Source organism: Lacerta agilis, chromosome 8 (genome assembly GCF_009819535.1).
Source record: "Lacerta agilis isolate rLacAgi1 chromosome 8, rLacAgi1.pri, whole genome shotgun sequence".
NCBI lineage: Eukaryota > Metazoa > Chordata > Lepidosauria > Squamata > Lacertidae > Lacerta > Lacerta agilis.
In genome coordinates this window covers 72,551,333-72,622,023 of record NC_046319.1, presented here as the reverse complement: position 1 = coordinate 72,622,023, position 70,691 = coordinate 72,551,333, and the positions used below count along the sequence as shown (strand labels likewise).

Genomic DNA, 70,691 nt, shown 5'->3' with positions numbered 1-70,691 from the left:
TCCTGAGCCCAAGATTGGGAATATTAAATGGAAAATTGGGAGAAGTGGGTGGAAGTTTGTGCCTGGTTTTAGAATCAACAATTGTAGGGATTCCCGTGCTGATCTCAGCCATCTTCCCATTGCTTTCAACAGAGGTCACCCAACTGTGGTCCATGGGGCTCATACATCTGCAGGTTGCCAACTTTCCATATTTGCTCTGTTGTGGCAATCGTGCTTCCCTCAGCTAACTAAGGTCCTTGGCAGGGTTTGTTGGACATTATTTCCATGAGGGGGAAGGTTGATAGGAAAGACACTCTGGTGTACAATTCTCCTCATGCTCTTCTCATCCACCCCAAATTGATTTGTTTGGTTAAAGGGAAGCACCATTACCAGTGTGCTGAATGTGAAAATATATAATGAGACTGCTGAAGTCCCATTCTGCTATGCACTGCTGAACGACATGTAGTGGGTAGGGAGGAAGAGTATGCCCCTGATTTAGCATGCATGATAGCAAATGGGAAGAAGGCTTTGTGTCTTTCCATTTCTTTGTCTGGAGATGTTTTTGTGTGAGGAATTGGGGTGGGGGGAGAGAGATGTGTATTGGTGTGCATGCAACCTCTAACCCACCATTACATGTGGTTCCTGAGACCATTAACATTGCTCATGCTTGGCTTGGAATATTCCATTTCTCAAAGACTGAATAACTCATGTTTCCTCTCCTCTCCTCTCTGCAGTGAAAATTCTGGACTGTATGGAAAACTCGAATTCCGGTACTTGTCGTATTGAAGGAGGAAGTTGCTTTTATGACGTTACTGTAGCCTATTTAAGTGAGTATGAAGCCTATCTGTCATAATTCAACCTTTTCAACAATTAAATTTTAGAATTAAAACTATATATAAAATCTGTTTAAAATGTACCAACAATTACAATGCAAACAGCACAGCCCCAACCCTTTCATTAAAAGCAGTTGCAATGAACGTCCCTTTCACACTCCCCTCCCCTGTTACTAAGCTTATTTATTTATTTAATTTTTTATTGGTCAGGTGTTCCGGGTCAGACTAATTAGCCACCCCACCAGTCCCTCGGAGGTCCGTCAATGAAGTTAACTCCCTTGTAGTTATAAAATAGGACTATCTTAGTAACTGGAGTTTCTTTGTCCAGCTGCCGCGGCTGTTTAGATTCCTTGCTCTGGGCTTCAGGGGTTAAACACCTTTTTGCCTACAGCCCCAGGGTCTCTCTCTCTCTACATCCCTCACTGTAGCAGGCTGCTAAACCCTTTTAGCAACTCAGTGGCATACACAATGTTTCAGCCCGCTAGCCCCTCCTAAGTGAAACCCCTAAGACACAAACTAACACCCCACAGGATAGTTTGGACTCTTCCCTGGGTTCACCTCTTCATGAGCAGTTTTAACCAGCTGGACCCAAAATTTGACGACTGACTTATAGCAACAAAACTAGTCATAATTTTTTTAAAGAGCATAACGGTTTCAGAGAATCAAAAGTTTAAACGTAGTTTCATAACAGCATAAAAGGTTTTCTATTCAGTATAACATAGTAAACCTTCGACCTAGCCTAACCTACCCACCACTATCCTGGTCTCTAACCCTCTCTCCCTCAGTCACCACTCACTCCCTCTTTCTCCCTCCTGACCAACTGCCATTCCTTCCTTTTAAAGGGCGAAAAGATCCGCCTCCTGCGAGCGAACTGCCACTCAAACAAATGGAATCTTAACTCTTAACACGCTGGGGGTTTCTGACCATTCCCCGACTAAGGGCAGATCCGTTACAGCAGTCATTCTCCAAAAACCTGTTGAGACCCTCTTGTAAAAGGACAACAAGGCGGGATCTAGTCTTGATTCTTGAGGGAGGTACAATAAAAGCAAAAAATGAAATAAGGAAGAAAACTTCATATTGAAATCTCTCTCTCTCTCTCTCTCTGCAAGGGAGATGGCAAGGAGCCACTGTGATGGCCCATTTCCATGTCATTAACTAATGGAGTGTGGAAATTTTCTCATATTTGAGTCAGGGAAGCCTCATAGATCCTCAGAGCCACTGGTAACCTTCTTCTGACTTTTACCACCTGGTTACTGTGAACAAACTGTGCATTAATATTCAGACCTCATCTTTCTCTGGCATTTGTCTCATAGCTCCCCTTTAACTCCTAAATGACAACCCCTCAGTGAATGATAACTCCCAACTGCTTTGAAAGCAACCGAATCAGAGTCTATTCTTTGTTGGTGTAGGCATTTTGATGTAGCAATGAGGTGAGCAGCGAGTGAATACACACAAGGAGATGTGTGTTGGGTTCAGATTAGTCCACAAGTTTATTGATTACAGGCATAAACAGCTTTGACACAGACACTGGGCATGTAACCAATACCAACCAGTCCACCTACTGGTTGATAGACTATTGGGGACGACCAATATTAGCGTCCATCAACAGCAAAAGGAGCATCCCGTGAACCCCAAGTAGACACTGGCAAAGGGTGCTCTGTCCCCTGAGCCCCTGAGCTGGATGTATGGACAAGGAATGCATCCTTCCAAGATCCCTGAGAGGGATCCCCTCTGATAGGATGGGCTCCACCTCCCATTCCCACTAAGGATCCAGCCCAATAATTCTTCTGGTGCACAAAGTGGTGAAATAGAAGGTTGCATAGAAGGTGACTTCCAACCCTACAACACCTGGAACAAGTCCAGCATGACATTAAGGATATCCACTAGCCACCTCATGCAGCCAGCTGCTTAGAAGTGTATAATCTGTCCTGTAAAAAGTCCCCTTGGGCTTGCACATTTTGTGTGTGTGTGTGTCATATCTTAATCTTGTATTTTCATAATTTCACTATTACTTTTAATAATGTATAACCAATTATCATTTTCCTAAAATTTCTCTGTAATATTTCATATAATCCTCCTTACAAAACTTCTTGCAAACCTACTAGCGTAATTTGTTTTTTACAATTGTTTATCAAATAGTTCTCAAACTTATTGCAATCTTCTAAGAACCTCTGGTCCCACCGGTTTCGAATTCTTCCTGTCATCTTGTTCAATTCTGCGTAATCCATTAATTTAGTCTGCTACTCTTCTATCGTCTGTTATTCTTCTTATTTCCCTTTCTGTGCCAATAATATTCTTGCTGCCGTTGCTGCATATAAAAACAATTTTTTTATCTTGTCTACTGGTATCCTCACCTACAATGCCAAGTAAAAACCTTCTTTTTTATATATAAATGTATATTTCAACATCTTTTCATTATATATCATTTCCCAGAAGTTTTCATTTTCTTACATTCCCACCACATGTGATAAAATGTTCCTTTTTTTTCTTTACATTTCCAACATTTGTTACTTATTTTATACATTTTAGCTAATTTGACTGGTGTAATATACCATCTATACATTATTTTCATTATGTTTTCTTTCAAAGGCATTACAAGGAATAAATTTTATTCCTTCTTTCCACAATTTTTCCCAGTCCTTTAACTGTATATTATACCCAAAGTCTTTGGCCCAATGTATCATAACCGACTTTACCTCTTCATCTTTCAAGTGCCATTCCAACAGCATTTTATACATTTTAGAAAATATTTTACAATTATTATTCAATTTCAAATTTCAATTTATTATGATCAAATCCATTTTCTTTTAAATTTTCTTTAAACATTTCATTAATTTGGTGATAGTGCAACCAATCATTTACATACCCGTTTACCTCGTCATACGGTTTCATTTTCCATTTGTTTCCTTCCTCTTTTATCAACTTTTCATATGTGACCAATTTATCATTCATATTTAGCTTTTTCACACTCATAACTTCCAGGGGTGACAACAACCAAGGTGTTTTACATTCTAATAGGTTTTTATACCTATCCCAAATTTCAAATAGAGATCTTCGGAATATATGGTTACCAAATCCTTTATGGACCTTTGTTTTATTCTAAACTGGTGGTAAAAAAAAAATTATTCTCCATAATGGTCTTTCAAATATTGTTTGAATATATTCCAATCATTTTTATTTTTTTGTATTGTTTGATCTCTTATCTGACCTGTCAGCTTGTCCAGTTCTGCATACTCCATCATTTTGATCAACCAGTCTCTCTTTGTTGATAAGGTCTCCACTTTCCAATTCTGGGCAATCAAGACTCTTGCTGCCATGGTGGCATACAGAAATACTTTCTTAAAGTCCCTTGGAGTTTCATTCCCCATGATCCCTAAGGGGAATGCTTTGGGCTTTTTAGGGAATGAGGTTTTAAACATCTTTTTAAAATTCATTATAAATTCTCTCCCAAAATTCCCTCATCTTTTTACAAGTGCACCAAACATGATGTGTTCTGCCCGCCACTTCTTTACATTTCCAACATTAGTCCAATTTTTTGTTTTAACATTTTTTTATGTTCCATTTTTATCTTGAACAAATTTACTCCAGGCCTTTTCAAACTGTTCGTCTCACTGGTTTTGGATTTTCCCTGTCAGTCTCGCCAGCTCGGCGTACTCAATCATCTTCGTGTGCAATTTTTCCAACATTTGAAGTTCCTGCTGCTTCTGTTTCTGGGCTAAAAGTGTCCTTGCTGCCATGGTAGCATACCTAAATATATTTATGTCTTTGGGGGGGGAGTTTCTTCACCTATTATCCATAATAAAAAAGCCTCTGGTTTTTTACTAAAGGTATTTTTGAAAATCTATTTCAGTTCATTATATATCATATCCCAGTAGGCTTTAATCTTAGGACATGTCCACCACATATGAAACAAATTCCCTTCCTTCTCCTTATATTTCCAACATACCTTATCTTCTATATTTGAGCAAGTTTAGCTGGCCTCAGATATCACCTATACATCAACTTCATTAAATTTTCTTTCAATGCCATACATGCAGTGAATTTAATTGTTTTTGTCCATAGTCTTTCCCACATCAAATTTGAAGAATTCTTCTAAAGCTCACTTAGCTTTCTGAATTATTCATTCATCATTAAATAATGCTTCATTCATCCTCTATCTTTCCTGCCCTATTTCTTTCCCCTTCAGGAATAGGGACACTGAATTGTGATCTGATAGGGACTTTGGATCAATGTCAATTTTTCTCACTCTTACTGTTAATTCTTTTGAGATCCAAATTCTGTCTTGCCTGCTGGCAGACTGGTTTGGCTAGGAATAATACGTGAATTCCTTTGCCCTTGGCAGTTTAAACCTCCAAGCATCTACTAAATTGAAGATTTCTATTAACTGGAAAAAAGTTTGAGGTAATCTTCCTGTTTTATTCTTTTCACTTCTCTGAGTTCTATCATGTTCAAGAGAAACAATTCCATTCAGATCTCCTAGGAGAATTATTTCCTCCTCCATACAGTCTAACCTTGTTTCTTCCAGGTGTTTAGAGAAATCAGCTTTATTATCATTGAGTGCATATACTCCTATCACCACTAATTTTTCTCCTTGTACCGTTACTTGAATTTTTATGATCCTTTCCTCCTCATCTTTGAAAAGCACTGTGGTTTTCACATAGATGACCATGCCTCTCTTTTTATCTGACAAGATAAATTCTGCTCCTAACTTTTTTATTAATCAGCACCCTTCTGTGCATTCTGGATCCATGTGTCTCCTGGAGACATATTCTATCTAGTTTGTTTTCTGTTAAGATATGTTCCACTCTGTTCCTTTTTATCCCTCCTCCTTTTCCATCCTCCTTAATTACTGTGGGTTTCTGGGATAGCAACTATGCTGAATCATCCACCTGCTGGTTCCGCCTCCCCTGGCTTGCAATCTAGTCCACTTCAAACTCCTTTCTCTTAACTTAGTAACTTGAATGCAAGCCCCTCCGCAGCTCCTTTTTTTTTGCTTCTCCTGTATTTATACTCAAGGCAGAGTACATTTTACAAAGTAAGGGGGGCTTCCTTTTTACCCATTTCTTCATGCCAGATTTATTAGTTCAATTTTAATTTTAATTTGTAAGATTTCCCTTTGCGCGGTCAGGCGAAGTCCCCCCCGCACCCCGGGGCAGCCCCTGAGGGAAATAAAGACTCATGACAACGTTCTATGGGATTAAATTGGCCACAACTTTATTAATATTTCAGATGTAGGAAGACCTTGGCTCAGGCATTGGGCGTTTATCCTTCCCAGCCCCCCAGCCGGGGTTCTGGGTACCTTCAGGGTTATCCAGCATGATTGGGAAGTGGGCTAGTCTGGAGAACATATGTTCAAGCAGATAGCCCACCCCCCTATGTTCGCTGCCGCTGGAAGGGGAGGGCATTGACGACCCTGGGCGTTTGGTCAATGCCTCCCCCTGAGACCCCTTTAACGGGAACCCTGTTATCGCCGCCACAATGGGGGCTGGGGTCACCGCCCCACGCCCCCCCAATCCTGTAAATGACTAAAGGATTCCGCCCAAGGCCTGCAACCTCCAAAGTTGTGACGAATTGCTACGGGAAAGGCGAAACCTGCCAATGCAGGAAAATTCCTTTCCGGCCCTTCAACAGCGACCTTGTCATAGCAGCGCCTGCGTGCCTGTGTGGCTGTGGAAAAATGTGGTTAACCTGTAAAGTAAGCATCAGTTGAGGGAGTGGGGGGTGGGGAAGCTCTGATTCCAACGGCTGCTTCCCAGGTATGACTCAAAATCTATTGTGTGTAGTGCATAATCCCTCCCTCTACCTGGCCAATCCCCCTTTGGCAACACCTCCCAGCCGGGATTGGGCGGCTGCTAGCATAGGTGGAGTCCACAGGTATCCCAACCTGGGAAGGTGAAGCCAATCCAACTGCCAGGAGCTGCCTCCGTGATTCAAAGGGACCCCTCGCAACCCCGCAACATGCGCACCCCGTTTTGATGTGGGGAACGCTCATTCCCACTCTATTAAACTAATGGGGTATGGAGATGCCAGAACTGGCTTGAGGCTGCTCATCATGGGCTACTATTCTCTTGCGTCGGGACCGGCACCCCCCCCTTTCCCTCTCCTTACGAAGAGATGAAGAAACTGGGAAACTCCTCTTTGACAATGATGCTTCTATGATGACCCCAAGACTCCCTCTTGGGGGTTGGGGGGATGCGTAGCCTTTGTGGCTCCTCCCTGAAAGCTGGTTAGTGGTCGACTCCTTCTGAGCTCAGGCAATGTTCCATCCTGTGGCATACCGGAAGTCATTTCACTTTACACCAGGGGTAGTCAACCTTTTTATACCTACCACCCACTAATGCATCTTTCTTGATGGTAAAATTTCCTTATCACACACCAATGCTCGATGGAAGGAGGATTCAGCTTGTGCCGTAGAACCCCCAACCACCCACCTAGAATCCTGAAACGTCCACCAGTGGGCGGTAGGCACCAAGTTGACAACCCCTGCTTTACACAAGCATGTCTGCAAGATTTGGGACACTGCCTGGGCCAGAGTACTGATGCTGGCAATAACTAGGGGCACAGCTTCTCAACTGTCACACCTGGATGCAAAAAACACTCCTGAAAAGGCGGAAGGGGTGAATGGAAAATCTCAGACCAATCAGAATGAATTGACCTGATCCAGGCCACATCTTATAAATATTGTCCTCAAAGCCACCACCCCCAATCTCTTTTTAGAACCACTCTCCAATTACCTGCTGCCAAATAGGCCTGCAACATATAGTAACAGCACATAGCATCAAATGCTGAAATACTCTGATGGCAAATGAAGCCACAGAAATCATTTTTAAAAAAGAAAAAAAAGAAAAAGGGAAAATACATACTCTGACAGATATAACTGATTTCCTCCATAGAAGGTTGTATGCGAAAAGATTTCTTGTATTGAGATAGCCAGAGTGAAGTGAATTCAAGATATTAGAAAATTAGAGGAAACAGAGGAAAAACCATCTTCTTCCATCTCTCAGAAATATAGTACATAATATAAGTCAGCTGCATGAGTCAGGTCCCTGGATCAGCCAGTTGCATATCAGGTAGAGATGGGTGTTGGATCAAGCTATTCTAGGCTCTTTTGTATGGGGGGAAAAACAAGTCCATCTCGTCCCATTTATGTGCAAGAAATTATACTTCAAAGAAACTACTTTATGGATTAGTTTGCTGCATTCAGTTGTTGCCATGTATTTTCTCTTAAATCACCCATTTGCGCAATTTATTTATATTTGTACGTTCATCCATTTGAATTTTTGCATATCTTGCTATTCCTTCTATTGTCTCTAACAGATGTTGTTCAGTCGTTCAGTCGTGTCCGACCCTTCGTGACCCCATGGACCAGAGCACGCCAGGCACGCCTATCCTTCACTGCCTCCCGCAGTTTGGCCAAACTCATGTTAGTAGCTGATGACTCTATACAAATCTACCAAACAAGGGGATGTGCTGAAGATTGCGTCTCAGCAAATGCCACCTTCTCTTCAGTAGAATCTAATTTCATCCAGCATATCCACTATTGCTGTAAAGAACTTCTTTGCAACTATCCTTCGCCTGCCAGTAAGTATTTATCTATATATTGCCAAAGATAAATTGTGTGAATCAACTAATATTATAGTTGAGGTCTTATTTATTCTGTTATATTTTACTCCAAGAAAACCCATTTATCCCAAATATAATCCAATAAGGCAGACATTTCTGTACAAAATATATTTTGAAAAATGTGAAATTTGCAGGTGGCTCTTAGAAATATTAATGAATATATTTTTGGAATTTTTAAATCATATTATGTTTTTTAATCTTTTTTTTTAAAATTGAAAATTTTGTAACTTAGATTTTAGATGTAGAGTAAGTCCATCATGTGACATATCATGAAGCTCATGTTCTGAAGGGATTGGTGTTTTTACTTTTGACATATCTCAATGCTGGCCTGAGCTTTTAAGGCCTTTGTGTAGTCTGGCAAGTTCAAATTTTTCTCTCTCTTTTTGAAATTTCAAACCCTCGTAACTAAAAAACTGGATGAGATAAAAAATTTAACCTTTAGATTTAAACTTAGTGTTCCAAAGTTTAAGAAAATTGGATGACATGAGGTAAAAAGTTGTATCACTTGATTGGGTGCCAGTGCAATGTTCCCTTGCCAGTAAATTGGGGGGGGGGGGAGAGAGAGAGAGAGAGAAGAACAGATGTCCCCCTTTTGTGACTGATAGCCCTGCTCACTCTGAGACTCATCTTGGGGGGAGGGCAGAACTGCAGAGGTAGCGAGTGAAACCATCTATTGCTGCTGGATGCCATCTAGCTGGAGAGCAACAAAAGCCACACTGCTGGGAAAAGTTGATGAGCTCTATATGGGAAGAAAAATATTTGGGAACAAAAATAGGTTTTGGGGGTTTTGGAGGGGGATTTCTTAAAAAAATTTAAAAATAAAAATCACGCTACTAGGCATACACCTGGAAAAACACAGAAATGGTAGCCCTATATCCCTCCCATTGCTTTATTTCATGTCTCAGTTAGTGAACTGTTTCTTTCTTTTTGGTTTCTACAGTAGGTTTGCCAAACACTGATGTTTTCCAGTGTCCGGGGGGCATTATCAAAAATCGGCAAAATGGTCTTGGCGGGTGGGTGGAAAAAATACCAAATTTGGTGTCCTGATTTTCACTTTCTTAAACTGCAGTGACTGGCAATGGTTGCTGTTGATTGAGTGAGAGATGACTGGGGTAATTGGATGGATGATGTATCTGTGTGCATTTGTGGAGTAGAATGGGATGAGTGATACTGAATAAGAAGCTGAGACTGAAATTGCCTTGCTGGCCAATGATCTCCAGTGGGCTACGGACAAAGGTGAAAGCTGTTTCCTAGTTCTGCTGGATCTCTCAGAGGCCTTTGATACTATCAACCATGACATCCTTCTGGACTGTTTAGATGGGCTGGGAGCTGGGGGCACTGTTATACAGTGGTTCCACTCCTTCCTCCTGGGCCATGTTCAGAAAGTGTTGGTGGGGGGAGGTGAGTGTTCAGAGCAGACCCCTGGGCTCTCACTTGTGAGGTGCCTCAGGGTTCCGTCTCCCCCCCCCATGCTTTGCAACATCTACACAAAGCCGCTGGGAGAGACCATCAGGGGGTTCGGGCTGGGTGTTCATCAGTATGTGGATGATACCCAGCTCTACCTCTTTTTAAAATTGGAACCAGTGAAAGTTGTGAAGGTCCTGAATGAATGTCTGGAGGCAGTTGGAGGATGGATGGTGGCTAACAGATTGTGGCTGAATCCTGAGAAGCCAGAAGTACTGTTCTTCGGGGACAGGGGGCGGGCGGGTGTGGAGAACTCACTGGTCCTGAATGGGGTAACTGTGCCTTTGAATGACCAGTTGCGCAGTCTGGTGGTCATTTTGGACTCACAGCTGTCCATGGAGGTTCATTCATTCATTCAATTGTTAAAAAACGTATTAACCTTAATCAGAGGAGAGTTTCCAACATAGTAACAAAGTAAACAGCATGTTATACTTAAACGAGATTATATAACTAAGTTTATTTCATAGTAATAAGCACTACATAAGAATATGTAATTTGTGAAGGAACATCTATATAATAAGGAATGACCCCAAAATAACACTGGCTAATATTTCACATTCACAGCAATAAACTCCCCAACTCACCCCCCACAAATACTACTGCTTGTCTACTCATCTCAAGTCTATCTTCATTGTCAACATCATTCATTGCAGAAACAGAATGAAGTTGACATGTTGCAACCCTCTCACAGGATTAGAGACCTGAGGTCTAGGGATCATTATAGACATAAAGCAGCTGGAACCATGTCTTGATTTCTGTGGTTGCTTTTGACAGTGCCAAATGATAACTTTAATGGGCTGGAGTGCCCAAACCTTGGTGTAGCTGAGTCAGCAGTTTCTGAGGGTTCAGATGCCATCCAATGTCATGATGATGAGACTCAGTGCATAGAGTTTGTTCTTGTTCATGGTAAGTAGAACTACCAGCACATGCTGGGTGGGTTACTATTTTATTCTGTTGATGGCTTCTTGCCAGAAAATAGACGATTTGTGAATCTGGGGAGAAGTTTCTTTTTCCTGAAAACATAACTCACTTGAAATCATCTTTGCTTTGTATGTATATAGATGAGTATGTATATTTACGGTTTGGGGGTATGAGAAGGTGAGACATATCGTCTGTTTGTTGAATTACATGTAAAAGTGTACTAAAATAGTGTATTCACTAGTCTTTAAAAGAAGTAAAATTAGCCATGGGGGTCTAATCTGGAAACCAGTATCAATGCAGATGAGTCCCTGGCCTTTAAGACTTTTCTCTTTCTAAATATTAAACATCTGTCTCATTTTCATTTCCTGTGATTTCCAGATGCTTTCTATACTTGCTCAATATAGTTAATAAGATTTAAGGTGCTCTTATTTTGTCTTTTGCACACACACACACACACACACACACACACACACCGGTTGCTACCCAGATGCTCATCTGACCCTGTCTCTTTTTCTTTACTAGATGACAGGGGAGTTCCTGATAAGGTCGTCAGAGGCTGTGCAACACCAGCTTTTTGTGAATTGGCCAAGACATCAGAGCTTAACAAGTACTTTTCAGGCACAATAACAAGAGCACGGTGTGGTGAAACTCTGCCTTCACAAAAGCAACTGAGCATTGAAGTGTAGTTACAGTAGGAAGAAAAAATGTATTCTCCCTTTCAGATTCCACAGTTTTCTGCAACAGTGGAAGTGGTGGCTGAGTGTGGTGGAAGAGCAGAGCAACTGGGATTCAGAGGACTGCTGTGTCTTCTATTTGGTAAATGGGATGCAGGGAATAGAAAACTGAAGTAGAAATGAGGGGATTGGGGGCTTTGGCTCATGACAATATGGGACATGGGTTAAATTTTCCTTTGTTCATAATCAAAATAAATTGGTGAGGCAAATAAAAACTATGTTGTATGTCTGCATTTATCAAATTAAGAATATATGAAGAAGATCCCTGCTGGATCATGCCAAGGACACATCTAATTCAGCATCCTGGTCCCAGAGTACCTAACCATATTCCTACAAGAAGCCCAGAAAATAAGGCATACCATTATAAATTTGACAAGTATCAAATATTGGAGACCTGCTGATGGTCATAATTTACTCAGTTGGGCAACCTTAGTATACACATACAGTATATAACACTTTTGGATGGGTGGATAGTATTAGGATCAAAATATTTGAAGTCCCTACAACTCTTGAAACAAGTCAATTAGAAATATATGGAATATATTAGGTAATAAAAATAAATTCATTCTCACATGCTGAATCCTACTTCAACAATGTGCAGGGAAGATGGTAATACTGTATGGAAAAACTGTGCGGTAATGGGTGTAATGGTTGGGTCTCTCCCAAAGAAGCGAGTTATTAACTCAGGTTTATTGCTCAAAACACACAAATCACTTTGCAGCTCAGTCACTCAGCTTCTGCTTCCAAATTAGCTGTTGTCGAGTCTGAGTTCCGCCCCTTCCTCTTCCCGTATTTAAAGCCCCACTTTTGCTTCCTTTCCTGTTCACGTCTCTCATGAATTCTTGCGCGCCTACGTATCATGGGATGGGCTATTTCCGGTGGCCCTCCCTCTGAGTCTGAGCTTAAACTGTCAGTCTGTGCCTTCCACTTGAACTCCCCCCCTTCCTTCTGTTTGTTCTCGGAGCTCAGGCTTCTATTGCAACTAGGTTGCTCATTCTGCATTCCTGCCTAATTACCTCCTCCTGTCTCTCCACGCTCTCCCCCTCTGTCAGCAATGGGGAGCAGCTGACAATGGGTGTCCTGACCTTGGACCAACTGATAGATGAGGAAGACTTCTATATATACAATACATACATCAAATACCATCTATCAGAGGTGGTCCAATGGCAATACTGCGTCCATGGAGGCACAGCTGTTTACCAGTTCCATCTGGTATACAGCCTGAGACCCTATCTGCCTGCAGACTGTCGCGCCAGAGTGGTGCATGCTCTGGTTATCTCCTCCTTGGACTACTGCAATGCACTGTATGTGGGGCTACCTTGGAACTTGACCTGGAAACGAAAATTAATCCAGAATGCAGCACCTAGACTGGTGACTCCCAGCGGCCACCAAGACCACATAACACCAGTCTTGAAAGACCTACATTGGTTACCAGTATGTTTCCGGGCACAATTCAAAGTTTTGGTGCTGACCTTTAAAGCCCTAAACGGCCTCCATCCAGTATACCTGAAGGAGCGTCTCCACCCCCATCATTCTGCCTGGACACTGAGGTCCAGCGCCAAGGGCCTTGTGGTGGTTCCCTGACTGCAAGAAGCCAAGTTACAGGGAACCAGGCAGAGGGCCTTCTCGGTATTGGCACCCGCCCTGTGGAACGCCCTCCCACCAGATGTCAAAGAGAACAACAACGAGCAGACTTTTAGAACAAAATAAAAAATAAAAAATAAAAAAACCCTTCCAGTAGCACCTTAGAGACCAACTAAGTTCAAGGTGCTAGTGGAAGGATTTTTTTATTTTTTATTTTCTTTTGACTATGGCATACCAACACAGCTACCTACCTGTAACCAGACTTTTAGAAGACATCTGAAGGCAGTCCTTTTTATGGAAGCTTTTAATATTTGATGGCTTACTGTATTTTAATATTTTGTTGGAAGCCGTCCACAGTGGCTGGGGAAACCTAACCAGATGGCCGTGGTATGTATGTATGTATGTATGTATAAATAAATAAATAAATAAATAAATATTATTATTCCCATTAATCAATGGCTGGACAACATGACAACATTGGTAACATATGAATGGACAGCTTATAGGTGCAGATTTTCTTTGGATAAATTCAGTGATATTTGGATTGAGTTTACACAAAATATATTAGGCTATTAGGCTAACTGACAATTATATGTGCATTAGGATAATAAGAATATACACATGGTAATGTTACAGTATTTTTTCTTTTTCTTTTTTCTTCTCTCACTTTTTTTCTTTTTTTCTATACCATCCAATGTTTCTGGACAGGAAGGCAGGACTAATACACCTTGCACCCCATCGCCTGATCTCCTTGCTCTTTCTCCCAGCCCCCTGCTGCCCTAAATTGCACTTTTTCTCGCTCTTGCCCCATCCTAATTCTTTGCAACCACCACCACCTGCCACCTTGCCTTCACCAGCTATCTCTCCACCATCACCTCCTCCATGGCTTGGCCTTGGCCATAGGCCAGGCATGTCCAACAGGTCGATCGCGATCTACCCGTCGATCGCCAGGATGTTACTGGTCGATCGCCGGTAGATCGTGGGTTCCTTAGCCTAAAAGGGGAAAAAAAGCTCTCCCCCTAAAAGAAGCTCAATGACTCTTGTCTTTCTCCCCCTCCCAAAATCTCAATAACAATGGGCAATTGCAGGGAGAGCTCCTTCCCTCTTGCCGACACACAGCTGGTCCCGGCGGGTGGGGGGTGGGGGGCGTGGTCTAACCCCGGCTTCCCAGATATCTGGCGTGGCTTCTGCAGCTGCATGTCTCCTTCTCAGTGCAGTTGCCCTCCACCTTGCTGGGGAGAGAAGGCTCACAGACTTTCTTTTTAAAAGCAGAGACCAGGGAGAGAGAGAGAGATGCCGTTCCCCCTGCCGCACAATCTTTAGGGTGGGATTTGTTCCTGCGTCTTCCATCACCCCCCAACCTGGCCGTGGTGTGAAGAGAAAGAAGCCCTCTTTTCTTCCTTTCTCTTCCTCTCCTCCCCCCCCCCAGCCTGTCCCCATTTACAACTTTGGGGTGTCTCCCCCACTGCACCACCTCACTGAAAAGACTCTTGTTTTCCACAGAGAGCCAATTGCTGAAGATCTTTGCTGTCTTTTGAAAAATCCATTTGGAAACAACAGCCCTCAATCTTTCTCTACTTCTCCCCTCCTGCTTCCCTTTGTCCCATTGATTCTGATTTTAGTGTTCTGGTGCTTCTATAGGAGGAGAGCTCCTTTGCGCCCTGCTCTGCACCTCTGGGGACACCAGCGTCGGCTAGGGATGAGGAGTGGGGGGGCCGCCTGCCTGGGTGGGTGCCCTAAGGGGGACAAATGGGAAGCTCTCCTCCTATAGAAGCACCAGAACACTAAACTAGAGCTAAAGTATTCAGGCTGCAATCCTGTTCACATTTTCCTGAAAGTAAATCTCCCTGAACTAAATGGAACTTACTTCTGAGTAGACATGCATAGTCAGTCACAGATATCCCAATGTAATTTTCCTCTTCTAAAAAACAGCCATGCCCATGTATTATCCAGGAGTGACAAGGCGTGTGTCTGCGGGGCTGGGGCGTGGGGGGCTTTCTGTCCCCGACCCTTTACACGCGGGGCTAATTGCTAGGGACCGTCCTCTTTTCTGCACTTCCACGCTTCCACCACTTTGATCTTTGCCAGTTTCACATCCCACTTCCTTCCATGCAACTCCTGGATCGGGTCCTCCCCGCTCCATCCCCCTTCCAATAGTCCTCCTTGCTGGTTTAGGTTTTAGGTCAATCCCTCCTGGGAAGGAACTTGGCAGTCTGAGGGGGGGGGGGATGAGGCGTCATTTTGACAGCTGCCCTGTAGATGGGGAACGGGGGTGTTGTCACTCCTTGTTTGTCCCCATTAAGAGGAATTGATACCACCCCACCCTCACTAGCAATGCTTCTTATTTACGCAATGACCATTCTTGGAAGTTACCCCCAGCGCCTCTTCAGAAAGCAGCAGCCTGCAAGCCAGACGACCTGGTGAGGGTCTCTCTTGGGCTCTGCGGCGGCAGAATTCCCCCTTTTGGGAGTTGGCTGCGCAGTGTATTCCCCCCCCCCCGATCATTTTTTATCACTTTCATAATATGCAGGACCATCTTGGGGGGGGGGGAATCCTGACTTTGTTTTTCAAACAGAGAAGTATGTGGCCAAAATTGATTCTGTTATTCTGGAGTTAGAAAAAAGATTTGGCGACTTCCAAAAAAATGAATTAATTGTAGAGTACATGTCATTTCCATTCAAATCTGATTTGGACATTTAAAAAATTGCAGTCATTATCAGTACAAATCATCTCTTGAAAATGAGATATTAACTCTGAAAAATGACATTTTTCTGAGGGTCTGTGCAGAAGAAGAATCATTTTGGAAGTTTGTGCCTAGACAAAAATTTCTAAATTTGAGAAGATGCAGTGAAATTTTATACTCATGTTTTGGTTGTACGTATTTGTATGAATCTGCATTTTCATATTTAAAAATGATGAAGAGTAAGCATTGTTGAAACATGACAAATGAGCACCTTAAGGCTTCCCTGAAGCTGGCCCTGATATTGAACAGTTGGTTACCGAAATGGTGACGCAGATGTCACACTAACAATCGATGAAGGCATGTTTTTTTTATGAAATCTCGATAGGTAGATGCAACTCTCTCCCAAGAAATCTCTAAAAGCTTCTGTTTTCCCCTGTAAAAAAGTAGGACAGTCCTCCCCCCAAACACCTCTGTTGTTGTTCAGTCATTCAGTCGTGTCCGACTCTTCATGACCCCATGGACCAGAGCACGCCAGGCACGCCTATCCTTCACTGCCTCTCGCAGTTTGGCCAAACTCGTGCTAGTAGCTTCGAGAACACTGTCCAAACATCTTGTCCTCTGTCGTCCTTGTGCACTCCACCTTTTCCAACATCAGGGTCTTTTCTAGAGAGTATTCTCTTCTCATGAGGTGGCCAAAGTACTGGAGCCTCAACTTCAGGATCTGTCCTTCTAGTGAGCACTCAGGGCTGATTTCTTTGAGAATGGATAGGTTTGATCTTCTTGCAGTCCATGGGACTCTCAAGAGTCTCCTCCAGCACCATAATTCAAAAGCATCAATTCTTCGGCGATCAGCCTTCTTGATGGTCCAGCTCTCACTTCCGTACATTACTACTGGGAAAACCATAGCTTTAACTATACGGACCTTTGTCTGCAAGGTGATGTCTTTGCTTCTTCTTCTTCTTCTTGTTCTTTTTTTTTTTTTTTTGCTTTTTACTTTTCTTTTTACTTTACTTTTACTTTACTTTACTTTTTTTTTTGCTTTTTGCTTTTTACACCTCTCCTTCTACCTAAAAAAGCTCAACAAGTTGGAGCCGAACCCCTAAAAAATGGGGCATTCCTCATCCCAAAAAAAGGAAAAAGGTCAACAAGGGATTACATTTTTAAAGAGTTTGTGTAATAAAAATATTTGGATGAAAAAGTATATGGAATTAGATTTATATGTGTAGGTGTATTTAATGTGTATTTGTCTTATGTGTATGTATGTATATGTACATGTGTATGTATATGTAAGTTTGTACTTTGTTTAATTAAAAAAAAAAGGTCAACAACTTTGAGCTGAACCCCCCAAAAACGGGGGTAGATCACTGCCAGATTTTAATTCTGAAAGTAGATCCCAGTCTCTTGGGAGTTGGCCACCCCTGCCATAGGCCTTCTCTCAAGGAGGTCATGGCTGCAGCCAGCTGCCCCGGCCACCCCAGAGAAGGAGGAGGAGGTACGGTAGCAGAAGCAGGTCATTCAAACAGAAGCAGGGGGCATCTGGGCATCTGTGAAGTCCTGCTCAGTTTGGGACAGTTGAGTGGTATGCACTACTCTGTGAGATGATAAGAGTCTCATGTTCTACCAAGTGAGCTATCCCACTGCTTGAGAATTTTCTCCTGGTCAAGTACAAAAGTTAATAGAGGAAACACAAAAATGCTGTATTTTAAGCACAGAAATCTTTGAATTTATTATATATTGCATTTAGAAAAGCCTCAGGGGAAAAATAAAACCCCAAATAAATAAATGCAACTAACTATATATGTATAGGTAAAGGTAAAGGACCCCTGGACGGTTAAGCCCAAGTCAGAGGCTCATCTTGCTGTCAGGCCGAGGGAGCTGGCATTTGTCCACAGACAGTTTTCTGGGTCATGTGGCCAGCATGACTAAACCATGACTATCCAGGATCAAAAACTGGCAGTAATCTACCACTCTCTCCCATTGTCATTCTTCAGCTTAAACCCTTAAACCCAGCCACTTCTCTCTCTGAGGAGCCAGCGCACAGGGCTGTGTTCAATTGATTCAGGGTTTGGGACATGACTTCTGACAGGTTTTTCTTCTTTAACCAACTCAGCATATTTAGTCAGTGATGTGATTTCAATTTTCTCTACTTTTGGGCAATAAATCCTTTCAAACCAACACAAAAAGTGTCCTATGTCTTTATCCCTCTGGCACCTGGGAATTCTTCCCTGTTCCACTGAGGGAAATTCCCCACTTCTCTGTAGTGTGGGCAATGCCCCTTCCACCCTTAGAAAGGAGGGGGGGTTGCAGTTATCATGAGCCCTCCACGTGCACAGGGGATGGGTTCATCCCCTGGCACTATTGGCCGAGCTCTGGGCGCGATTCCTGCCCGACCGGCCAACCGGTGCGGTCGGCAGGGGCATGCCCACTGCATTTAAGTGGGAGTGTGGCCAGAGCTCGGCCTCATATTCGGCAGTCAAAAACGGACCAGAGGGGGCTAGGAGATGGATGCGCCTGCAAGCAATGGGTCACACAAGGCGTTTCCTTCATCTCAGACCAGCATCACCCGGCCCCCTACTGGTCCATCAGGACGGTTCACTCTTAACACGCCAACAATTTTACTCGTGTTATGCGTAAGGCTGTGGCTGCATGTGGTCTCCCCCCAGCAAAATTTGCTGCGCATTCTTTTCGTATTGGTGCTGCAACAACTGCCGTGCATTTGGGCTTGTCAGTAGAGAGAATAAAGGATTTAGGACGTTGGAAGTCAAAAGCATATAAAGGTTATCTCCGCAATTCCCTTTGATCTCTTTCTCTCTTACTCTTCTTTCAGGAGGCCGACCGGTGCGTATCTGGATGGTGGGCTACAGCATTGTGCATTGGGCCAGAGATCGTGCCTTGCATCGTGGAATGGGTCGTAATTTGGGGCTCCCCTCACGGGTCAGCGTATCGTGGTTATCAAGGAGGAGGATACGCTGGGACGAGTTTCTCCCTGCGGTGAAAACCAGGGCCGCTTCCCAAGGCCCCCCCCAAATGCTTTGGTGGTGCAGTTGGGAGAAAACGATCTGGCCTATCGCAAAGGCATTGACCTGCAATAGAAGATTTTTATGGACTTTGATGAACTATTGGCTGATTTCCCGATGATGACCATCTTTTGGTCTTTGCTGCTGGAGAGGCGTGTTTGGCGTGATTGCATATGCCCCACTGCTGTGAACAGAGTCAGAAAGTTGCTGGAAAAGGCGGTGGCCCGCTGGGTGATTGCGCTGGGGGGTCAGGTCATTCCTTACCCTGCCATAAAATTCAATGAGTTGCACTTCCGGCGCGATCGCCATTGCCGGCGGTTGGGAGTCGTCTCGGGTTCGAGGCGGCTCCGGTTTTCTTCGGGGGTAGGAGCTCCACAACCGCTTCGTGGGGCTCCGAAACCACAGGAAGAGCGTCCCGTGGCAGGGTCTTCCAGCTGGCCCGCTTTGGTGCCGTCCAGTTCTCGAGCCTCCCTTGTAAAAGGGGGGCGCGAGTGAACTGGCGCCGGCGCCGGGCTGAGGAAGTAGTTCCCCAACCGGAGAAACTAGCGGCAGCCGCCGTCGGCTCTGAGCGATCCGTCCTTCTTTAATTGGCTTCAAAAGAAGAGATCCGTAAGTAACCAACTAAGCTGGTTCTAATTTGGACTTATAAGAACAAAGAATTGGATTACGGAGAGGAATGTAAAAGCGGAGGTCCGTTCCTCTCCCTGCCGAATTAAGAGGTAACATTGTTTCTGGCTGTTGCTGCATCTGGCTGTTACAATGTATCTATTGGAGTATTGATGACAAGTACGATTTGTTAAAACCCCTGTCAGGGGTGGATTGAGATTTTTAAAGCATTTCCTCTCAAAGCTGGTGGAATATAATTTTTACACCCTGACTAGGGGAAAAAATGGCGGCTGAAATGTGAGCCTAAAGATGGAAAAGTACTGAACTTTGTTATTCCCTGCCTGCTTCTGCCATTTTTGGTTTCGCTTTTAAAATGACTTTAGATCCGGGAATCACCCAAGGAGAAAGGATAATTCTTTTGAAACTAGAACTCTTGAACCGAAAATTAGAACGGCTGAACCGGGATATCGATGAAAAGTTTTTTGGAATCAAGACTTCTGAGAACTTTGACAATGAACTTGAGGAGAACCTTGCTAAAGAACTTGAGGAAATTTTGGAAGAACAAGACACTGCGACTATGCAACTCCAAGAAGAAGGTAAACCCTATTGGTGTGAGAGACCTAGGGTTGAGTTTGAACATATTATATCTGATTTCTGGGGTGGGAGCCCAGAAATGAAGGGACAACAACCTTGGGAATTACAATTAGAAGATAACTGGAAATTCGAATTGGAGATGCTGGATGGTGACGTATCATATTTCCTGAAGAGCTCGGCAAGGATGGTATTGGACAGTGCTCTGGCTTTTGGATATACAGAAAAAGAGGATATTCTGGACAATGGTCTTGGAAAGGGATGGGAAGAGGCCTGGGGGGTGATTCCGAAGTGGGGAGAAAAAAGGGTAAGAAGAGGGGTGGGGTGAAAATTTTTAGATGTGTAATCAGGAAGGCCTTCCATGGTACCCCGAAATCAGAGTGTTAAAAGAAAATTTGATTTGGTATAGAGAAGAGATGCCTGAACTGTTTTTAAAGAAGGATAGTTTTATATTATATAAGATGTAATTTAGAAATATTAGCAGCAGTCTTAGTGTAATAAGAGATAAATAAGGTCACAAGAAGTTAAGATTTGTATTAAGAAGTTGTATTTTGAAATTATTTTGGTATTTTGATATTTTGACGAAGAATAAAAGTTAGTTAAGATTATAAGAATTCAAGTTTTGTATTAGGAAGTAAAAAGTTTTGTATTAAGAAGTAAAATAACTTTGTAATTTTGATGTTAAATGAAATAAGATTTTATGGAAATTATGAATTTAAGTGAGGAATAAGATAGATAGAAAGTTACTAAAGTAGATTGGTATTGAAAGCAGTGGAGAGAACGGGGGAAGTCCCCCTAATTAGATTGAAACAAGATTATAATTAATTAAAGAAGTATTGATGTGTTCCGGTGTAGGTGTTAGGTATGTATGTAGGTATGTATTTTCTTTCTTTTGTTTTTGCTTTGTTTTTGTTTTTGTCTTTGTATTTGCTGTTCTTTTTTATGATGTGGTATATCTCTTTATGTTTGTATTGGAAAATAATAAATTCTTTATAAAAAAAAATTCAATGAGTTGACCCTTGTGAGGTTTGGAGCTTTCAGGGTTAAAGAAGCTCAACAGTTTGCTCCTCCCACAGGGAGGATGTGTCACAACATCCGGGTTATCTGCTGTATGCGATGTCTTTGTGATTTATGTGATGCACCGTTTTTTCTGGTCAGTCTTCCTTTCACTTTTGGAGGAACCGGAGATGTCTTCTCAATCTCTGGGCAAAGCTCTGTAATTTATATGCTTGTAATAAAGCATACTTGCTTTGAAACAACCCAGATGTTGTGGGAGTTTAATTGCTGGCACGAAAGGTACACACACCGTTGCGCAAGAAGAAGTAAGAAGTAAGAAGTTTGAACAAACTCTGCTAAAGCACTGGAGAAGCAGGAGAACGCAGAATGAAGCGTGCTGGACACCACTCCAAGTGCTAACCTGGTTTTAAGGCTTTTCCGGTTAAAACCAAAAGCCCCACATCATTACCAGAATGATGGCGTGCATCTGTCAGATGCTGGAAGTTAAGAGTTAAGTTGCACTCCATTAGAGTGACAGTTCCACACCTTAAAAAGGAGGGAGCAGCCGTTGAGGGAGAGGGAAGTGGGCGGAGGGAGAGTGGTGACTGGAAGGTAGAGGGTGTGGGGGCCAGGATAGTGGTGGTTAGGTTTGAAATAATGATGTTCAACTGAAGGAAGATATGCTCTATCGTAACTAAGCTTGTAAACAGAAGAAATATTAAGACTGTTATGTTTGTTGAAAAATAAAGCCTTGTTCTTGTTGCGCCAAGTTATATTGTCGATCATTTGATCCAGCAAGTTAGGAGGGCTCAATAGAGGGTGAACTCGGAGAAGTGGACCAAAAGACTTACAGGGTGATAAGTTAGGTCCTGGAGTTACACTAAGGAGGGGTGCAGGGACTGAAAGCCTAGCAGTGCCACATAGTTGCCCTGTGAGCTGAGGTAACAGTAGCAGGGAGGGTTCATACATGAGTGAAGCCCTGGACTATAGGCCCAAAAGGACTTTACATCCCAGTAGCCCAGAGCCAAGCCTATAACCGGCCACGGTAGCTGGATTGGAGTACCCTTGTTACTACAGGACCCCGCGAGTGGGGGGGGAATGTTGGCAGTTTAGATGGACCTCGAAGTACAGGTAAGAGTACACAGCACGCCACCACAGAAAAATAAATAGTAACAGGGAATTTGAGAGGGGTTCCGTCGCAGTGTGATACTGCAGTAGAAAAGAGCTTATGCTATTCTAGGCTGAATCAACAGAAGAATAGCGTCGTGATTGGGGAAGTAATAATTCCACGCTTTTCTGTGTTGGCCAGACCACCTCTGGAGTTCTGTGTTCAGTTCTGGGTACAGCGATTTAAAAAGAGTATTAACAAGATGGAATGTGTGCAGAGGTGGGTGACCCAGATGATTAAGGGTTTGGAAACTAAGCTGTATGAGAAACGGATGAAGGAATTGGATATGTTTAGCTAGGAAAAGAGGAGACTAATATCTCAAAGGCTGACATATGAAGATGGAGCAAGCTTTTTTTCCCTCCTGCTCTGGAGGGTAAGACCCAACTCTATGGCTTAAAGTAACAAGTAAGGAGATTCCTACTAAACATCAGGAATAACTTTCTTATGATAAGAGCTGTTTGACAAAACCAACCCTTTCCCCAAATCCTGCCTTTGCCCAACTGTCTTTGGGCAAAGACTTTGGCTCCACTCTGCTCCACAGAGAACTAATAGGCTTCTTTCAGTCTGCAGCATGATTACCGTAGCTATACAGTGGAACCTCAGCTCCTGAACTTAATCTGTTCCGGGAGTCTGTTTGCCTTCCGAAATGGTTTGGAAACCAAGGCACAGCTTCTGATTGGCTGCAGGAGTTTCCTGCAGCCAATCAGAAGCCACGCTGGATGTTTGGCTTCCAAAGAACATTCGAAAACTGGAACAATCACTTCCACTTTTCAATTGTTCAGAAGCCAGAATGTTCGGCCCCCAAGGCATTTGGGAGCTGAGGTTCCACTGTAATCTGGAAGAACCAGACTGAAATACGCCTGGACATATGGGAAATAATATTAGGGATACCGCAATGTCTGGGTGCCTCACCAGACACAGGAAGGCAGTTAGATGCATAATGAATAGAGAAATCTTCCATGAAACATGTTCCGCTCTCTTTAACTATGGTAATGACCAAAATCAAAACCTTGTCACATCAACTGCTCATTATTCTCAGTGGAGAGCTTATGTTAAGTGATATGTTTGAACATTGAATGTTTAAGTTTATGTTTAAAGTCAATAGACAGAACAAACACCATTAGGTGTACTGCTGGATAAGTGTTTTAATTGTTCTTATATTTGCATTTGTGTGGTGTGTTTTTTAACCCAATAAAAACAGCTTTTTAAAAAAGAGTTGTTTGACTCCCATGAGAGTTGTTGGACTCTCCTTCCATGGATATTTTTAAGCAGAGGTGGGATAGCCACGGATATCATGGAAGCTTTAGTTGAGATTCCTGCATTGCAGGTGGTTGGATTAGTGACCTTTGGGGACCCTTCCAACTTCTTAATTTTATGGGTCTATGATTCTACATATTTGAAAATGTGTTTGGTTTTATTGTTCTTCACCCTCAGCTCATCCTCAGCTCATTCTTAATTTTTCACTTCATGGCAGTAATCCATATTTGGTTAAGACAAGCCTTTTTAGTCATTTCCCATAAACGATTTTCAGTGATTCATGATAACCATTTGGGCTACTACTAAAGGCCACACTTACCATTTGCTCCACTCTTTCCAGGCACAAGTCCGCACTTTAAAATTCCTTGTCCAAACATACTTTTTCTCCCCCCTGGAACTTTCCATGAGAAAACCTGCTCTTTGGCCCCCAATTCAAGCAAACATCGATTTGGGTTCTCCCTGGATTGCCATTGGCTCTGATTCAGCTTTAAAGAGCAGGTTTTCAGGGAGAAAGCTGTAGAGCAAGGAAGAGTGTGCTTGGGCATGGAGCTTTAATGCACGCACTGTTCCTGGAAAGCAAACCAGCTCTTTATAGGATCCATTTTCATTTCATCCATCCCAGATACCCACCAATGCTAAAGGTAAAGGTAAAGGACCCCTGACAGTTGAGTCCAGTTGCAGACGACTCTGGGGTTGCGGCACTCATCTCACTTTACAGGCCGAGGGAGCTGGAGTTCGTCTGCAGACAGTTTTTCCGGGTCATGTGGCCTGCATGACTAAGCCGCTTCTGGCACAATGGAACACCGAAACCAGAACAGCACACAGAAATGTCATTTACCTTCCTGCTGGAGCGGTACCTATTTATCTACTTGCACTGGCATGCTTTCAAACTGCTAGGTTGGCAGGAGCTGGGAGCGAGCAACGGGAGCTCACCCCAACGCAGGGATTTGAACCACCGACCTTTTGATCGGCAAGCCCACTGAGCCTCTTGGGCTTGCCGATCAAAAGGTCAGTGGTTCGAATCCCTGCGGTGGGGTAAGCTCTCGTTGCTCGGTCCCAGCTCCTGCCAACCTAGCAGTTCAAAAGCTTGCCAATGCAAGTGGGATGTGGGTGGCACTGTGGTCTAAACCCACCAATGCTTGAGAAGGCATTAGCAAGAGGTCCTGTCTAGTGTTTCCTGAAATACTTTCCCCCTAATTGCTGCTATTTAATGGAACTCCCATCAGAAGTGGTAATATGTCCCTTTAGTTTATTAAATTGTGAGCTTAAGTTGCAAGGTTACTGTATTTATTTGAAAGTTCTAGATTTGAAAAACAACATTTCATTTGCCATAATCATTTATCTTCTTATCGTAATGATCACATTGGAAATTTAACTGATTTAAATTTTACACTATAGCTTTTGGAGCTAGAACCCACAACCCCAACACCAAGTGGATAAAAGAAGGCCAGAGGCCCTGAGGTCTGGCTGTGACCACTAGGACTCAAACTTCCTCCCCCCCAAGAGCAATAAATTGTAGAATCCACAAGAAGGGAAGCTACTCTGTACTCTATCAATCCTCAAAATTGAGGCTGGTTTGGAGTTATGAAGCATTATAGCAATTCTCTTTTCTGGCAGTGAAAATACTGTTACCAATATGGACTATATTTCCAAAACCTCTCTTTTGTTTTTGCTTTATGGCACAAAAATCTTTTGTTGCACATCCACGGAAATAGAATCTCACCCCTTTGGTAAAACCTGGAGAAGAAAAAGAAATGTTCACATTAGCGCTTTTCCAGGGCCTTTGAGATTGTGGTTGTGTTGGTTGTGTTAGTGAACATGAATTTTAACAGTTTGTTTTAATAAAATATACAGTTGAAAAATCTGCAGAAATCCCATAAACACATCTAAAATTTGGAATAGAATGTTCGTGCAGCCTCAAACCATGAGGAGGCAGGGGAGGGGAAGGAAATTTGAGAAGCCAAAGAGGCTCAAGCATTGAAGGAAGGCCTGACATCTGAAGAGGAGGAGGAGGAAGAAGAAGTGGAGGTTGAAGGGAGGGAGAAGGATTGTGATGTTGGATGCCTCAGGAGTCCAACCAAATCACAGCTGACATTGTGCATTTGCTACCCCCCCAGTTGTTTTTGTTTTGGGGGGAGTAGAAATGATATGGACCACCCCATTTGCTTAGATCGGGGTAGGCAACCTAAAGCGATTAGGATGCTGCCTAATCGCCTTCTCAATCCGGCCCGCGGACTGTCCAGGAATCAGTGTGTTTTTACATGAGTAGAATGTGTCCTTTTATTTAAAATGCATCTCTAGGTTATTTGTGGGGCCTGCCTGGTGTTTTTACATGAGTAGAATGTGATCTTTTATTTAAAATGCATCTCTGGGTTATTTGTGGGGCATAGGAATAAGTTCATCTCCCCCCCCCCCAAAAAAATAATAATAATAATACAGTCTGGCCCACCACATGGTCTGAGGGATGGTGGACCAGCCCATGGCTGAAAAAGGTTGCTGACCCCTGGCTTGGATGTTTGCTGCCTGGCAGCTGCTGTTTTCATTCCAGGGATGAGCATCATTTGGTTGTCAGAAAAGGAAGGAGTTCTTAAGTATGGTGTGTTGGGATGGATAAGAAAGAGGAAGTAAGGTGGTTAGAGGTAGTCATTGTCTTTTGGTATCCAGGTGTTAAAGAAAGGAGGGAGATGTGTGTGTGTGTGTGCATATGTGGTCTGTGTGTTTTGTGAAAAAGAGAGGCAAAAACAGTGGAACTGTACATATGCATGAGTGTCTTGATGATGGGTGTCTCTGCATCTTTGTAAAGGAGAGAGAGGTAAACAGAGAGGTATGTATATATGCATGTATGTCTGTGAGGGAGAGACATCTTGTTAGAAAAGTATAGAATATTAATGCGTGCACATTTGGGAGGAAGAGGGAGAGATGTTTGTGAAAGAGCAACAAAAAGCTAAGGGGATGGAGTGTACCAGTCATGGTTTCCTTGAGATGGGGGGATCAAAGTGAAGTGTACCAAGTAAGACCAGATCAATGAAGTGGGTGGGTTGATGATTGGGGTGTGTGAAAAGCAGAGACAACCCGTAAGGGGGAGGCAATGAGGAAGGAATTGGAAGGTGGGGTGCACAAAGGATAATAAATCATGGAGTAGGGTTAAGGAGCATGTAGGAAAGGGTGATGTGGGGGGAGTAGCATCCCAAATAGCAGAGGAATCATAGAAGGGGGTCTACCCCTTCAGAAATCAGGGGAATGGGAGAGAGGGAGAGACAGGGGTAGAGGGAGAAGGAGAAGGAGTCATGCGGGGTTTAAAAGCACAATGGAGGAGGGAAATGCACTCTTCAAATGTTTGGAAGAAGCATGATAGACTTTCAAAAATGTCTTGGATGGGAGTGGGGTGGTGAGTGCAACAAACAGGGGGATGTGCCACTTGTCCTGAATAAAAAAGTATGACTATATAGAAACAATTTCAGATGGCACCCAATGTCCTTAGAACTTGAAAGGCCATAGATAGTACATTTGACGGCTGAGGTGTGACCCCTAAGAAGATCCAACCGTCTCAGTTTCAGGATGTGGGTGGACCAGAAAGGGAACTTTCACAGGTGACCTCAACAGATGAGTAGGCTTATGTGGGAGAAGGCAGTTCTTGAGATGCCCAATTCCCAAGATATGTGGCACATTTAACTATGTGACATCAGTCCTGAGGGCTTCTCAAACTGTTTTGGAACTGGTTTCAAGTTTTCAAGAAACTATCTGTATAAAACCTCAAATAGATTTGGAACTAACTGCAAGCATTTTGTCCCAATCAGTTCCTGCCATTTTGCTTGCTGTTAACAGAGAGGTGTGGTATGGGGAGAGTTTCAAGGTAGATTAGAGAGGCCTGAATATTCCCTCTACTGGTGTATGCAGAGCAGCAGGTGAGAGAAGATGATGGGCTCTTCCTCCATGTGACATTTTCCCCAGGCAATATCTTTTTCTCCAGCATATTCTCTCTTCCATCCTCCATCACCATTATTAGTTCTGGAACCTGGTTGTGGGCAAGGTCTGTGCCAAGGATAGCTATCCAGGAGCAGAGCCCACTGGTGCATTCTGTCAAATGTACAAAAGCATGCATCCACAGGAGATATCAGAGGAAGTGGGGGAAGAGACAGAGGGGCTTCTTTCTCTCTCTCATTTATATTTGAGACTGATATACCAAGTGCATGGACACGTAAAAGAAACTTTGCTTATTGTTTTTTTTAAAAAAACAGATTCAAAAAAAGAAGAAAAGCTTGCTTCTTACTTTTCTGGCAACATAAATTGGGGACGGGGGGGGGGGGAATAAAGGTGGCAGCATGGTTTTCCAAGGTAATTTGCAGGCTTTGTTTCCTGGTTCAGTAGCAATCTTACCTTTCGTAAGAGCTCCCTCAAAACGAACACACTGATCCTCACTCCCAAGGCAGTTGACGATCTTATCACTCGTACAATTCTCAAATGTGCCAGTGAAGCAGGCTGGGCACTGCATACCATTCGGTGTAAGAGCGTTGTGATCTGGAACTGCCAAAATCAAACCTATAGTCAGTATATGTGATGGGTTTATCTGTCTTTATATCTGCAATCTCTGGCATCACATATACATTTATTGTCTCATTTGCTTTTTATGTGCTGCTAAAAGGTCTTTCCTTTTAAAGGTCTTTAAAGGGCAACGCTCATCTGGAAGCTACAGGAAACTCCAATAATATATACTTGCAACCAATTTTGGGTGCATTCATTATTGTATTTTCAAACTTTTCATCTTGTGTTTTTAGGGATAAGCCCCAGAAGAAGGCTGGTGGTGGTGGTGGAGGGATGGGTGTTGCTACAGCAGAGTTATAAGAGCTGGCTAAGGGCACAAAAGGGCTGAATTAAGCCTCCATCTCAGAGGTTTTCACACTTGAAGATAATGATACTTTTTAGCACCTTCCCAAAAAGCTAGGTGTTAAGTATCATCTGTGGGTTAAACTTGAAGTTTGTCTGTGGGAAGATGTTGAAAAACCTGAAACTGCTACTTTAAATTCAAAAGAACACACGCACATGGACACACACACACATTCCTATATACAGCCGTACCTCATTTTGCAGTCAGGGTCCATTCCGGAGCCCCGACTGCTAGCCAAAAAGGATGCAGGGCAAAGGGCCACGTCTGTGCACGCACACGGAGCGGTTTGCGCTTCTGCACATGCACAAAGCGCAATTTAGTGCTTCTGCACATCTGTAAGCGGCAAACCTGGAAGTAACCTGTTCCAGTACTTCTGGGTTTGCCACGGACGTTCACCAGAATGGACACTAGACGAGGCGGATGTTCGCAGAGGTATTACTGCACACACACACACACACACACACACACACACATGGTTGTGCATTGACCACCTGATCTGTGGCCTGTGGATCTTTCAGTTCATGATGTACTGCTCTGAGGAAAACCCTTCCCACCTCCAAAGCAGTTTGGAGCTCAATGGTAAGAGATTGTGTGTGTGTGTGTGTGTGTGTGTGTATTTCATCATATTTTAACATACAATTAAAATATGGCTGGCATAGGGTGCATCAGCAGAGTGCAGAGTCAGATCCTTCCACTTAGCAACAGGAGAATCTGATCTTCCATAGTATTCCTTTGGAGGGCAGCATGGAGAAAAGGACCTTCACCTTCAAAAAGGATCCACTCATAATGGTCCTCCTTTTCAGTGTTTCTCCTTCTCACTCATGGCAACCTCTGCTTCCTGTCTGCCTGACAACTCATCCCCAGAAAGCTCTGCACTGCTCAGCCCTAGATCTAGCCATCTGAGACTGTCTCAACCCCAGTTGAATGAGACTAAGATCCCTCCAAAGATGCCCAGTTTGGGTTGCGCCTTGGCTGAATCCGGAGCACAACTATAATATGTAGGATATTCTAAAACAATGTAGACACTTACTTGTGAGAGTTTCATTGTTGCACACGTCACTGCTGCAGCAGTGGATTGTCATGTCGAGGAATTTATCCTGAGTTGAAGTGAAGCTGTAATGGCCCGGATGGCACACTTCAGACCCGGCACATCCATAGTAAACTTCCTCTCTATTATCAACTGTGAAAGAGAATTTTAAAAAGAAATGCCTAGATCTGGGGCAAAAAATGCTGGTCTATTAACTCCAAACGTAGTTTATTTGTAATGTTTCCCATATTCTTAACTGGCTGAATGGGAGACATTTCAGACTAACCATACAGAAAGTATTATTAAATTAAATAAACTAGGAGAAGGGCCACTACTTTTTGAAACAACAGTGCTGGGGATTTGTTTGTCTTGAAGCATTTTTTTTAATGGAACCATTCCATTTAAACTTGTAAAAAAACATTTCATTTGAAATAATGCAGAACTTCCTTTCAGAATTCTGCAGACTGAATTCTGATATATCCTACAAACTTGAAAACATTTTGTAGTGTTTTCTACTGCTTAAAAACAGTAACAGAATGGTGGAATTGTAAAATAATTAAAAAGTATTGGGAAATGATTTATAATGAATTGAAAAAAAAATGTTTAAGATAACTTTTGTGAAAAATCCAGAAGCTTTTTTTACTAGGCATTTCAGGTCAAGATTTGCCAAAAGAAAAGAAAAAAACTTTTCATGTATGCTACAACTGTAGCTAGGATATTGCTAGCACAAAGATGGAAAAGTGTTGAAATACCAACCAAATAAGAATGGCTAAAAATTGATGGAATATGCTGAAATGGCAAAATTAATGGAAATACTTTGAGATAAGGACAATGGAATTTTTAAGAAAGACTGGGAACCATTCATGTCATATTTACAGAATCAATGCAAAGAAATGGACTCACTTGCAGGGTTTCATCAAACACTTGCAATTAATGAAACAAATGTAGGAAATAGAATGAGCATGTTAAAATGATAACAGAATAATAACAATTATTTTTAAAAATGTTAAAGAATAGAAATAACCAATAAGCAGGGACTGAAACAGTAATTTGCAAAAAAACAAAAACAAAAACAAAAAAAACCAGAAGAGGAAGCTGAGGGAAGTCGTGGAGGGGAGGGGGAAATTGGGGAATGGTATTTTTGTTATATGTGATGATATTTTGATGTTAAAAAAGAAAAATTTCAATAAAAAATATTTTTTTAAAAAACGGTAGCAGAGCGGAGTGGTGGTGCTCTGCTGAACTCATATTGCCCAGTCCAGCAATCTCAGCAGTGTACTTGCATCACATTGACCTCTGTCTCGTTGCTCTTTCCCCTCTACCTCCAAGGATGCAGCAGTGATGTGAGCAATGGAAGGTCATGTGGGCACCATTGGCCCATCCAACCAAATGGTACGATTTAGTAGCATATATCTGCATATCACAGGTCAGGTGTTCCTTGGGCTTCAGACTGTCTTCACAATGTCTTTCCAGATATGTCATGAAAGAAGATGTATGGCAGTATATCCTTGAAATCTGACTTACCCTAACCACTGCAATTAGCTGATAATGACTTGTGAGTGAGTGGGGAATCTCTGAGCAGAATAAAATATGTGACAAATCTTCCATAATAGGTCAGTTAGAGGGTTGCAAGAAGCAGGCATGGGCTTGCTATGGTAGCCACCCTGGCACCAAATTCCATCCAGCTTGGATAGCAGGGAAAGCAGAAACAGCACCACCAAAAAATGACGCCTTCCTTGAGAGAGAGCATGCATCCATTAATTAAGTTAATACCTTGCTATATTTCCTGAAACCTTAAAACTTTTGTTTAGAGGTGAACCACTGGAATACTTCCCTTGTGTTGTTTCCTTCCTCATCAGTCCTCCCAGCTGTGAAGCATTGTTTCAAAATTACTTGAGGTGGGACAAGGAGCCATGACAGTGTGGAGCACCTTGATCTTCCATCCATTGATTGCTCAACATCTGAATACTATTTACGGAACCAGTGGAGGAACTTTCAATTGTAGTGCAGTTCTTGGCACTGACTAGATTATATTCCAAGTTTCTTATCTTGGTCTGATAGCCAACTGTAAACTGATTTTCATTAGTTTGGGGTGCTGCAGATCTCTAGGTATTGCAAACCAAAATGGGCATCCAAAATGAATCACTGGTTGTGATCAGACGTTCTTTCTTTATTTTTAGATAACCCACTTACACATATTAGCCATTCCTCACTGCAGGGATGGGGGGAGATGTGGCCCTCCAGAACTGGTTGGACAACATCTCTCATCTGGCTGCGGTGGATGGAATTTCAAATTCAAGCACAGCTGGAATGCCACTTCTTCCTCACTTCTGCTTTTGTGCATCAAAAGGGAAATGATTAAAAGATAGGTTAGACTTACCTGAACTGGTGTTCAAAACACCGGCGACACAGAAATTCTCTCCAGGTCCACATTCTAAAACATTTCCGTCTGAGAGTTCAGTAGTGTTGACCGCAGACATGCATTTCAGTGGTACAACTACAAGCAGGAGAAAAATATTAATGCAAAGCTGTTTCTTTCTTTCTTTCTTTCTGGTGTTTGTGGTTTTGTGAATAATGCACAGAGGAGATTGCAGATTCAAACTTTTATGAAAAATCAATATACAAGTATGTTAAACATGTTTATTTAACAGGGATCCAACAAGCATTTTGAATAAAGTTTCATTTTAGTAAAATAAAATAAGGCAAACAATCATTAATTAGTGCTGTTGAAGTCATTAGCCAGAAGACTGGTAGGTGTAATAAGTTTTACTATTTCCTAGGTGTGGTGGAGTGCTCAACCCTCTCCTGCCTACCATCAATTTTCCTCCCACTGGATCTCTCAAGTAAATACTCCACTTCTCCAAGAAGACTGGTAGGTGTAATAAGTTTTACTATTTCGAGGTGTGGTGGAGTGCTCAACCCTCTCCTGCCTACCATCAATTTTCCTCCCACTGGATCTCTCAAGTAAATACTCCACTTCTCCAAGTCTTACACAATTCTGACACAACCATATGTTATTCGGTGAAAGTTTAAAAAGATTCATTTTGGTCCTTATTCATAACACTAGAATTCTTGAACATCCATTGAAACTATCAATTTTGCCCATGCCATGCATAATTTTATCAATTATGCATGATAATACTATTACTATTATTATACTCCACACATCAGCCACTCTGGGCAGCTCACAGCATATATTGAAAAATACTAAAACATCAAGCATTTAAAACTTCCTGATACAGGGCTGCCTTCAGAATGTTTAAAGGGATTCACTTTGGTCCTTTTAAATATAACACTAGAACTCTTGATCATCCAATGAAGCTGAAAGATTGCGGACAAAGATAGCTTCCTTTGCTTTTTTTGTTATCTTTCCTGATCTATCTATTTCCGGACTCACCACCCCATTCTGATCTCCTAGAAAAATAATTTTTTCCCATATATAACTTTCCAATTCCTTACCTAATTTTTGATAGAATTCATTTTTTTTTCTCGTTTGGCGCATAGAAACCAATTACTTTAATTTTCTCCCCCCTTACAGATATTTCTACAATCACCACCCTCCCTTGCGAATCTGTATAAATCAACCTCGGTTCCAGATATGATTTTGCGTAAATTACTACTCCATTCCTCTTAGAGTTATCTGAAGACACGAAATCAAGTCCCAATCTTTTACTGGATAGTACTCTAGTGTGTTGTTTTTGTATATGAGTCTCCTGCAGGCAAATCAAATCTAGTTTATACTTGCTGAGTATATGCTCTACCCTATTTCTTTTTTTTTTCCTCGTTCAAACCATTGGTATTCCAAGTAAGAATCTTTAGCTCCATTTAAACTTTTAATGAATATTCCGTCTATTTATTTATTTATTTGTGCATTTTTTTTAATTTTTTCCCGTAAAAAGAAAGTAAGAGAAAAAAACTTAAAGACTAGGAGTAATATCAGATTGTATTCTGCCGCTGCGGTGTCGACCCCGCAGATAAACTAAATTATGCTTAACTTAGTCTAAGTATCGCTCAAGACTCCTCCTCTTCTGGTGGCTTTTTTGGCTCCTCTGGCCCTCCCCCCGGCTGTCTCTTACCACCCAATTCTTCTCTGTATGTCCTCCAAAATCAATCCGCCTCGGGCCAAGTGGCAAACTTCCTTCTTTTTCCTTTAAAAAAAAAAGGAAATTCCCTCCGGAAATTCCCATTTATGCACTATCGATTTTTTCCTGAGAACCTCAACCAGAGGTTTGAACTTGTCTCTTTTTCTCAAAAGCCTGGAGGGAACAATCTTATGAATGATTACGTCTGTCTCTTGTATTCTGAGTTTTTTCTTGCTACACGTCTGCAATACTCTATCCCTGATTTCCATGTTATTAAATGTAACCAAACAGTCTCCGGGCCAATTATTTTCTCTTGCAATTCTTGATTTAATTCTAAACGCCCTTTCAATTTTACTCTCCATTTCTCTCTCCTCCATCCCCAACCATTTGGCTAACTCTGATGTCAATTTCCGCTGAATTATTTCATCCGGTTCCTCTGGTATAGATCTAAATCTCAAGGTTTTCTCCCGTCGATGCATTTCTATCATCGAGATTGCATCGAGGACCGCTTCATGAGTTTCCTTCATGTCAGCAATCTCTTTTTTAATTTTGTCAATTTCTCCTTTTCTCTCTCGATTTTCTTTCTGGATTTTCCTTACCCCCTCCTCCAACCCAATTGTTTTACCTTTTAGATCTTGTACAGACTTAGTAATTTCAAGATTTTTAACCACTAGGTCATTAATCTTCCCTGTCATTTCCGAAATCATTCTTACATTATCGTCCATTTTTTGCTCCATTTTGTCCAATTTTTGTTCCGTTGACCTAGTACTATCATTCATCTCTTTTCTTACGTCTGCCAGATCCTTTTTAAGTCCCAAGAGCAGGTCTTTCATTTCCGTGTTCATTTCTTGATCTTGTGTTGAATTTCTTCTATTGAGGTTCAGCGTGCCGGCTGGATTTAATGAACTCGTAAGATTTTTATTCGTATTCGACATCACTTCGATGTGCCAGATCCTCGATTGGAGTAGCCACCTCAAAGTCTCTAAACCCTCTAGATCTTTCCAAACCAGTCTTCTTTAAGTACTCAAAATAGTTCCAAGTGATTCCAAATAATTCCCCAAAATGTACACGGAAAGAGGAGAAGAAGAGCAGTAAAGTACCAGCTACAGTCTTCTATTAGCCTTCAGAACCTTCAGGAACAGCTACTATGTAACTATATAGCTTCCTCCTCTTAACTAATATTCTCTCTCATCAGCTTGCTGTTCCCATTCTTTCCTGTAGCGGCCACTGTTACCGCTTTTCCTTTATGTTGCAAACAGTGGCGGAGTAAGGCTCCGCGGTAACCGGGGCGGCAAAGGAAACGCCCCGGGGGCGGGGCGTCGTGACATCACATTGTGACGTCATGACGCTCCGTCCCCAGGGCGTTTCTGGGGGTGCCGCCGCCACTTCTGCAGCCCTCTTTTAAGCCGAAGAGCTTGCTTTTAAGCTCTCCGGCTCAAAAGGAGGCTGTGGAAGCGGCGATCTGACGACGGAGTGCGCCTGCGCGTGCAGGCGCACTCCGTCGCCGAGCCGTGCGCTGCCGCTCCCAGGGTGACGGAGGGAGCGGCAGCGCGTGGGAATGGTGGGAGGGGCTGCCTCTTGTCACCCCCACGTGCCGCCGTTCGCTCCGTTGCCCCAGGAGCAGCAGCACCCCACACACCGTGCGCTGCTGTTCCCGGGGGGACGGAGCGAGTGGTGGCGCGTGGGGGTGACAAGCGACGGCCCCTCCTGCCACTCCCCATGCTGCCGGTCACCTCGGGAGCAGCAGCGCTGCACGGACGGGGTGCTCGCTCGGCCGTGCGCTGTTGCTCCTTGGGTGACGGAGCGAGCGGCAGTGCTTGGGAATGGCGGGAGGGGCTGCCGCTTGTCACCCCCATGCGCCGCCGCTCGCTCCGTCGCCCCGGGAGCAACAGCGCACGGCCGAGGGAGCACCCCGTCCGTGCAGCGCTGCTGCTTCCAGGGTGACCGGCGTTGCGTGGGGAGTGGCGGGAGGGCCGCCGCTTGTCACCCCCACCCGCCGCTTGTCGCCCCCACCTGCCACTTGTTGCCCCTGTCGCCTGGGGGCGTACCGCCCCCACCGCACCCCCCTAGCGACGCCCCTGGTTGCAAATGCCCTTTAGAACTGTAACCTCAAAAAGTGACGAGGAGGATAGAAAAATCACTTTTCATTGTCACTCTCTAGAAAATATATCAGTCTCCTTTTTTGGGGGGGAGGAATCCTCTTTCCCCACCTCTAGGCCAGATGTCCCACTCTCAAGTTCAAATTCAAACCTTCATCTCCAATATCCAATAGGCAGTTAGATTCACCAACCACCTACCAGTTCTTAAAGTGCCCGCTCCCCCGAGGGATTCTCTCTCACTTTTTTTTCAGTTCATGGACATAATCAGCAAAATATACGCCAGGGTATGGGCCAGATCGAGACCCCTCAAGCCCATCCAAAACTGTAGTCCATTGTGCTTCTCTGCAGGCAAAAAGTGAGTTTTTAACAACTGTCTTTAGCAACTGTTTTTAGCAACTGTTTTTAGCAACTGTAGCCAAATTTTTAGCAACTGTAGCCAAGCCCAATTGCTATAATGTCTCCAATTTATGCTCTTCCGTGTTCGCTTATCCTTTAAACGTCTAGCGAAGTCCCCTTCTTACCGGCACCATGAAAGCATACCGTCCATTCTAGATGTATTACCTTTTGTTTTTCTGTACTGCCGGAGCTTAGCATTCAAAAAGCCCAGGAGTTTTCCCCCTTATCCAATTCACATCCCCGACGCCGGACATAATACTCTTGTATCGCTCTTATATCGCTATGTAGAGCCCGGTAAATTCTGCTTCGCTTAAATTCCTTTGTACACCTCTCCCTCCAACCTCGCCAAATTTGAAGCACAGCCTCCGCGTATTTGTTGAGACTTCGTTTACCGGGAGGGTGTTTTCTTAGCTGTTGCTGAGCTCTCCGAAATTAGCTTTCCAGCGGTTCTTTTCACTGGAGGCTTAGCCGCTAGATCGCCCCTGGTATCCGGCTTCCTCTCTGCAGGGCGGGAACGCTGAATCGGCGTCTGTGGTCTCCTCCGTTTCGGAGACCCCTCCGACGCCTCAGCACGTCCTTACTGGGTACAGGAAGCCCTCCTGTACCTTTGTGGGGGTGCGAAGCCTGGCAACCCCTCTATTAAGCCCCCGTCAGAGAGTGCTTGCCTCGGAGCTCCGGAGCAAGCGACCGTGTGCGATCTGCGGAAACCCGGAAGTTCAAAAAAGCAAAGGAAGCTACCAACAACCTTTTTTCAATTAATAGTTTTACTAACACTTGAAGACGCATGGAGACTTAAAAAATCCGTTAATTAAAGACTATACTTTCTTCTCCTACCCCAACAATTCAGCAGGGAGGATCGATGCAATCTGGTTAACAAAGGATTTGACAACTAAGATAAGTAAAACAGAAATACATCCCAGAACAATATCGGACCATAATGCGGTACAAGTAAATCTGAGATGGGGAGAAAAAAGAATGAAAAGGTGGAGATTAAATGAATCATTAATTAGGGATGAAAAAATAATTGAAAAGGCAAAACAGACTTTAAAAGAATTTTTCGAATTTAATTTGGATAAGGGCACAGACTTAAATATAGTTTGGGACACCAGCAAAGCCTTTCTGAGAGGTTTCTTCATCCAACAAAGCATAATTCAAAAGAAACTAAAAGACAAAAAACAGCAAGAGCTCTTAGAGAGCATTAGGAATAAGGAGAAGGAATTATGTAAGACACCGGACAATGCAGAGATCAAGAGGGATATAAAAATTCTACATTCACAATACGCAATGATAGTCAATGAAGAGATGGAGTGGAAATTAAGACATTTAAAGCAAAAGTTTTTTGAACAAGCTAACAAACCAGGGAAGCTACTCGCCTGGCAATTAAAAAAACGAGAGGCAGAGAAAATTATAAATAGAATTAAAGTAGACGGGGATATAATAACTGACCCAAAGGAGATAGAAAAAAGGTTTGAAAACTTCTACAGAAAACTGTATAGTGAGGGAAATGAGACCAGAACGGAGATAAAGGATTATTTAAAACAGAACTGCCTCCCAAAGATTACTAAAGAACAAAGAGAGAGTCTAAACACTCCAATAACATCTTATGAACTCCAAGCTGCGATCAAGGAAGCAAAACCAGGGAAGACTCCTGGACCGGATGGTCTATCGGCATTATACTATAAAAAACTTGAGGACATCCTTTCGGAACCCCTAAAAAACGTTATGAATAATATATTGAGAGAGGGAGTAATGCCAGAATCATGGAGACATAGTTATATAACTCTTATTCCCAAGCAAGGAGGAGATCCGGAAACGATGAGTAATTACAGACCGATTGCCCTGTTGAATAATGATTATAAATTGTTTGCTAAGATCTTGGCAGAAAGATTAAAAAAAATATTCCAGTCAATAATTCACAAGAACCAAGCTGGTTTCTTACCAGGGAGGCATATCTACTCTAATACAAGAAACATCATAAATCTACTGGAATATTTAGAGTTAAGGACGGAGAAGCAGGCAGCCTTTATGGCTGTCGATGCCGAAAAAGCTTTCGACAGGGTGTCGTGGAGGTTTATGTTGGAAGTATTAGATCACATGGATTTTGGAGAAAGATACTTAAAGGGGATTGAGGCGATATATTGTAAACAGAAGGCAAAAATTATAATAAATGGCAATACTTCCCAAGAATGCGAGATTAAAAAGGGGGTCAGGCAAGGATGCCCGCTATCCCCATTAATATTTATTCTAACATTAGAAATTCTGTGTAAAAGAATAAGGGAAGAAAAAGATATAAAAGGTATAATGCTGGGGAAGAGAAGCTTCAAGCTTAGGGCCTTCGCGGATGACATAATAATAACTACGGAGCAACCATGCGAAAGCTTAAGAAAAACTTTGGAAATAATCCGAGAATACGGCAGGGTTTCAGGCTTTAGGCTAAACTTGGAAAAGACTAAATTACTTGTCAAAAATCTATCAACGGTCCAGAAAGAAGAATTGGTGAGGTCAACACAAATTAAAATTCATCCTAGGATAAAATATTTAGGACTATACATAACACCGAAGAATATAAATTTATATAAGGATAATTACTCCAAGTGTTGGGACGAAATCAAGAGACAAATGGAGACATGGAACAGGCTAAATCTTTCTTTTTTAGGTCGTATTGCGGTAATAAAGATGAATGTTTTGCCAAAGTTATTGTTTTTGTTCCAGACGATGCCAATTATGGGTAAAACCAGCAATATTGATAAATGGCAAAAAGATATCTAAATTTGTGTGGGGAGGCAAAAGGCCTAGAATTAAACACAAGATATTAATAAAACCAATTGATGAAGGCGGTTTTGGCTTACCGGATTTCAAGATATATTATGAAGCCGCTTGTTGTCTTTGGTTAAGAGATTGGTGTTTGCTACGTAATTGGGAAATTCTAGAACTAGAAGGATATGATCTGCGATTCGGCTGGCACGCTTATCTATACTATGGCAAAACTAAAGTACATAGAGGCTTCACCAATCATATAATAAGGAACGCAATTTATAATGTTTGGAATAAATATAAAAGATATTTTGAAATGAAAACTCCTAGATGGATTTCCCCTTTGGAGGCCATAGCATTCAAAAGGAAAAATAACGAAATGGGAGAGTGGATTACATACAACATATTGCTAAAGGAGAGAGAAGGGAACCTGGAGCTGAAAAGCTACGAGGAAATTAAAACTTACCTCTCGAGTTGGTTGGATTACTTCCAGATCAATGAAAGGTTTAAACAAGACAGGATTACGGGGTTTGGTAAAGAAAGTTCTAGATTTGAAAAAAGAAGTCTTGTACAATAAGAATAAGCTGATTTCACGTACCTACAAGATTTTGTTGAATTGTGAAGTGATGGATGAGATGATAACAGATTCTATGACCAAATGGGCACAGGATCTGGGGTACCCAATTAATATAGAAGAATGGGAAAAGCTATGGCAGGTTACCCTAAAATTCACGGTAAACTACAACATTAGAGAGAATATGTTAAAGATGGCCCATAGGTGGTACCTCACGCCCGCCAAACTTTCCAAAATGTATAAAAGTCTTGCAAACGTTTGCTGGAGGTGTGGTGCAGAGAATGGAGACCTGATGCATATGTGGTGGAGGTGTCCAAAAATTAAAATGTTTTGGGGACAGGTTTATGAAGAAATGAAAAAGATGATGGCAGTTTCCTTTGTTAAAAAACCGGAAATTTTTCTACTTAGTATGGTTGGTAAGGAGATACCGAGTAAACAAAAAGAAGTCTTTCTGTATGCAATCGCAGCGGCCAGAATGGTAGTCGCAAGGGGCTGGAAAGATCAAGAAGCGCCCAGAGTTACTGACTGGCAGGTCAAACTGCAAGAATTTGCGGAGTTGGCTTTATTAACAAATAATTTAAGAGATAATACCAAGCAGGAATTTGCAGGCAAATGGGAGGTTTACAAAAGATATATGTTGAAATATAATAAGAGTTTTCTTACCATGCCAGCATTCGAGGGATGAATGGTACAGAAAGAGATCGTAGAAAGAATGAGGAGCAAGGACATGTTCAAGAATGTATTTGAGAGTTGGTATAAGAGATAGTAAGGGATTGTAAGCATTCATATTAACCTTTGTCTAAGCGAAGGGGTTTGTCAGGAAGTCGAAAACCATGTGGGGAAATTTATTTTTATCTTTATTTTTATTTTATTTTATTTCCTTATCCGTTCTTTTGCCTTTTTTTTTCTTTTCCCTTTTCAACCTTTTCTCACCTTTTTATTTTTTTTCTTTCTCTTCCTTCTTTTTTCAATATCACTATTTTTATTTTTGACTATTATTTTTATTTTTATTATTACTAATATTATTATTTATTACTTTACTATTCTGGTAGTGTTTTATAGGCGATACAGTAAGAAGCTACAGTGTAAAGTAAGACATGGACTAATATAATTGTATTGTAAATAATTTTATTATTACTGAAATGCATGTTCTTTTTTCTTTCTTTTCTTTTCTTCTTTTTCTTTGTCCACGATTGTTGTTTGATGTATCTAAGATGCTGGAATTTTGTATGTGGAAACTTTAAAATATGCAAATAAAAAAAAATATCGGGGAAAAAAAGAAAGATTGCGGACAAAGAAAACTACTTTGCCCATGCCATGCTGAATTTATTAATGTCTTTTATAAACTCTACCCACCTCCAATCTTTGCAGCCAAATATATTTACTGTTGAGCTGTGGGGTGGGAACATAAGAAGGAACTTAGGCAATTAAGGAGTTGCATTGCTTAGCAAGGCTAACACACCTAAAGAAGAATTGGAAAAGGACCTCCCACAATTGCTATATATAGTGTTTAATGAGGGAATTGCACTGGCCAAGAGCTGTGGATGCAGGGATTAGATATGAAAGGAAGGCTTCCCTGTCTAGTGAATACTCGCTGCAGTGAGACATCAAAAGAGAAAAATTCAATAAAAAACAGTCTGATGCAACAAAGGCAGCCTCTATAACACCCCATTCTGGAAATCCTCAGGGATGATATAGAGAAGTAACATCATCCCAAGGGCTTTAGAGGAAGTACTTAAAGGTTGTGGAGCACTACATGGATGACAAGGAAAGAAAACGCACCAGAGTAAATTTAAGGAACTGCAGAAAGTGGGAAAGTGGGGGAAGGAAGTCAAGTTTTGAAATGTTAAAATGACTGTAAAATTATTGAAATGTATAAACCTGCAAATCATAAATCATTTTTTTAAGAACCCCCCCCCCCCCGAGTGCCCAGTCTGCAGTGCTCACAACACAGTGGGAAAGGGATAGGAAAGGGCCAAAGAAATGAAAGAAAATGGTTTGGAACAAAGTAAACACTTTGTGGCACTGTGGGTTAAACCACAGAGCCCAATGCTTGCTGATCAGAAGGTTGGCGGTTCAAATCCCCATGACAGGGTGAGCTCCCATTGCTCGGTCCCAGCTCCTGCTCACCTAGCAGTTTGAAAGCACGTCAAAGTGCAAGTAGATAAATAGGTACCGCTCCAGCAGGGAGGTAAATGGCATTTCCGTACACTACTCTGGTTCTCCAGAAGCAGCTTAGTCATGCTTGCCACATGACCCGGAAGCTGTACATCGGCTCCCTCAGCCAGTAACGCGAGATGAGCGCCACAACCCCAGAGTCGGACACGACTGGACCTAATGGTCAGGGGTCCCTTTACCTTTACCTAAACACAATTCCTCATGTTCTATATTAGAAATAGTATAGCCCTGGCTCTCCGCTTTGAAACTGTACTTTACTAGGAGACCTTTTCACTCTGCTAAATGTATAATCAATGGTCTCTGATCACTATCCTCTTTAGGTATGCTATACTCTGCTTCTTTTCCAATGATGATCCTCCGAGGTTCTCTTCCTCCTCCTTCTAATTCACAGCACATTCTGACACGATAAAAAGAATTCTGGTTCTCTGCTTTCAACGTACCTGGAGAGAGCATTGCCCAGAAAAGGCATGTGCTCAGGATTGCCTTCATAGTGTTGGAATAAGCAAGAGTCAGGAATGACTTGGATAAGAGTTGGACCATCAAAGGCAACTGGAGCAGAAAAGAGCCCATTCAGAGCAATTTAAATGAGAAGGAAAGGGGCCTGAGGGCAACACTTGGGAAAACTTGTTTCTTGGGCAGTGAGATGTAGTGACTGAGTGTTCCAGAATGGGTGATGCCAGATTACAAACTTTGTTAATTAACTGAAAATAAATTACTTGGTATAAATGGATTGATTTTTGCCAGAGCCTTAGGGCAGCACCTGGGCAGTCCTTTCCCCCTTAGACCTTAATCTAATAAAAGAACTTCAAAAGGCTGTACATTTGGCTGGACCCCTTAAAATATAACCCTTTGCAATGTTGAATTTTAAAATCAGACATGCTATTATGGGAATGATTCCCACCCCCCAATCAGCCTTTTGAAGTTCTTTTATTAGATTAAGGTCTAAGGGGGAAAGGACTGCTGTCTGCTATGTTTGCAGAATTAGGATCCCCCCCCCACTGGTCCATTATTAAGCCTTAAACTTACATGGGAGAAAGACCTTCACATACACATACACATACACATACACATACACATACACATACACAATTCAAAGTGTTGGTGCTGACCTTTAAAGCCCTAAATGGCCTCGGCCCTGTATACCTGAAGGATCATCTCCACCTCCACTTCTGAGGGCCTTCTGGGGCAGTTTTCTTGCTGTGAGAAGCCAGGTTACAGGGAACCAAGCAGAGGGCCTTCTCAGTAGTGGTGCCCGCCCTGTGGAATGCCCTCCCATCAGATGTCAAAGAGAAAAACAACTACCAGACTTTTAGAAGACATCTGAAGGCACCCCTGTTTAGGGAAGCTTTTAATGTTTGACAGTCTATTGTATTTTAATATTTAATTGTTTTGTTGGAAGCCACCCACAGTGGCTGGGGAAACCCAGCCAGATGGGTGGGGTATAAATAATAATAATAATAATAATAATAATAATAATAATAATAATAATAATACAAATAAAGGATTCTAAATGAGAGCATTCTAAGAAGATCTTGCATAGATGGCATTGCACACCAATGCAAACTCCCCATATGAAATCACAATCTTCTCAGAACTGCTGGAGGGGTATGAGAAAAGAGTAAACCTTTTCTGCCTGTGGTGGTACGGCCCACTCTTATTCAAATTCTGTGCAATGGTATGGGTTATTATTATTTTTAAGACCAAAATATCTAAACATCCCATTCAACTGTCAATTATGAGGTGACCAAACCTCAATTGCCCCCATATGGAAAATTTTGCATATTGGATTTATGGATGATGTGGAGATCAGTATTGGCTGAAAACAATAAATGACCTGTTGCCAAAAGCTCGGAGGACCCCGAAAATTTCTGGACTGCTTGGTGGGGTGTTATCTTATATAAAACAAATACAGATGCCAATCCATGCCCATACTCCCTGTCCATGGTTTTTTTTTTCTTTAAAAACATATGGCTTTTGTAATGTTCTTAAGTACTTTAACAACTAAATATTAAGTCTATCCTGGATATACTGTGCTGCTTTTTTTGTACGTCTTTTGGTTTTTTTATGCTGATTTGTTTTATTTACTTCAATAACATTTTAAATAAATTCATACAGGAAGAAGTGTGTTTGCCACCTTGAGCTCCTCGCATAAAAACTGGGATATGGGGTGTACAAGGTGTTAGTGGAGGGGTAGAGCCTCTGGGTGGGGGCACAACATGCTCCTTCTGGGGTATTTTGTCCATCTTTGGCCCCCACCCTGTACTTAACTCTTCCCTGTGGGTCACATAAGCTGTCAGCATGCGACAGCGGCGACAACCCGGAAATGGCTTCGTCTGGCTGGCTAAACCAAGCAAGTGTCATTGATGGGTCCCAGGCCTTCAGTGAGCTAGGGACTTGTCCTGCATGCAGTGACTGACTCTATGAGATGAGTGAACAAAGCCAATAGTGGGTCCAACTGTCAAGAAGGTGATTCCTGTACATGCAGTGCTGTCAAGTATCCCGGTTTCCCGGGATTCTCCCTTATTTTAAGCAGTTTCCCACTGCTCTCCCTTATTTTTTATTTCCCTTAAATTTCCCGTTTTTAATGGAAGCAGCTCCTCCCCTGCTGGCCAGGGACTGGGTGGGAAGACCTTGCCTACTTGGAGAGAAAAGCCGCAGCCCTCAAAGCAAGTGTGAGCCGTTTCCCGTGCTTACAGGGGGGTGTATTCCTCCCCCTGCATCAGCCCCTATCCATTACTGCCGAGCCCCTCAGCCGGCCAATAGGGTTAGCTGGTGGGCGGAGCCTGGCTGCCTTTGAGCAGCTGCTGCTTCCTGTCCTGTTTTGATGGGATCAAACAAGAAGACCATTGCGCGGAGCACATGGCTGCCCTCCTCTTTGCTCCGCTCCGAGCCCAAGCCCGCTTGGAGTTTACATTGCTGCTCCGCCCACCACTGACATGTGACTGTCCCCAGGATAGGTGAGACTGCTGATCCCTTATTTACAAATCCGAAACTTGACAGCTATGCTTAATGACACAAAGGTGGCGCTATGTCCCTTTAATTTTTTTACAACTCTACATTTAGGAGAAAAGCTCAGTTTCATGTATATTTTGGATACATTTTATTGCATTTGGGTTCAAACCAGCTGCATAGATACTTTAATCCAAGTTTTCCCTCAATGTGCTGGGTCAATAATTTTAGCCACAACAGTCACTCAACTGAATTGTTACACTATTGCAGACATGTCCAACAGGTAGATCGTGATCTACTGGTAGATCACTGGATGTCTGTGGTAGATCACCAGTAGATTAGTGGCTTCCTCCAAAGAAGCTAAAAACTTTGGCTCCCCTAAAAAAAGCTCAACATCTTTGCCCTGCACCCCTAAAATGACCTGAACCACCAAAAATAGGACTTTCCTTCCTAAAAAAAAGCTCAACATCGCTTTTCTATTCCCTAAAGAAGCTCAACAACTTTTACGTGAACCCCCCAAAACAGGGCATTCCTTCCTAAAAAATGCTCAACAACTTTGACCTGAACCCCAACAAAGGGGGTAGATCACTACCAGTTTTTTACTCTGTGAGTAGATCGCAGTTTCTTGGAAGTTGGCCACCCCTGCACTATTGTGTTACCTTATTTTTTTCTTTTGTTCTATGATCATTTTATTTTTCTGTACAACTTTTTCTCTTGCTACAGGTTGATAAGATAGAAGCATTTATTCAAATACTTTCAACTGTTTCCTTGCTTCCTGTTTTACATCAAGAAACTCAATCTCAGGTTTGTAAATTTAAGTCCCAGGTTGGGCAAAAAGATTCCTGCATTGCAGGGGGGTTGGACTAGATGATCCTTGTGGTCCTTCCAACTCTACAATTCTATGATAGAAAATACACAAGCCTGGATTGCTTCCATCAGGAAATATCATACTTCGTCATTCCGAACTACAGTATGCCATTAACTTAGGTGGGGGTCATGTTCTTTGGATTGAACCAAAAGCAAAAAAATATATATATATAGTCAAAACACATTGGGTGCAATGGCAGGCGGGATTGCCAAAGTTCTTCCTCCAGACACCTGTTCCCTTTCCACCTACTATTATCTTTATTTATTTTTAATTGGCCAGGTACATAAAGCTGAATGCACAGAAATGAAATAGGCTTAAGTTAAGGGCATACAGTACTGTATTTATTTGAAAGATATAGATTTGAGAAACAACATTTCATTTGTCATGATCATTTATTTTGATTTCTATAGTGGTCATATTGAAAATTTAACTGATTTATATGTTACACTTAAGCTTTTTGTACTTAGAGCCCATAATCCCTCAAAAGGGGAAAAAAGAAGAGACGTTCCACGGCCTGGATGTCTCCACTAGATCAGGCTTCCTCAAACTCGGTCCTCCAGATATTTTGAGACTGCACTTCCCATCATCCCTGACCACTGATTGTGCTAGCTAGGAATCATGGGAGTTGTAGGCCAAAAACACCTGGAAGGCCGAGTTTGAGGAAACGTGCACTAGATCTTAAACTCCCCCCTCCCAACTGCAATATATTGTGGAAACCACAAGAAGGGAGGTTATTCTGTATCCTATCCTCAAAATTCAGGCTGGTTTGAGGTTTCTGAAGCATCGTAACATGTCTCTTCTACGGGTTCGAAGTTATAATAACCAACAAATGGGGAATGATTCTTGAGGGAACAAAAATCTTTTGTTGCACATCCCTTGAAATTTAATTTCTGTCCCCTATGGATACCTGAAAAAGAAAGAAAGAAAGAAAGAAAGAAAGAAAGAAAGAAAGAAAGAAAGAAAGAAAGAAAGAAAGAAAGAAATGTTCATATAAGTGCTTTTCCAGACCATTAAGACTGTGATTGTGTTGGTGAATGAGAATTCTTAAAATTTATTTTTATAAAGTATACAACTGAAAAATCTGCAGAAACTCATCTGAAGTAGGAAATAAACTGTTCATGTAGCCACTGATGGATGGCTGGGTGTCAATTAGGAGGTGGGGGAGAGGAATTTGAGAAGGAGAAGAATCTGAAGCAAGAAGGATGGCCTGGCAACTGAGGAGGTGGAGGAAGCAGCTGAGGTAGAGGCTGGGAGGAGGGAGGAGGAATGTGATTTTGGAGACCTCAGGAATCAATTCAAAATCACAGCTGACAGTGTACATTTTCTAAGATCCCCTGTTGTTTTGTGGGGCAGAAAGTAGAGATTTTAGAGACCACTGCATTTGCCTAGCAGTTTGTTGCCTATCAAATACTGTAGAGTTGCCATATTTCAAAAAGTAAAAACCAGGACAACCTGAAACTGCTGAGCTATTTTTAGGAAGACCCCAAATTTATTGAGGTTTTTAAAGGAACCCCTCCAAAATTGTTGAGCTGTTTTTAGACAAACCCCAAAGTTGTTTAGTAACAGCTGCAATATATTTTGAGTTCTGGGGCTTTTAAAAGCATTTTTGGCACAATTTAACCCACGTTGCTGGGACATTTGCCCGACTTCCATATGGCAGCACTAACTACTGGCTTCATTCTGTGGAAAAGCTTTCACTGATTGTCAGAAGAGGAAGGATTGGGGGGGCAGGGTAAGAAGGAGGGAGTGAGATCGTGAGAAGTAGTCATTTCTTTTGTTATCCATATTTGAGAAAAAGAAGGAGGGAGGTATATGTGTATATATGTATATGCGTGTTTGGTTTGTGTTCATTTGTGTAAAAGAGAGACAGAAAGAGAGGGGTGGTATGTATGCTTATGTGTCTTTTTGATGGGCTGACTCATACCATCCAACTTTTTCAGACCCAAAGCTGGGACGCTTGTCTTCCAGGACATGCTCTCTGGTGAGTCCTGTTACAGGCACCTTCCTCTCACTCTGAAAAGGTGCTTTTATCAGGGTGATATCTTATGCGGTGCCCCAAAACACAGTCCCAGCAAAAGCACTTTTCTTCAGGGTGAGAGCACCAGGAGTGTGTGCAACATGAAAGTGCACGTGACATGGCACCCAAAATGACTGCCGTGATTTTGAGGAAGAAAACAGGAGGTCCCATTTTCCTCGGAGAACTTGGCAGGTATGCTGTCTTTGCATGTTTGCAACAGACAGGGATATAAACAGAAAGTGGCACAGTATTGATGTGTGATCCCTGCATGTTTCTGAAAGACAGACAAAAGTTAAGAGAAAGCAGTGTACCAAACATAGATTCCTATGTACCATGTAAGACCTGATCAATGAAGTAGGGGGTTTAATGACCGAACCCAAAGGGTGCTCATTAATGGCTCCTCTTCATCCTGGAGAGAAGTGACTAGTGGGGTGCCACAGGGTTCTGTCTTGGGCCCAGTCTTATTCAACATCTGTCTTGGGCCCAGTCTTATTCAACATCTTTTTGACAGCCATCTGTCAGGAATGCTTTGATGGTGTTTCCTGCTTGGCAGGGGGTTGGACTGGATGGCCCTTGTGGTCTCTTCCAACTCTATGATTCTATTCTATGATTCTAATGATTGGGGTGGGTGGAAAGTAGAGTGTACCGGAAAGGGAGGGGGAGGAAGGCAATGGAAGGTGGGGTTTATGAAGGATACAAAATCAATCATGGAGCATGGCTAAGAGCATGTAAGAAAGGGAGAATTGGAGGGAGAATTGTCTTAATTATCAGGGGAATCATGGAAACAGCAATCAGTGGGTAGCAGAAAGGGAGAGAGATAGAGACAGAGTGTCAGGAGTGCATGCCGGAGCCAGGCCCTGGGACCAGCAGGACTTTGCAGGACTGGGGCCCTCTTCAGCTTGTTCTGAAGAGGCAGGGCGTGGCTGCACAGGTGAGGCTGCTTAGTAACTCACTGCACCTGGTGGCAGGAGCCAGCAGGCCTATAAGGCCAGCTTTTCCCCTCAGCTTTTTGCCACAGTAACACATTTCCTGCTTCACTGCGTGCCTCCTTGTTCTTTGGTTGTGACCTCGTGCCTTGACTCTTGGATGGTGACTTTGTGCCTTGACCCTTGGACCGTGACTTCGTACCTTGCCTCTTGGACTGTGACTTTGTGCCTCGACCCTCAGACTGAGACTTGTACCTCTTGCTTCCCGTCCTCCAGACCCAAGCTCCTCAGACCCTCTTCCCTATCAACTTGCCTCTGGTCCTGATGTTCTTGCTGCCAGCCCAGCCCATGACACAGAGATAGAGAGAGAATTGAGTGCAATCTGGAGATGAGTCATGGGCATGGAAAACATAGTGGAGGGGAATATGTTCAGAAGAAGGGTTTCAACCCCTTCTGAAATCAGGTGGATAGGAGAGAAAGGGGGGGGAGAAGGAGAATGAATCATCCGGGGTGGAAAAGCACAATGGAAAAGGGAAATACATTCCTCAAATATTTGGAAGAGGAGGTAGACTTAAAATGTCTTGGATGGGAGAGGTTTTTTCAGTGGAACAAGCCAGAGATATTATGTACACTTGTTGTGAATAAAAAGTATGAGTATACAGAAACTTTTTCAGCAGGTACCATAGTATATTTGAGGGCTGAGGTGCTGCTACTAAGAAGGTCCAAGCTTCACTTACCACCTTGTCAGTTGCACAATGTGATGCACCAGAAACAGAACCTTCACAGGTGACCTCAAAACATTAGCAGATTTATGTGGAAGAAGGCAGTTCTCAGGATGCCCAAGATGTGTGGGCTTCTAACTATATGACACTAGTGCTTTGAATGCAACCAAGATAGTCCCAGAGGGCTTCCCATATTCTTTTGAGACTGGTTTCAGTTTTCCATAAACTATCTGTATTGGATCACAAAAAGACTTTGGACAATGGTGTAGCATAATTTGCTGGTGCCCAACGTCAGCCCCAAGCCGCTTTGTGAAGCTGATCGCAGCATATCAAAGCGCCTCAGGGCTGGCAGGGTGGTGTGAGAAGGATTCAACAACCATGTGCCCTTTGATCTGCTGGGATCGAATGGTGCATGGTTGTTGCATCCTTCTCATTCTACCCTGAAAAGCCTTGAGCTGCTTTGTGATGCTGGGATCAAATCTGAATTATTCACTTAGCTTCATAAAGTGTTGCAAGGGTGGCTGGGCAGTGTGAGCAGCGCACTCCCGAGAAATGAGCCCTGGGGCCATCATACCGGCAGTCCCCCCCTCCACACAATGGTGCCTCTGAATTTTTGGTTGGGGGGGGGTACTGCAAGCATTTGTCCTAATCAGTTTCTGCTATTTTGCTTCCTCTTAACAAGGGAATGTGGTCTGTCGAGAATTTCAAGGGGCAGTAACAGAGGGCTGAGGTTCCCCTCTACTGGTGTAAGCAGAGAAGTAGGTAAGATAAGATGATGGGCTCTTCCTTCATGTGACAATTTCCCCATTCAATGTCTTTTTCTCCTGCTGGTTCTATCTTCTAGCTTCCTTCATCTTTACTAATTCTGGAACCTACCCATCGGTAAGGTATGTGTTCAAGGATAGCCCTCCAGGAGCGGAACCCACTGGTGCATTCTGTCAAACGTACAAAAGCATGTACACACAGGAGATAACAAAGGGTGATGGGAGAGAGGCAGGGGGTCTTCTTTCCCTCTTTCATATGATATATGAAATCTATGGACATGGAAAGAAACTTTGGTTTTAAAGCAAAAAAGAGAATTTGACATTCAATGATTGGTTTCCTACCTTAATAGCAATCTTACCTTTCTTGAGAACTCCTTTAAAATGAACACATTGATTCTCATTCCCAAAGCAGTTAATGGTAGTTTTACTTGTACAATTCCTGAAAAGGTAATGGAAGCAGGCTGGGCACTTCAGACCATTCGGGGGAAGAGTGCTGCGATCTGGAACTGCCAAAATCAAACATACCGTCAGTATATGTGATGGTTTTATATGTCTTTATATCTGTTTCATATATGTTCTATAGTTGTAACCCTTCCAATGATATTTTGGGTTTCGGGGGGCAGCTGCAAGTATTCTTAGATGAGAGACTGATCTAAACCCATTCCGATCTGGGTTCACACTATGGGACATACTCTGTTGGTAACTCTTTGCCAAAAGTGGGACAAAGGGGTGTGTGACCTTTCTTATTCTTGCTTTCTGTGTGGAAGTTGATGCCATTCATCATAGCAGGCATAGGCAAACATGGCCCTCCAGGTGTTTTGGGACTATAATTCCCACCATCCCTGACCACTGGTCCTGTTAGCTAGGAATGATGGGAGTTGTAGTCCCAAAACTTTTTTGGGGGGGGATTTGCCTATGCCTGACCATAGCATTGCATTGAAGCCAACTCCGAGGGACCAAGGTCTCTTTGACCTCCCATAAAATATTGAAGGGTGTTATAGTCAGTGTGTGTTGTGTACTGAGCTTAATCCTAGAACAATAGGATCCAGAATGCAGCAGTCTGATTAATCCGCAGGAGCCACCCAATCCAGCTCCAGGTGGAACTGAATCAGCGACCTGATTGGCCTGCAGGAGCAGCCAATCAGGCTCCTGGATGAAGTGAATCAGTGACCTGATTGGCCTGCAGGAGCAGCCAATCAGGCTTCTGGAGGAAGTGAATACACAACCTGATTGGCCTACAGGAGCAGCCTGGAATCAGCCAATCATGTGAGGCCCATTGTGTAAATAATGTGTATATATAGAAGACGTTTTTGGGAAAGATTCATTCTTTGTTACTACGAGCTGAATAAAGAGCATGAAATTTACACTTGACTCTGACGAAATTTACACTTGACTCTTTCATTGGCGATGAGGATGGGATCCCTCTGAGCTGACCACCATGCACAGCACCACAGCAGCAGCACCTGCCGCACCGCTGCATCGCACCGTGTATCCAGGCTTCAGCTCTGGGACTCAAGGAACTCAGAATGGCAACGAACAGCAGTTTCTCGCCGTTCAACCCAGCATCAGGAGACTGGGAAGGGTACGCCTCCAGTTTCACCTTCCTCCTAGAAGCTAAAGGGGTCACCAACGATGCCAAGAAGAGGGCAATATTCTTCAGCGTCTGCAGAGAGGAGACTTTCGAAATTGCCCGGGCTCTCCTTTCGCCTGAAGACGTCACTACCGTTTCTTACAAAACAATAATGGAACAGCTGAAGGGGCACTTCTCGCCACAGCCCTTGGTAGTAGCTTGCCGAAATGCCTTCTATGCAAAGTGGCAAGCCCCCGGGGAAACCATAACCAGGTTTGTGACCTCCCTCCACCAAGCTGCTCGGTTCTGCAACTTCTCAGAGTTGGTAACTGAAGAAGTGTGCATGCACACGAAAGCTCATACCAGGAACAAACTCAGTTGGTCTCTAAGGTGCTACTGGAAAGAATTTTTGATTTTGTTCAGAGTTGGAGAACATGCTTCATGACTGCCTTGTCGGTAGCCTGAGGGACGAGAAGCTGCAACAATGCCTCTATGCCAAGAAGGACCTAACGTTCCAGGAAGCTGCTGAGAGGTCGACGCAAGAGGCACGGCCGAACCTGCCGTCCTAACCAAGGGTCCACTACAAGGAGCTCACTGACGTCTCAGGATCCGACAGGGAGGAGGTGCACAGAGTACAACGGCGCACTCAAGCAGTGCACACACCACAGCTGCCTCGACCAGAAGGAGGGAACTGCACAAGCTGTGGAGAGAGCCATGAGAGGAGGACCAGCCGTTTCCGCAATGCAGAGTACAGGCTGTGCAGAAAATTGGGACACATCGCCAGGGTGTGTCAGGCTCAGCCCACCCGATGCCAGGCATCAGATGACCGACCCAAGAGCCGCAGGTCCCGGGGCCCAATGCACCAAGGCAACTCGATGGAGATCACAGACTGCCAGGTATACCAGTTGCCCCACCACAACATAGAGAAAATTTATGTAGAGGTACAGATAGAGGGGGGGGGGTGTGCCGCATGGAGCTTGCCATGGGTTCAACTCTATCCATAATCTCGGCACAGACCTTAAGGGAACTGTGCCTGAGTGGGGGTCCCTAACTCAGGCTGGCCCCGTTCACCCTCCGGGACTTCCAGAAACTTAAGATCCTCACAATGGGGGTGGGGACATTCAGAGTGTAATATCGAGGGCAGAAGCAGCAATTGGACTTGCTTGTGGTCAAGGGCCCCAACGTTAGCTTACTGGGATTGGCATGGTTTGGACCACAGGGGCTAGCCTTCACCGGGGTGAACCGCACTAGCTTACAAGTGGACGTGGACACCATATGCAAAGAGTTTCCGGGGGTTTTTCACGGGGCATTGGGACGATATACGGGGCTCCCCATTGCTCTACAGCTAGACCCTGCCATACAACCTATCAGGCTCAAGGCCTGCTGGGTCCCGTTTGCTATGAAACCCTGCATAGACAAGGAATTGGACCGGCTTGTGGAGCAAGGAGTGCTGGAGCCGGTGCCTAATGCCCCCTGGGAAACCCCGATTGTCACACCCGTCAAGCCTAATGGTTCGGTCCGCATCTGCGCAGACTACAAATGTACCATAAACAAGGCCCTTAAAACCCCCGCATACTGAGTGCCAGTGGTCAGCCATGTCCTTGCCACCCTGGCTGGGTCAATTTTTTTTGACAAGCTGGACTTGGCCCAAGCCTATCAACAGCTGCTGGTAGATGAGGCCACAGCAGAGGAGTTCACCACTATAGAATGTTTTTCCCTGGAAGGGGCCAGCGAAGTCCACATGCAAGCATCCACATGCATCCGCATGGCCCATCACCTTCCCAGGGCAGTGAATCAGTGCATACTGGTAGCCGGCAAGGAAAATTGACCTCCTGAGGACGCAGGGAGACAATACTTGGGGGGTCTGCTTCTCAGGGGCAAACAGGCCAAGCAACGGCCACCACGGTAAAGGGCCGCCCGTACAAGAAATCATGGAATTTTTTTACTCCCTTCACGATTGCCAGGCCATCCTTGTCGATTTGTAAGTAGTTCCACTCAGCTGCAGTGAGCGTCTGGGCAAAGTTTGCCACCGGCACCTTTCTTCCATCCAAGAGTAGTGGCAGAAAAGGGGAAAGGACCAGCTCCTTCAAAAAGGTAGGCACTCAGGACATCCCTCACTTTCAGTGTTTCTCCTTCTTCTGACTCATGACTGCCTCTCCTTCTGGCCTGTGTGAAGAGCTCATTTCCAAAAAGCTCTGGGCTGCTCAGTCCCGCAAATAAGCTGCACTTTTAAAATTCCCAGCACTACTGACCAGAACGGGGGGCGGCTCATGGGCGTACCCAGGGGGCAGGGGGGCAGCTGCCCCCCCTAGAAGCCAGCTGCCCCCCCCCCCCAGAAGCAGCCTTGAGTCCCTGACAGGACATGGAAATGCAAACACACTTCATGCTGCTACTCTCTTTCCTCCTGATTTCTGACCGCTCGCTCTTTCTTCTGCGCTCTTCTCCGCAACGGCTCGCTGGGCTGGAAGGGGGCTTTTCCTGCCCTAAGCCGGGCTGCTCAGCAGTTGCTGCCTGGCTCCTCCAGCCCCCCACCAAACTTCAACCAGCGATCGACAGACTGAGGCCCCGGCAGCCCGCCAAGGGCTTCCAAACCTCCCTTGCACAAAACCAGAATTAGCTGGTGCCTCGCACACATGGGAAGAGCGCACCGACTTCCAAGCGGCCAGAGATTGACCGGCGGTGCAGGGAGTTGGTGGAGGAAGAAGAGCAGGACGATCACACCAAAGCGAGGTGTCCTGGGGACAAAAGGGCAACGATCGGGGGTCGAGGCCGGTGGGGGAATTAAGCCCCCACCCAATCCCGACCCCGCTTACCTCCCTCCTTCCCCAGGCATGGGCGAGGAGAGCTCCAGGCAGGCACATTGCTAAAGATGCCAGTCTAGACTGCAGCAGTCCCGGGGACACCGCGGGAAGCAGCAGCGGATCCGCTGCGTTCGAGAGGCGCCCGGGAATAAGAGTGGCTCCCTCCGGGGTGAGTGGGTGTGCCAGCCAGGCCTGCCCTCAAGGTCCTCCGCCACTGTCATTCCCTGCTCTGCATGTGGGGCTCCTCATGTAAAATGCAACACTTGGAGCTCCTTATTTCGCGCTTTTTATGCGGCCCGCTCCCCACAACTCCTGCCAGGTTTCTGCTCACGAGGAGCCACCGAGGAAGGCACCAGAAGCGAGAGCCGCAACCTGAACGAGCCATTGACTAACATGAAGCCATTTACCACCTCCTCGCCTTACGCTTCTTGGTAAAATACTGTCCCCCAAAACGTGTTTTTATTGTGTCTGAGGCGGAAACCAGAGGAGGATTTTCACATCCCTTTTTTATCATTTAGCACTGCCCTTCTCCACCTGGGTGAGGAACTTTTTTTCTGTCGAGCATGGGCGTACCCAGCGAGGGGCGGGGGGGCAGCTTCTTAAAGTGACTCCTTTAAAACAACTAATGTAAAACAAACTTTATCCATGCACAGGTGTTATACATGCATAGTTTGTTTTACATTAGTTGTTTTAAAGGGGTCACTTTAAGAAAACCTTACAGCTGCAGATTGCTGTCACCTGTTACCAAAATCTATGCTGCACCTGTCTATATAATCTTACATTGCAGCAGTTGTTGTTTCATTGGTTTCATTCTCCTTTTCCGTGCTGAAATGTCACAACCTGAACGACCATGGCTCTCTCCCCCCCCCCCCAGTTTTGATCCTGGGTACGCCCCTGGGGTGGCTGGCACTGGTGCTCAGTGTCCCGCTCCCCAAGCCGCGGCTGGTGCTCAGCTCCGAGTGGGCTGTGCGCCCATCTCCTGGCACTACCGCCATTAATGGGGGCCATCTGGCGCTAGGCACCCCCACCCCCAAGCTGGCACTGGCACTCCATTCTGAATTTTAGCCACACTTTAACATTTCAGAGCTGGAATTTGGGGGGAAAGTGAGGCTTATATTTGGGCCGATAAGGTATGTAGGATATTCTAAAAAGATGCAGACACTTACGAGTAAGAGTTTCATTGTTGCACATGTCAGTGTTGCAGCAGCGGGAGATCTTCTGAACGAATGTACCACTCGCTGAAGTGAAGCTATAATGGCCTGAACGGCACAGGCCTGCTAGGCCGCATCCATAGTAAGTTGCCTCTTTATCACCAACTATGAAAGAGAATTTTGAAAGAAATGCCTAGATCTGGGGCAAAATGCAGGTCAATTGACTCTGGGTGTAAATTCATTATGATGTTTCCAATTTCTCTAGTTGGCTGACAGGGACACTATATATAGAATGTATTATTAAATTGGATAAGCTAGGAGAAGGGCCACTACTCTTTGAAACAATAGCTCTGTGGATTGGCTGGTATTCATTTGTTTGGGGGACTGCAGTTCTTTAGCTATTGAAAACCAAGCTCTCCAAACCAATCTGGAAATGGTCATCAAAACTGGGTGAATGGTGGTGATCACACTGATTTGATTGATTTGGGGTTTTTTTGTAAGTTTTTTTTTCAGATTTCCCACTTAACAAATGTAAGTCCTTCCTCACTGCAGGGATGAGGAAATTGTGTTCCTCCAGTGGTTGGACAACATATCCCATTATCCCTGATTATGGGCTATTCTGGCAGAAGCTGATAGGATTTGTAACTCAAGTACAGCTGGAATGCAACACCTTCCTCGCTTCTGCTTTTGTTCATCAAAAGTGTAATGATTATAAGACAAATCAGACTCACCTATATTTGTACGGAAAACACTGGAAAAACAGACATTCAGTGAAGGTCTACATGTTAAAACTCTTTGGTCTGAGACTTTAGTAATGTCAGTCGCAGAAATACATTTCAGAGGTACTGCTGTAAAAAGGAGAGAAAGATTGTTGCAAAGTAGTTCCTTCCTTCCTTCCTTCCTTCCTTCCTTCCTTCCTTCCTTCCTTCCTTTCACAAAACACTGGCAACACAGACATTATTTCTGGATTTACATACTAAAAAAAATTCACTTGAGTTTGACACAATTCTTACACAATCCTTAAACAACTATGAATTATATTCAGAAAGTTTAAAGAGATTCATTTTGGTCCTTTTTTCATAACAGTGGAACTCTTGAACATCCAATGAAGTTGAAAGATTCAGGGCAGAGAAGAATTTCGTCGTTTCCCGCAAGGGGACAATGACAATAAAGATTTATTCTATTCTATTCTAATTTGCCTGTGTCATGTATGATTTGATCAAAGTGTGTCAAACTCTGTGAGGTAATTGCTCTACTGAAGAGTTGTGGCTGCAGAGAACAGATATGTAAGGAAGGCTTCCCTCTCTAGTGAATACTTCCTGCAGTGAGACATCAAAAGAGGGGAAATAAATAGAAAGCGCTCCATAGCAGCCTCCAAAGCAGCCCACACCAGAAAGACTAAGTCAGGGGTGGCCAACTCCCAAGAGACTGGGATCTACTTTCAGAATTAAAATCTAGCAGTGATCTACCCCTGGTTTTTTTTTGGGGGGGGGGGGGGTTCAGCTCAAAGTTGTTGACCTTTTTTGGAAATGAGGAATGCCCCATTTTTTAGGGGTTCGGCTCAAAGTTGGGACAAGGAGAGGGGTTTGGGGAGGAGCACTGTCCTACTTTTTAACAGGGGACAACAGAAACTTTTACAGATTTCTTGGGAGGAAGTTGCATCTACCTATCGAGATTTCGTAAAAAACATGCCTTCATCGATTGTTGGTGTGACATCTATGTCACCATTTTAGTAACCAACTGTTCAATGTCAGGGCCAGCTTCAGGGAATCCTTAAGGTGCTCATCTGTCATGTTTGAACATTGCTTACTCTTCAGCATTTTTAAATATGAAAATGCAGATTCACACAAATAAGTACAACCAAAACATGAGTATAAAATTTCACTGCATCTTCTGCATTTAGAAATTTTTGTCTAGGCACAAACTTCCAAAAGGATTCTTCTTCTGCACAGGCCCTCAGAAAAATGTCATTTTTCACAGTTAATATCTCATTTTCAAGAGATGTTTTGCAAAATGAGTAATTTGTACTGATAATGACTGCAATTTTTTAAATGTCCAAATCAGATTTGAATGGAAATGACATGTACTCTACAATTAATTCAATTTTTTGGAAGTCGCCAAATCTTTTTTCTAACTCCAGAATAACAATCAATTTTGGCCACATACTTCTCTGTTTGAAAAACAAAGTCAGGATTTTTTTTTCAGATGGTCCTGCATATTAGGAAAGTGATAAAAAAAAATGATCGGGGGGCGCAAAATACACTGCGTCACCAACTCCCAAAAGGGGGGAATTCTGCCGCCGCGGAGCCCGAGACAGACCCTCACCAGGTTGTCTGGCTTGCAGGCTGCTGCTTTATGAGGAGGCGCTGGGCGTAACTTCCAAGAATGGTGATTGTGTAAATAAGAAGCATTGCTAGTGAGGGTGGGGTGGCATCAATTCCTCTTAATGGGGACAAACAAGGAGCGACAACACCCCCGCCCCCCATCTACAGGGCAGCTGTCAAAATGACACCTCACAACCCCCCCCCCTCAGGCTGCCAAGTTCATTCCCAGGAGGGATTGACCTAAAACCTAAACCAGCAAGGAAGACTGTTGGAAGGGGGATGGAGTGGGGAGGACCCGATCCAGGAGTTGCAAGGAAGGAAGTGGGATGTAAAACTGGCAAAGATCAAAGTGGTGGAAGTGCAGAAAAGAGGATGGTCCCTAGCAATTAGCCCCGCGTCGAAAGGTTCGGGGACAGAAAGCCCCCCACGCCCCAGCCCCGCAGACACACGCCTTGTCACTCCTGGATAATACATGGGCATGGCTGTTTTTTAGAAGAGGAAAATTACATTGGGATTTCTGTGACTGACTATGCATGTCTACTCAGAAGTAAGTTCCATTTAGTTCAGGGAGATTTACTTTCAGGAAAATGTGAACAGGATTGCAGCCTGAATACTTTAGCTCTAGTTTAGTGTTCTGGTGCTTCCATAGGAGGAGAGCTTCCCATTTGTCCCCCTTACGGCACCCACCCAGGCAGGCGGTCCCCCACTCCTCATCCCTAGCCAACGCTGGTGTTCCCAGAGCTGCAGAGCAGGGCGCAAAGGAGCTCTCCTCCTGTAGAAGCACCAGAACACTAAAACCAAAATCAATGGGACAAAGGGAAGTGGGAGGGGAGAAGTAGAGAAAGATTGAGGGCTGTTGTTTCCAAATGGATTTTTCAAAAGACAGCAAAGATCTCCAGCAATTCCCACCCTCCCTTCCCAGGTGGGCGGTGTTTGCGGCACCGGGCGGGATCACCTGGGCAGGTTCCATTCCCCTTGGGTCAGGTCAGCCCTTGACCTGCCTCCGGCCAGGATGGGACAAAGGACAGAGGCCGGGGGCGGGGTCAAGGGCCAGGTAAAAGCGGCAGAGCCGCCAGATTTCCCCCCTTTTCTTTTCTCTCCCGCAGGTTCAGGAACGTCCAGGATCCAGGAGCTCCACATTGCAGGTATGTAGTCCTGGATCGGGCCTGATGGCACAGGGAGAGCCCCAGGATCAGGCCGCTTGGCGGCCGATGCGTTGCTGGTGGCACGGGAGCTGCCGCCGCTGTTGTGGGGGCTTCCCGCTGGGCCTGGGGCGCAGCGGGAGCCCCCGGGTTCGGCCACTCGGCGGCCAATTGACGGCCGGCGGCACTGGAGGGTGACAGGCCCTGCCGCTGCCGCCGCTTGCTTCAGGAGCCTCCCGCTGGGCCTGGCGGGCTGCGGGAGCCCCAGGATCGGGTCGCGTAGCAGCCGAAGGGATGGTGGCAGGGCGCAATGCGCTGGGCCCTGCCGCCACTGCTGCTGCTGGGGGGGCTTCCCGCTGGGCCTGGGGCGCAGCGGGAGCCCCCGGGATCGGGCGCTCGGAGGCAATTTGATTGCGGGTGGCGCGGGAGGGCGCTGGTGCGCTGCTGCCGCCGCAGCTCGTTTTGTCGGCCTCCTGGCGGGCCGTGGGTGCTTCAGGATAGGGCCAATTGGTGGCCAATATGGATGTTGACGGCGCGGGTGGGCTTGGTGCCCTGCCACCGCCCACCTAGCCTGGCTGGCCCCGGGAGCCATGGGCGGATGGTATTACTGGGCATTGGACCCAGAAAATGACTCATTTTCTTCCCTTCTTGATGGTGCTTTGCGTATTGTGGTATTGGCGTATTATGAGTGTATGGGCTAACCTGTTATTTTTCTCTCTCCCAGTCAGTGTATATGCGCAGTTAGGTTGGTGTGGTTCTGTCATTTACCCCAGTGTTTTTCAACCTTTTTTGGGCAAAGGCACACTTGTTTCATGAAAAAAATCACGAGGCACACCACCATTAGAAAATGTTTAAAAAATTTAACTCTGTGCCTATATTGACTATATATAAAGTAATTTTTCAATTTTTCCCACAGCACACCAAGCAACATTAATAAAAATAATATTGAAGCCAAAACAGTTAAATAAATAAATAAAGCGAAGTAATTCTAGCATTCCCATTGCCTTAAGTGCAGCATGTCTCAGGCTGAGGTCACGCAGGGCACCCTCAAGGCGAAGGGCACCCCGAGTAATACCATGAAAGCGGCGAAAAGGGTTAAGAAAAGGGCCTTGTCTTCTGGCAGGAAGGTTCCCCCCCCCATGAAGCTAGTATTAAAAAAGACAAAAGCAAAAGGCGACCCATCTGATGGCCCTTCTACCTCTGGTGCCAAGCCTCGCAGGGCCCACCCCACGCAGGTTATGGTTACGGAGAGCAGCGACTCCTTGTCCACTGACGTAGAGGCGCCAGATTGGGAGCATCAGTGCGGCATCTTGCAGCGCCGCCTGGCCCGCGCTAAGTGGCGCTTAGATAGGTCCAGGTCCCCTTGCCGTCGCTCCAGGGAGGGCAGGCACAGGCATAGGTCCCCCGTGTCTAGTTCATCTGACAGCTCCTCCAGCCCGGATTCGCGCAGTACACGTCGCAGGAAGAAGAGATCACGCAAATCAAGGAGGCACGGGCGTAAGCGCCAGAGGAACACATCGGGCACTTCAGACTCTTCAGGTCTTTCAGGTACGTCTGATTCCTCCAGCAGTGAGTCAGAGGAGCGTTGTAAAGGGTACTGGGTTACTACACGCAAGGCTCCGGGCCTCCCCAGTTGGATTTGGGAACGTCGCACCCGGCGTCATCGCCGTGCCTTTGGTGCCAGCGAACCATGGGGAGAGGATGGGCAGGATGCAAAAGGTAGGGTCCGTACTTCTAATTTTAAGCGTACGGATCAGCCACCTGGCATTAAGTTTAAAAAGAATATTCGCAACCGCATCCTAAATGGGGAGTTTGTCGATATATTTGCATTGCTTTCCCTAGCTGTCAATCGCAGCGCAAAGTTTAAGCCAGAATCGCACCGTAAAAAAGAAAAAGCTGTGGAGATTGACAGGACCTTTGATAACTGGCTTATTGCATACACAGCCTACATGGGGTTGGTTTCAGCCGCATACCCGGACAGGGCTTGGCATCTGATCAACTACCTAGCCATCATTCTAAAAGCCAGGAAAATGGCAGGCAATGAGGCAGCGTTAGCTTATGATGAAGAGTTTCGTGAGAGGGCAGCCGCGGACCCTAAGTCACGTTGGGACATCAAAGATAGTGATATCTGGTCGGAGACTGTGGCTCCTCACTTTGAAAAGAAGGCCTCTGGAGCCAGGTCAGGTAAACAACCATCCAAAGTCCGACGGGTGACCAACACAACTTGCTGGGAGTTTAATAATGGGTCGTGTAACAGGGACAGGTGCCGCTTCGACCATGTATGCGAACGCTGTGGCGGTTCACACTCTCGCACCAGGTGTTTTAAGGTGAAGCCGCCTTTTCGTGGCTTTCGGAAGTCGGTTACAGGGAACGGATCCAGTGACAACAAGGGTGGTGCGAGAGCATTGGGCTCCCAGCAGGACAAGGCCACTGCCAAGAAATGAGGTTTTTTCCTCCCTTGCTCCAACCCCGGTTCTGCCTTTCAGCAATGTTACCCCTTTTACGAGCTTACCCCAACAGGGCCGCTGCCAACTTCTTGGAAGCCGGGTTCCACGACGGTTTCCGCATCCCTGTCTCCAATTCGCCTGTCTCCAGAACTCCTCCCAATCAAAAGTCGGCAAGGGAAATGCCCCTCGTAGCGGCGAACAAAATTGAGAAAGAGCGCCACTTGGGCAGGGTGGCCGGGCCGTTCCCTGCCCCCCCTTTCAATAAGTTTATCATTTCCCCACTTGGCATCGTGCCCAAGAAAATTCCCGGTGAATATTGCATGATACACAACCTGTCATATCCTAGAGGTGGGTCGGTAAATGAGGCTCTCTATGGAAAACAACAGTGAGGTGGTGCAGTAGGTGAGACACCCCAAAGCTGTAAATGGGGACGGACTGGGGGGGGGAGGAGAGGAAGAGAAAGAGAAAGGAAGAAAAGAGGACTTCTCTTCACACCATGGCCAGGTTGGGGGGCGATGGAAGACGCAGGAACAAATCCCACCCTAAAGATTGTGTGGCAGGGGAAACAGCCTCTCTCTCTCTCTCTCTCTCTCTCTCTCTCTCTCTCTCTCTCTCTCTCTCCCTGGTGTCTGCTTTTAAAAAGAAAGTCTACTAGCCTTCTCTCCCCAGGAGGGCAACTGCACTGAGAAGGAGACATGCAGCTGCTGAAGCCATGCCAGATATCTGGGAAGCCGGGGTTAGACCACGCCCCCTCCCCCCTCACCGGGACCAGCTGTGTGTCGGCAAGAGGGAAGGAGCTCTCCCTGCAATTGCCCATTGTTATTGTGATTTTGGGAGGGGGAGAAAGACAAGAGTCATTGAGCTTCTTTTAAGGGCAGAGCTTTTTTTTTCTTTTAGGCTAAGGAACCCACGATCTACTGGCGATCAACCAGTAACATCCTGGCGATCGACGGGTAGATCGCGATCGACCTGTTGGACATGCCTGGACTAAGTGATGACATGGGGAAGTAACATCATCTCAAGAGCTTTAAAGGAGATACATTAAGTTTGTGGAGCATTACAAGGAAGTGTTACAGGAATTTTTAACATGATTGGGGGGGTGTCCCTACAGCCCACAGTGTGCACCTCCCCCTTTGCTCACACAGTGTCTCCTTAAATCACCACATAACTGCACAAATTCCAATGTTCTGTTCTGTTCAGGAAGGAAATTGATACCAAGGGGGGGTGTGCTTGGGACATGAGTGAGGGCAGCCTTAATACGCAAAGCAGAAGGTCACATACTCAGTGAACCCTTGCACAAGAGATAATCCCTGACCCAGGTGTCAGACAGGTAACCATCTCAACCACAAAGACTGTCCTCTCAGGAATGGTTTAAGTTGTTGGTCAGACAAAGATCAGTGATGAACCTGGCAGGCAAACCCAGGAAATGTAAATACTTGATGGGTGTAAGTTGGAGGTCAAGGGAAGGGTAAGGGGCAAGCTCTGATGCTCAGGTTACTGCCACCAAACCCTCCCCTCATGAGATGTAATTGTGATGTAGTTCTAGGGGTGTTTCTGATACTTTTGGAAACTGATAAAAGTTTGAACTCTCTTTTGTTCTGGGCTTCTTCCTGCTTCTGCAGGTGGAAGTGCTATTGCAACAGTCTTTTATAATAAAAGATCAAGCCTACTGGCTGCTGTTTTGATCCTAATTTTCTTTGCTGCTGTTTTGGTTTGGCAATCCAAGTGAGCCCAGGAAATTTCCTTTTACAGTAGAAAACACACCAGAGTGCCCAGTCTGCAGTGCTCACAATACAGTGGGAAAAGCAAGGAAGGGGTGGGGGGCTTTGTGAGGGACAAAGAAATGAAAGAAAATGGAAGATTTTGGTTTAGAACAAAGTAAACAAAATTCCTGCATTAGAGAAACTATATCCCTGGTTCTTGGCTTTGAAACTGTTACTGAAAAGTTTTCAGTTGAGAGTGTAGTAATGTCAACCCCCAGATAAACATTTCAGTGGTATTACTGTAGGAAGGAAAGAAAGATGAGTGTAAAGTGGTTTCTTTCTTTATTTCTTTGTGGTGTTTGTGGTTTTCTTAATAATTCATAGAGGAAAGGGGGTTGTAAATTGAAACTTATTATGAAAGATTTTAAAAATGCAAAAGAATGTTAAATGTGTTTAATTAATTGGGATTTCCAAGTGCAGTGGAGTTCTGAACCCTCTCCTGCCCACCACCCACTTTCCCTCCCACTGGATCTCACAAATAAAATCTCCTCTCCTTACACAACTATTAATTATATGGAGAAAGTTGAAATAGATTCAATTTGGTCCTTCTTTCATAACAATAGAACTCCTGAACATCCAATGAAACTGAATATTGGAAGATTCAGGACAGACAAAGAAAATCGCTTATTTACACAGAGCAGATTAAACTGTGGGGTTTTCTCTGATAAGAGGTAGTGATGGCCACCAAGGTTATAGTTTTAAAAGCAGATTAGACAAATTAAAGGGGGATAAAGATAGCAATTAATACTTTGATGACTATATTCTACGTTCATAATTGAAAGTAGTATGATTCCAAATAGCAGTTTCAGGAAAACACAGGAGTGGGAAGTGCTCTTGTACTTAAGTGTTGCTTATGTGCTTCCCATAGTCAACTGTTGGGCTAGTGTGTCATCAAGATCCTGGACTAAATATAGGTGACTCTGTAATATGTAAGTTTCTCTCAGTTTTACATTTTTCACATCTTAATTCCAACTCTCCTGATGACCATATCATGACATGTGTAAGTTTTAGTGCTAGAGAGAAATACCTTTTGCTACCCACTCTGCATATGCCATGCATAATTTTACCAATTTCTATTATAAATTCTACACCCTTCCAATTATTCCAATCAAATGTATGTATTGTTGAGCTGTGGGGTGGAAACATGAGTAAAATCTTTGACTAGCTGATCCAGGAGAAGGAAAACACCGATCCTGAACCCCCTCTAAGATGATAAAAAGAGTGCTAGTGATCTGATTTCAACTCACCTGGGGAGACGATGACCAGGAGGAGAGATGTGCCCAGGAGTACCTTCATAGCGCTGGAATAAGCAAGAGCCAGGAAGAGCAGGACCACCAAGGCAACTGATACAGAAAAGAGTCATTTCAGAGGTTTTTAAAGGAGAAGGAAAGAGCCCTGAGGGCAACACTTGGGAAACTTGGTTTCTTGGGATGTGGGAAATAGTGTCTATGTGTCCCAGAACGTGTGGTCCCAGATTACAAATTTGTTGATGAATTGCAATGAAATTACTTTCTGTAGATTTATTATGTTTTCCCAGAAACAATTTCCAATTAAAAGGAGGCTCAGGGCAGCACCTGGGCAGAACTTGTTTGATAGGCTGGAGGAAGGGGTACACATAGAAACTTGCTCTCATCACTCCCATCATAGTATATCTAATTTTATGTTGATTTGATTATTTTATTATTTATACCCCGCCCATCTGGCTGGGTTTCCAGTTTTTCATTTTGAGGGGTGAAATTGCATGTGTCTATTTGAAGTACTTTATTAGAATGAGGCCAAATGAGAGAAGACCTACTGCAGAGTTAGGAGTTATTTCCTCTGGTTCTTGATTAGGTCTTAAATGTACATGGAAGAAAGACCTTCATATACAAATAAAGGATTCTAAATGGTATGCAGTAAGGTAATCTAAACCATCCAGAGCAATCTTGATTTATAGGAGAAAGCATTCTAAGAAAATCCTATATAGATGGCATTGCACACCCATACAGACTCCCCATATGAAATCACAATCTTCTCAGGACTGCTGGAGGGGCTGTGGAAAAACAGACACCTTTTCCACCTAAATTGGTTTGCCCACACTTATTCAAATTCTATACAAAGGTTTGTAAAAAAATATATATGCAAAAAAACAAAAACAAATCCACACCAAAATATCAAAACATCCCATTCCACCTTCAACACAACTTTTAAAAACACAGTTATGGTGTGACCGTTTGAAATGTTTCTACTCTCTTGAATTATTAGCATGGATCCTGCTGTCTGCTGGGACCTCAATTGCCCCCATATAGAAAATTTTGCAGGATTTGAGACAGTGTAGTGTAGTGGTTAAGAGCAGTAGACTTGTAATCTGAGGAACCGGGTTCGTGTCTCCGCTCCTCCACATGCAGCTGCTGGGTGACCTTGGGCTAGTCACACTTCTCTGAAGTCTCTCAGCCCCACTCACCTCACAGAGTGTTTGTTGTGGGGGAGGAAGGGAAAGGAGAATGTTAGCCGCTTTGAGACTCCTTCGGGTAGTGATAAAGTGGGATATGAAATCCAAATTCTTCTTAAAACTATGTGGAGGTCAACATTGATTGAAAACCATGAATTACTTGTTGCCAAAGGCTTGGAGGTCACTGAAAAATTCTATGCTGTTGGGTGGGATTTTATCATATATACAGAAAATACCCGGGACTCCCTCTACATGTGAAATTTGGCTTTTGTATTGTTCTTAAGTACTTTTCCAAGTAAATATTACATCTCTCCTGGATATAGTGCACTGCTGTTTTGTGCATCTTTTGGTTTTTCATATTGATTTGTTTGATTTTATTATAGTACAATAAAATAAAAATAAAACTGAGGAGAGAAGTATGTGTGCCAGCTTGAGTTCCTTGGAGAAAAATGGGAATATGAGGTGTTAGTAGAGGAGTAAGGCCTGAGGGGGGCACACATATTCAAATTCGAATTCAAATTTATTGCGGCTATAAGCCCATAAAAACATAAAATATGGAATATATAACATAAAGTTACAGCATACCATAGAGTCATAGGGAATCAAACCACAGCACAAATACAAGTTTTAAAATTGCAACCAAGGAGCAGAAAACAAAAGTATTAGTGGTCGTGTAGTTGGCCACATCACCTTTTTTGAGATATGACAGAGTTTAAAAACCTTGCCACCTGCAAGGTTGTATAGGAATCATTGTCTTGCAGGCATAAGGCAAGGTGTGACTCAGCTGGTGCACCTGTAAGTTTCTGAGTTATTGGTCTTAGTAACTTTGCCCGAGCCTCACTATGCAGGGGACAAATAAAGATTATATGATGGAGAGATTCCGGCGACTTTTTATCGCAATCACAAAAGGCGGAAACTAAGCCCTTGGAATGTGGGAATACACTCCGTGGGTGCGCTTGCACCTGCAATTATTTGTACCTGTTTGAATGTCAATTATGTGCACTATTTAACGTATACTTCCGAGTTAAAGCGAAAGTGAAAGCAGGATTCAGTAGGCGTCTTGACACTGAGATCCCTCCGCTTAGACTTTTTGGCTCCAAAGGTTTAAACTTGTTAATGGTCAGTTAATCTGCTTCCCGCCCTTTTCAAGGGCAGCAACAGTGTTCTGATTGGTAAAAGTATTGATCATGACGTTGTCTGTTCGTTGTCAATAAAAGGCTGCGGCTCCCCGTGTTGGGCAGATAGTCGGGTGTTTAGATGGAGTAAGGAACGGGTAGGTTAGAACGAGGGTTGGTTGGGTAGAAGAGCGTGCAGGAGGTAGAGAGGGATAGATCGCGGAAGATTTGGCGGTAAAGGGTCAGCTAGCTTAGAAGATTTTAGAGCGGACAAGCCTAGAGAGAAAGTTGCGTGGCAAGGTACAGAGAGAAGAAAAAGCCTACGCGGGTCAGCCAAAGCCATCAAAAGAAACCATGGTTGTCTGTCTTCATTTCATCTTAGTTTAATTTTTTGCAGTTTATTAGCGCTTTTGTTTGGCCACAGTTTTGGCCACCTTTTATTTGGGTACTTTGCTTTAGGGAACAACTTAGGAGGTTGCAAGTGCTTGCAGGTACATCTACGAGGCACTCATTCATCCGAACTACTCACGCACCCTTCAGATTCAGCCTGGCGAACAACCTTCTTCACGGCGCAGTGTGAGTTAAGCTCCGGAATTACCAGCAGTCCCGTCCGCAGGCTTGGCCGGCGCCCGTGCAAGAACGCACGTGAGACGCTGGCCACAGATCCCCCAGCAACTGGTATCCCGTGTGCAGTTGACTTTGTCCTGCACGCGGGAGGCTCCAGCGAAGAATCCCCGCATTGGAAAATTTATGTCTCAGGACATTAGAAGGAAAAACATTAAACCTCGCTTTGGTGAAAGCGAATCGGTGCCCAGCAGTGGAGAGGGAGGATAGGTATAGAGGGACATGATGTAATGGAACAACTCCAAAATTCTGAGGCGAGCAGACACCCCCACCCAGCATATGATTACGCTGTAGCTCCAAATCGTCCAGTCTTTGTTTGATTAATGCTTTTCTTGGGTAGTTAGTCCACCTTTAATCCTCACCCAGCACTCAACTCTCCCTGTGGGTCATAGAAGCTGTCAGCATTCGACAGCTGCCACATCCTGGGAACAGCTTCAACTGGCTGGCTAAGCCAAGTGAGGGTAGCTAATGTGTCCCAAACCTTCAGTGATTTGGGATTTTCCTTGCATGCAGTAACAGATTGAGTGGACAAAACCAATCATGGGTCCAATAGTCAAGAAGGTGATTCCTAAACATGTTGTAGAAGAAAGTGAGGGACTGATGGCGCTGGTTACAACCTGAGAAGGTAGCTGATCCAGGAGAAGGAATACTCTGATCCTAAACCTCCTCTGTCTTGGGGGATATATTCACGGGGCAATTTATCAATCCCTATAGTCTTTTATCAATGCTAGTTGCATTCAGTTTGGCCCAAAGTCTGACTCGTGAAATTGAGTCGAACGCCGCCCTCAGGTCTATGAAGGCCGCGTATAGCACCCCACGTGTTTTTTTGACATATTTATCGATGAGGTGTGCTAATACGAAGCAGTGGTCTATTGTCATTCTGCCCTGTCTAAACCCGGCTTGCTCCTCCGTCAGAACTGCCTCGGATTCCATCCAGTTAATTAATTTAATGTAAAGGTGTTTGGCATATAATTTGCTGGGTATAGGGAGGAGACTGATGGGCCTATAACTCGCCGGGTCTGACGTGGGTCCTTTCTTATAGATTGGGATGATTATCGCCTCTGCCCAGCAGTCGGGGATTATGCCTGTAGAGTCGATGTAGGAGAACATTCTTGCCAATAGGGGGCCCACCAGCCTATATTTGCCTTCAGGAGTTCTGCAGGTATATAGTCTATGCCCGGAGCTTTGTTGTTCTTAAGTTGCGCAATTAGTTTCCCTACCTCCTCTGCAGAGACTGGATGCCAAGATGGTAAGTCCCCTGACTAAGCACCTATCTCTTTTTGTTGGGATTCCACATCCTGATACAGAGTTTGAAAATATCTCATCCACTCCTGTGGTTCGACCATGCATATATTCATGGGGGGGGGAGGCTAAGAAGTAAACCCTACACAAATCCAGAGTGGAGGCCATAAGACAGTTGGGTGGCATCTTGTATGTCTTGCTCTGCTTTCTTTTGGACTATTTCAGTGAGTCCAAGAGAGGAGTCTTGTTGTCTGGGCAGCCCAGAACCTCCAAACTCACTCCTAAGTTTGCACACTGGGGAAGTAATTTTGGTGCCGCTAATGCAGCAGTCCAGGTGCACTTTATTGTCTCTCGAGACAGACAGATGCCAATAATAATAAGCAGTGCTCTCTTTTTTTTAAGAAAAGTAGGTGCCGGTAGTCACCATGAAGTTGCTGCAGTAAGTGCCACACATTTAACATTTTGGGGGGAGGTGCTGGTACTGTGTACCCTTGAGTATCCCCCCCCCCAAAAAAAAGCAAGGAGGAGGAGGATGATTTTTTTTTAATATACAGATCTCTGGGCACTTGGGAGTAAATACTATGCAGATTTTTCCCATAGGCTCCATATGTCCAATTGTTTCAGTTGTATATCAGTGTTAACTCAGTTGTGGGTTCAAAATTGCATTAGATTACTAAAAGCAACATTTTATCTTAACAGTATAATAGAGGGAGGGGGCAGTGGAAGAAACAGGGAGAGACTCAAAGTGGCATCCAACACTTTTCAACAACAAAAACACACATATCAGTCTTTGCTACCAAGACATCAAAATGGCATCTGATGGTTTCCAAATATGGACCAAATGATGGTTTCCAAATGTGGACCACAACACACTCCTCTCGAGTTCCTTTGCTACCAGTGACCCAATATTGAAAGATGCACTGGTATCAGAGGGACAGTATGAGCTGAACCTGCAATGTGTTGCCAGATGAAGCCACCATAGCACTCTTCAAAGTATCATTTCATCTTCTAAGCGAGAGGACAGTAGAAGAACTAGGGAGAGACTCAAAGTGGTATCCAACACTTTTCAACAACAAAAACACACACCTCAGTCTTTGGTACCATCACATCAAATTGCGTGATGATAATTTTAGAAGCGTCTAAATCTGTGCAGTTTGGAAATATTCAGCTTGCCATTTTGACTCAAAATGACATCTGATATTTTCCAAATGTAGACAACAACACACTCCTCACTCCAGAAACCATCATGCCAAATTGTGTGATGAAGTGATCAGTGCAATTTGGAAATGTTTGGCATGACATTTTTATTCAAAATGGCATCTGATGGTAACCAATCATGAAGTAAATCTGGCTTCTTCAACTTGAAAACTGCCGTGCCAAATTGACATCAATGTCTCAAGAAAAGTTTAAATGCATAGGGAACAGATGGATGGAGAGATGGGCTGTACTTTAATCAGTCCTGAACTACTTTCAGAAGAAGCAGGTGTTAGTAAACTGATGGCAAGAATTGGTTTGACAACATTTAAGAATATTTACTAGAATAGTAGTTCCAGTTTGAGGCTGAAATAGTTCTCTTTGGGAGCTCTGGACTGCAGCCTTTTGCAAAACGTGTTGTGTTCTTCTACCTCTCTTTCCTATCAGGATAAGAAATCCTGCCTGGTTGATTTCTTTGGAGAGATTCCTAGTGAGCGCAGACGTCACCAAAGGTTAGTTAGAGAGACGTGGAACATATGAATGCTGTTGGCACCGAATATGGGATTTCAAGCACGTGCAAATAACAAGTTTGGTTCAATTGGAACAAGGAGAAATAATGTTCCAGAAGGCAATTATAACAGCTCACTCTAATGACTCTGGCTACATTGTACAATATTCAGTGCATACTGCTGTGTCCCTGGCACAGTTCAATATCCCTGAGCTATGTCTTGCTTTGCTATCCAGGTAGTCACATCTGCTGTACCTTGAGTCATTTGATCTGGGGCCTGGAGGATCAGAAAAAAAGTATATGCTTCTTTGAACCAAGTTAGACCCCATACCGAGTTAGAGGAAACATAGGGGCACTGCATCAGCATCAATATATTGCTCTATACATCAATGTCTCAGAAACTTCCCATAGTTCCTTGGAAATCAAGGTAATACATAGTTGGTGTAGAAGGGCAATTGTCCATATTACTTTTCAATAGCGCCAATGTGTTGGAGAGGTTTTAGTTAGAGGCAGACATGCCATCACTTGAGATGGGGCTCTCCAAGAATAGAAATTTATGGGTGGGTGGAAATACATTCAGAAATTTCTCATATTATATGGGAAAAATTAAACCCTGTCAAGTATTTAATTGGTAGAAGGTTATGCAGAGCTTGAATATACAGTGGTACCTCAGGTTAAGAAC

General features: G+C 44.0%; 1 protein-coding gene across 1 annotated transcript; it reads right to left on the bottom strand.

Annotated features, from left to right (window-relative positions):
• Window positions 1-45,960: 45,960 nt before the first annotated feature.
• On the bottom strand, window positions 45,961-64,219 carry LOC117052400 (phospholipase A2 inhibitor and Ly6/PLAUR domain-containing protein-like). Its single transcript, XM_033159295.1, has 5 exons — window positions 64,143-64,219; window positions 55,951-56,067; window positions 55,235-55,384; window positions 50,057-50,203; window positions 45,961-46,175 (listed from the first exon to the last, which is right to left on the bottom strand). Exons 1-5 carry the CDS (start codon window positions 64,189-64,191, stop codon window positions 46,018-46,020), a joined length of 621 nt encoding a protein of 206 aa, XP_033015186.1. The 5' UTR covers window positions 64,192-64,219; the 3' UTR covers window positions 45,961-46,017.
• Between the last annotated feature and the right edge of the window lie 6,472 nt (window positions 64,220-70,691).

What these genes read in the sequence shown, in the direction of transcription:
- LOC117052400 (XM_033159295.1), bottom strand. Translation starts at nt 64,191, where the DNA reads ATGAAGGTACTCCTGGGCACATCTCTCCTCCTGGTCATCGTCTCCCCA. An exon ending in CCTGGTCATCGTCTCCCCAG is followed by an intron (nt 56,068 to 64,142) that starts GTGAGTTGAAAT and finishes TCCTTTTTACAG; the next exon opens with CAGTACCTCTGAAATGTATT. An exon ending in CAACAATGAAACTCTTACTC is followed by an intron (nt 50,204 to 55,234) that starts GTAAGTGTCTGC and finishes TGATTTTGGCAG; the next exon opens with TTCCAGATCGCAGCACTCTT.